Raw genomic sequence first — 72,089 nt, 5'->3', positions numbered from 1 at the left:
CGAACCATCTCAGAACACAAGATTAATAGTTTTCTATCAACTGTGTCAAACGGATCCACTCGCGAAAACATTAGTGTATGTCGACGTGGAACACAACAAGAAAAAACATTTCAAAGACAAAAACAAGGAATATAAGTGTGCTAAACTTCGAAATTACGAAGGAAAAAGTACTACGTCAACGAACTACTTCAATACATTGCTCACAACAAACCATTCCTAAATGACAAGCGAAAGGAAATTTACAACGGTATCACGGGCCAGATCGACAACTACACTGCCGGAATTATTTACTTGGACGCACCAGGCAGCACCGGGAAAACGTTTCTAATGCGTCTGTTTCTGGCAGAAATACGTGCTAAACAATACATCACACTTGCACTGGCATCGTCCGATATTGTAGTGCAGCCACACTCATGGAAGGAGGACGAACTGCCTATTCCGCCCTACAACTACCGTCGAATATAGCCAAAGAACAATTCACGGTATGTAAAATCTCAAGAGCGTCTAGACGGGGCGAACTTCTAAAGCAAGCTCAAATTATCTTCTGGGACGAATGCACAATGGCATATAAAAGTCACTCGAAGCCATTGACAGAACATTACAAGACTTGCGAGGAAACTCTGAAGTGATGGAGATGGCAGAAGACTGTCGACAGACACTTCCAGTTATCCCCCTGTCAACAACACCAGCAGAAGAAATAAGCATGTTTTAAAAAATCATATGTATGGCCACACATACAAATACTGCGATTGACAAAAAAGGAGTTAAACTATAGAAAGACAAAGCAACAGTACATTTTGCCCAACAATTAACACAAATAGGCTACGGCACATATCCTACTGGCCATACTACCGGCCTAATTAAATTCAACAGTGATTTCTGCAACGTAGCCACTGCTGAAAACGAACTTTATCCGGATGGGCTATCTGGAAGGGCAATTTTGGCAACTAAAAATAATACTGTTGACGATGTCAACCTTAATATTGAAAACGAAATTCCCGGTAAGGAGAGAGTATGTAAACCGATCGAACCGACGGTAAACACTGAAGAAAGTGTTAACTTCCATACTGAATTTATAAACTCAGCCATTACACTGCCTTGGAATTAAAAGAAGATCATGCGACTCAGAAATCTAACTTCACCAAATCTGTGCACTGGAACAAGGATGATCGACAAACAGCTCTCGAATAACATCATCGAAGCTGAACTCGTAAATGGAAAGTACAAAGCAAGCACACTATTTATATCAGAAGACCACTGATCTCTATTGAGCAGTCATTCCAATTTAAAAGACTGTAAATTCCAGTCAAATTAGCCTACAGTTTTACAATTAATAAAGTGCAAGGACAAACATTAAAATATTACGCCATCAACAGCAAAGCTCCTGTTTCTCTCACTGTCAGCTATACGTAGCATTCTCTAGAATAGAAAATCCGAAAAATTTGTACATATATACCCCTGATAACAAAATGAAAAGTTGTTTACAAACAAGTATTGTAAATAGAATGTGTTGTCAATAAAGTTTTTAACGGTTATACTTTAACAAGCATTATAAAGAGTTGGAACATACAATTCCTGGCAGATTAAAATTGTGTGCCGGACCGAGTATCGACGTCGGACCATCGCCTTTCGCAGGAGAATTGCTGTGAAGCTGGGGAGGTAGGAACGAGGTGCAGATGGAATTAAAGCTGTGAGAGCGGATCGTGAGTAGCTCATTCGGTATGCCCGCATGGCAGCTCAACGTGTCCGGCCAGAGAGCTGGCTGTTCTCTGTAATAAATAAAAGGGATCAGCGATGAACCTCAACGGGTGTCATGCGACTCCGCCACGATCAATTGCAACGAGCAGTAACGAAAAAAATGGAGGAAAAAATGTCGGTAGAGCACTTGTCCGCGAAAGCTAAGGTCGCGAGCTCAAGTCACGGTGCAGAACACAGTTTTAATCTGCCAGAAGGTTTCACATCAGTGCACACTCCGCTGCAGATTGAAAATTGCATTTTTGTTTTCAGTTAAATTTTTTTACCTGTTGTACTTCGAAGTTTATCCTTTTATTCCAACTGCCACACAATCTCATATCAACTCCCTGAGCGTAGCTGGATGCCCCAGCTAGTTCAAACGTAAAACACAGCTGAGATCAGCAGTAAGATCATACAAATAGTTTATGAATTCTTGATAGTGATTTCTTGCGGGTAGGAAAAATAAAACCAAATGGCGAACAGACACTGGAAAAAGTAAAAAAGGCAAATTCTCTAATAGTTCATATGCGAAATTTATCTCTATATTAGATTTGGATTAAGATCTGTTCTAATTAACTGTCGTGGAGACTGCAAAGGCCAGTATGCTATTGAATCACTACGTGAGTCAACCAAGTTGGTGAGTGGTAACCAACCGAAGCGCTACGGTGGAAGTTTCATCGTCGAAATGAACCAGGGAGGAATGAAGTATCTAGCATTACATGTCGATGAACACTGCTTCTGGTGGCGTTCTGAATAAGATGGATATTTCCAGTAACTATCAGCTTTAGTCGACAGAGAAGTAACTTGACTGCTGCTGATTAAGATCGGTGGTTTTTCCTTATAGGCCACTTTGTTTGCTTTGTGCTTTATCAGACAGATAAATTTAATAAATTAAAATAAAAGATGTAAATAGATCATCAGCCATAGCTGTACGGAAGCCAGGCGTTGGGGCAATATTATGTTCTTGGAAAAGTTTCCGTCAGTCTTCCTTGGTCCTTGGTCTCAAGTTTCTTTAACCACTGAGGAAAGTAACGAATGAATTCTCGAAGATCACATTTCTCTGTAAACGATCCTCTCTATCCCAAAGAGGTCGAGATGTGTCACACCGTTTGAAGTATCAGCGAACGCTTTGCGTAACTTCGAAGTGCACGCCGATCTAAAAAGTCTGTGAACTGTGACCCAATTTATTTTCGTGAGAACATTTTGGCCATAGTCGTCTGCAATAATTATCAAAAAACTGGTTCATATCGCATCATTTATTACTGATGAGCTGACAAATTTTGTCTTTGGGGCCACCTCGATGAGTGCGTTAATTGACCATCAAGTGCGTTTCAGTAGGGGCGGAAGAAAAGTCAGGCAATACGGCTTCTGTGGTTGTGAGGTCAGTTGATATTGTATGCAGCATTACAGTACGAAATAATGTGTTTATAGTGTGCATGTGTAGTGTGTCCAGTGATAGGGAGTGAAAAATGAATGAAGATTTAGCCCTATCCTTTTATATTATCAAAGGACTAATGTATTTTTAAAGTGTCATCTATGAAAACTGGTATTTGACTTCTCAGTTAGAAATAAAAATTGTCTTTCGAAAATATTGGAAACTGAGTCCGTGAGGGGGTGAGATACGGGATGAAATCTTTTATGAAATATTTCATTGTGAAAGCACTTGAAAATCTAAATTTAAAAGAATTTGACTTTGGCTTCTCAGTTGGAAATAAAGAAAGTGTTTCACTGATTTTGAAAACTCAACCTCTGAGTGGGTTGAAGCAGGTGATGAGAAATTTTATTGAAATATTTCACTGAGCGAGCATTTTTTATCCTCAATCTATGAAAAACTGTATTTGGCGTCACCATTAGAAACAAAAAAAAAAGAACACATTTCACTATTTTTCAAAAGTCATCCGCTAAGTGGATGAAACATGGGTTTAAATATTTTGTGAAAATATTTCATTTTGAACGCATTTTTAAAGCTAAATCTATGAAAATTGGCATTTGGCTTCTAGTTTGGAAATAAAAAGGGTATGTGTCTCATTGTTTTTGGAAGTTCAACCCCCAAGGAGGCAAAATAGGCGATGAATTTTTTAAAATTATTTCGTTCTATTAAAAAAAAGTTTGAAGCTAAATCTATAGAAACTGGTATTTCACCTCTCGGTTAGAGACAAAGAAATATGTGTTATGAAATGAAAGTTTATACTGAAAAATCACCACAGGAATGTTAAATGCATGATTATCACAAACATTGGCCTACAACTACAAGAATCAGATTTCGGTGAGAAGTACACTATGTGATCAAAAGTATCCGGGCACCTGGCTAAAAATTACTGACAAATTCGTGGCGCCCTGCATCGGTAATGCTGGAATTCAGTATGGTGTGGGCCCACCATTAGCCTTGTTGACAGCTTCCACTCTCGCAGGCATACGTTCAGTCAGGTGCTGGAGGTTTTCCTAGGGAATGGCAGCCCATTCTTCACGGAGTGCTGCACTCAAGAGAGGCATCGATGTCTGTCGGTGAGGCCTGTCACCAAGTCGACGTTCCAAAACTCCCCAAATGTGTTCTATAGGACTCAAGTCAGGACTCTGTGCAGGCCAGTCCATTGCAGGGATGTTACTCTCGTGTAAACACTCCGCCACAGGCCCTGCATTATGATCAGGTGCTCGATAGTGTTGAAAGATGCAATCGCCATCCCCGAATTGCTCTTCAACGGTGGGAAGCTAGGAGGTGCTTAAAACCTCAATGTAGGCCTGTGCTGTGATAGTGTAACCCAAAACAACAAGGGGTGCAAGCCCCCTCCATGAAAAACACGACCACTCCATAACACTACCGCCTCCGAATTTTACTGTTGGCACTACACACGGTGTTAGACGACGTTGCCTGGGCATTAGCCGTACCCACACCCTCCCCTCCAATCGCCACATTGTGTACCGTGATTCATCACCTGACGCAACGTTTTTCCACTGTTCAATCGTCCAATGTTTACGCTCCTTACACCAAGCTAGGCTACGTTTGGCTAATGAAGATACTCGACCATGAAATACAAGTTTTCTCACCTTCCGCCTAATTGTCATAGTACTTGCCGTGGATCCTCATGCATTTTGGAATTCCTGTGTGATGGTCTGTATAGATGTCTGCCTATTATACATTATGATCATCTTCAACTGTCGGCGGTCTCTGTCAGTCAACAGACGAGGTTGGCGTTTACGCTTTTGTGCTGTGTGTGTCCCATCATGTTTCCACTTCACTATCACCTCGAAAACGACGTAGGGATGTTTAGAAACGTTAAGGTAAACGGATCCTGGCTTCCCGTACTGCAGCAAACGACCGTCGCAGGTAGCAAGAGGAGAACCGCACCGGAAATGACCGCGGAGAAGCCCTCGGACGTTGGCGCGCCAGGTACATATAGTCTGCGGCCGCGAGCTCGCCTCCAGTTCACTACCGGCAATGGAGGGTGAAGCTTTGACAATGCCAGCCACTCGTGCAGGCGAAACGTCAGAAAAATCATTAGATGAACGTCGGCCGAAGAACCCGAGACAGAAGCCAATAGGCAGTTTGTCAACAAGTGGCCACGAAAGCCTTACCAATTTTGTATGTTTAGAAGTGTTGAAATCTCGCGTACAGACGTATAACACAAGGGACACCTAGTCACCTGACCACGTTCGAAGTCTGTGAGTTCCCCGGAGCGCCCCATTATGGTCTCTCACGATGTATAATGACTACGGATGTCGCTGATATGGAGTACCTGGCAGTAGGAGGCAGCATAATACACCTAATACGATAAACGCATGGTTTTGTTGTGTCTGGATATTAGTGATCACATAATGCACATTCCGAAAAGACCATGCTTCTATGCTCTTAATTAGCGTGGAAAGTGTAGACAGTGTTGTAATTTATGAACAACACAAGAATTCGATAACAGAGAAACAAAAAACGTCTGTGCAGACCACAGATTCCACGCGAAAGGAGCAGCCGGCGCTAAGCTGCTGCATGTACGTTCGTATTACGATCTGTTCGTTATTCTTAAATTGTAATACCTTGAAATCCTGGAAAAGTGGTCCACTACTATAACTATTACTACATACGATGCTAGGAGCTACTGATTACGTAAGTTTTAGACCTTGCGACTATTATGGATACAAGAAGGAGTTCATGGCAGATTCGAAAATATGTTTAACAAAGAAAGTATCCAGAAAAGATAGTAAAAGTATGCCTTTTCCCGAGCTACAATTTATTGTCACATGGTAAGCATTTCTCGTTTACTATCTCTTACTTAGTTACTGTACCGGAAACGGTACCAATTTATTTTGTTGTTAACGCAAGCGATACATTGACTGCGAAAGAAGTGAGCGAAAAACGCTTGCTGCGTGGTAACACATTGTATTTCGGAAAACGGCAACCGCTGAGAAAAATGACTACGACAAGGCCAGCCCCTGTGGCAATCTGCAGGGTAACGATGCGCATCAGAGACGATCGTTTCATGATGCAACGAGATGGACGTTATGTCAGCGAGGCGCCACACGGCGAAACCGCTGGAAGTCCGCAGTAACGTTATCAGTGACCTACGAAAGCCTTTGTCATCGCTGTGAATGCTGCGTTGTCGCCACGGGGTACCGAAAAAAGCATTGACGCTGCAGGGGGCGGTCGAGCACAATAGGGAGCGATGCACTTCAGTGGACACACGGAGGTTGCGGCCCCCCAGCAGGAATTCACTCTGACCACCTCCAACCTCCATCACCACAATCGAGATCCTATCCGCTCTCCATGACAGTTAGTTAGTTAGTTACTGGTTCCAGAGATGATATGAATGATTCTTTTATCGAAATACTCTATAAAGAGTCAGTTCGTAGGATACGTACTCATGATTAGTGTTACAATTAATAAACATATTACTTTTTAGTCCTGCTCACGCAAATACACTTAAAACTTGCTTCTTTTCAGGGTAGCGTTTGTAAATAGAAATTCATCCATGGACTGGAAGGATTTAACAGGAGGGATGATTTTAGGTTACATTTTAAATTTATGTGCTACGACGAATTCGATTAGTGCATTAAGACGGTGCAGTTAAAATGCCTAACTCCTAGAAAAGATACCACCGTGAGACCGCGCTTCAGCACCACATATTATTCCAAATGCTCGTTTTTGTGGGGTCAGTACTACACTTCGTTGGATCATACATTTATTCTGTACGACAGTACCCAGTGTAAATATTCAGAATACATCACCAAAAAAAAAAAAAAATCCTTCAAATGGCTCTGAGCACTATGAGACTTAACATCTGAGGTCATCAGTCCCCTAGAACATAGAACTACTTAAACCGAACTAACCTAAGGACATCACACACATCCATGCCCGGGGCGGGATTCGAACCTGTGACCGTAGCAGTCGTGCGGTTCCGGACTGAGGCGCCTAGAACCGCTCGGCCAATTTATCAGCAAGTTGATTCGTTTGTTTCCAGTACTAGCAATTATGCGAAAGGCAAAAGCAACTGAATTGTTCGAGAAGCTCTATAAAGTAGTTGTTCAAGCTGGAGTTTTCATTATCATGTACATCCAAAAATATGGAGCATTCTACTTATTTACTTACTCCTTTTCATGAGCTATATCAGTTTTCGGTTTAACCTATGTGCTGTACAGAATTGAATAACGTGTGTTTTCTCCAAGTTTAGAGAGAGTTCATCTTCAGAGAACAACTTATTAATTCTTTGAAAAACATCATTAGCAATTTAATTTGTTGGTTTGTCTCTAATGGGATACATTATAACACTAGCACTGCGTGCAAAAATTAAAAATTCTGCCTGTCGGGTGTTAAGTTCAAGGTTATTCACATATACAGTGAGTATGAGTGGACCCAAAATGGAATCTCCTCGGACACCCTTTATTATTTCTCCCTAATCACAAAACTTTGGACAATTCCAACATTCTTTCAATTAATCAATCCAACTTTTTGCATTCTGTTTGCCGGCCGGTGTGGCCGTGCGGGTCTAGGCGCTTCAGTCTGGAACCGCGTGACCGCTACGGTCGCAGGTTCGAATCCTGCCTCGGGCATGGATGTGTGTGATGTCCTTAGGTTAGTTAGGTTTAAGTAGTTCTACGTTCTAGGGGACTGATGACCTCAGAAGTTAAGTCCCATAATGCTCAGAGCCACTTGAACAATTTTTTTGCATTCTGTTTGTTAAGCAGGATACAGACAAGTAGTGTGCGAAGCCATCAATTCCGCAAAACTTAAGTTTTTCTAAGAGTGTAACTACAAGAAAATGCCTTCGAAAGATCACAAAAAAACCAGCTAGCCATATTCTGTTATTTAAATCTGTAGATCTGCTAAGGTGCCTAGTACCACTCCTTCATAATTTGATCAACTGATCGCTCTATCTGAAAGACAATCCCTGAAAAACCAGAGGCACTATATTTCCTTCTGCTCATAATGATACGCACGTAGCTTCACCTTTCTTCCGAGGAAAGTATAATTTATAACTGACCGTAATGGAGTATAAAGCTTATGTGAAAATATTCTCTTGCAGTGCCAAAGAAAAAAAAATAGGTTGTTTTCGTTACATGCCCAACTCTACAATTCGAACAGTAATGGATCCTAAGTAAAAAATAGAATTCGACGCCTTATGATTTTAAACATTAAGGGTTTGATGATCATTTCTTTAATTCGTTGTTTGCTTCATCCTCTTGAACATGCCTCTCAGTTAGACGTCATCAAACTTACCGTTGTTAGAAATAGTAAGCCGAAGCTGAGCTGCGACTGTGGTTTAGAGAAGGGACAGAGAATTTGTGTTAAGACATCTCTGACTCTCTCTCTCTCTCTCTCTCTCTCTCTCTCTCTCTCTCTCTCTCTAGCGTTTACCCTGACCTACAGGTGTCTCTTCCGTTATGGTTTGATTTACATTCTTCTAAATTTGTGGCCGGATGCCGTTCCTGTCAGACAGCTATTGAAGATCAGTCCAGCATTTTCCTAAACAAACAGGTAAGATCGCCTAAAAACCAAACTAGTCTCATCATTGTACCGAACCAACGAGGGTTAACCCATTATACGGATTCGATACATACCACAACACTGTCTAGGAACCTAGGGCATTGCACTTTACGCTGAGTGTGATGAAACCTCTAGTACTTTCAGTTTTCCTTTACGATGGTGAAACATGGAGGTAACTGAAGGACACAGCAAAGGAATTGATACTTCTGAGATGTGAACATATAGAAAGTTTCTGAGTATATCAAGGAATGAGAAACAGGCTAACAAACCAATTCTTCAAGAACTCAGGGTGCACAAGAGGTTGCCCAGTACTTTTTCCAGCGAACTGTGTAGCCTTTTGGTCATTTAACTTGGAAGAAGATGATGGTCCAACGCAAAGACTACTTAGGTGATGGATATACCAGATAAAGGGGAAGACTTACCAAACAAGGGCCAGGTACTCCGAGATGCAGATGTCTGGGAAAAATGGAGACAGACAGTCAAGAGAATTATATGATAGGTTACGAAATTGTAGATATGAATCCACGCAAAAGTGCTGAAGCGGATGCATGCGTCAAATGAAGTTTTCGGTTATAAAGGGGTACATTTGATTTGGATAGTTGGGTTCATTGATTCACAGTCTAAAGTTCCCTCAATCATCAAAATATTAATCAGGGTTTTCCCAGAAGGTAAACTAATATATTATATCTTTCTCGCATGAAGCATTAGATACTGCTACCTCTCTCCAGTAGTTTGATACTCGATACATGACCATCAATATAATTAATGGACTATGGGACCGTATTTTCGCATTTTTATTTGCATCGAATACCAAATTACACTTCATGTTTCTCCACATCATAGCTCAGAGGAATGCAGTGCCGTACAGCTATTGTTTTTGGCCATTTGTCTTCTGATTAGTTTCATGCAGTCCGCCACGAGTTTCTTTATTCTCTCAGCCTCTTTATCTCAGACCTGTACTTGTACTAAACATGCGAAATTGTATGTCGAAGATAAACACATCTCTGTCTTTCCCTATTGTTTTTATTCTCTAGAGCTCCCTCACGTTTCGGGGAAAATATTTCACGATACCTTAAAATATGTCAAAATTGAAACAAATGAGCCCTCGGTCACAATTTTTTAGTCTTATTAACCAGGTTTCAATACTTCTAAGAGTGCCTTCATCAGAATTTAGACATTTAAAGTGGTCTATAACATAATAACAAATTTGCGTGAGGAAAAATTTTTTTATATAAAAAGCTGCAAGTACTGACTAACAGTACAAGACAAAGACAGTACTTACATGTCACGTATAAAATAAATAACAGGCTAGGACAACCTGTGGCTGTACAGGTATAACCAACCCTTAGAGGCTCGCCTTCACACATTCCTATTAAATACTTTGTGACTAAAGCCCTTCTGGCTTGTTATTTATTTTATACGTGACATGTAAGTATTGTCTCTGTCTTATATTGTTAGTCAGTACTTGCACTTCTTTATATAATTTTTTTTTCGTCCCACAAATTTGTATTTATCTTATAGACCGCTTTAAATGTCTAAATTCTGACGAAGGCACTGTTAGAAGTGTTGAAACCTGGTCAATAAGACTAAAAAATTATGACCTAGGGCTCATTTGTTTCAATTTTAATTTATAAACTATCACTGAACCAAGCAGCCATGTTCAGAATTTTAAAATATGTCCCACATTCCTGCCGAGTCTTCTTATCACTGTTATGCAAAAGTCTTTCTCCTTGCTGATACTGTGAGAACCTTCAGTTGTCTTAGGAGCCCAGATAATTTTTAAGATTTTTCTACCGCAATAGGTCTCACTCATGATTCTTCTTTTTCTGATTTTTCCCACTGTTCACAACGCACTTGCACACAGTGCTCTGACCTTACGTACTAACTTCCTCAATAGTGTCCATATGCCTTCGCATTTTTTTTCGTCTGAATTATATGCACCCCACATAATATAAATATCTTTCAGGTACTCTGATCTCTTACCTTAACGGCCGCTCGACTGTATAATATAATATCCACAGGAAAATATTCAAAAACAACGCTTTATAAGGCAATTAGTTCACATACAAATTACTACAATGATATTATAAACATCAGAAATATCAAGAAAAGAGTTATTACAGTTTACACAGTCTTTAATGAAAATAAACTCAATTTTTTTTATAAGGAATTACATTTCAAAACGGAAGTTTGTACTTGTAACTACATGACGAATATTTTTGCATGGACTGGTACATGGAACTCCTAAAATATCATATGTGGTCTCAGTCACATGGATGTGCTTATTTAAATTTGAAATGACGTAGACATTAAGGAACAATTTTTTAACCAAAGTATTCTGTTTTCTTCCTCACCGTTGAAGCTATCTCCAAACCAAATTTCATCGAAATCGGCTTAGCAGTTTAGTCGTGAAAACGTAACAGAACTAGTTTCGCATTTAATAATATTTGTTTGGAAGTATGGATTAAACTCATTGGGGATTGTATAAACATTGCATTCATTACCTTTAATTGTTTTACGTAGAACAGATGAATCAGAAAAGTATTTTAGTTTATCATGATACCTTTCAAACGTCAAAGAGTAAACAGTTCTTTCAAAAAGTACATTTTCCTTATGTCACGTTATGTGACGATGTCTTTATTTCTGTGATCCTATTTTGATGAATTGAAGCCTTTCCTCTAGCTGTGGTCAAGTCAACAGTGAAAACCCCTGAAAATTTGTTTAGTAGTTTTGGAGATTACACCGCCCAATTACACAAGGCGACAGACGAAGGTTTTAAATGAAAACTTTAAATCACAATACCTTTTTTCCCTACTATACAATTTGATTTAAATTAAGCTGATACTTTGCTTCGGACTAGTCTCAAGTTATCAGTGAAAGCCCCATGAAATTAATTTAGTAGTTTTGGAGATAGCGTATTCAAACAGATAAACGAAATGGTTTTACAGTTTTATTATTAGCATAGAAGTATGTAAATATATAGGGTGTCCCATTTATCTTGACCATCCTAAATAACTGCTTGTCCAGACGCACATTACAAAATGTTTCAAGCAAATGTTCTTTAGCCATCAGCATGATTGTCTTCGTTGTAGCTTCTTTTTACAAAGATATGAACAGCGGTATGACTTTTTTAAATAGCACCCTGTATTTTTTATTCGGTAATTCATTTCCTGTCCTAATGACCTATTCAGAAATTTATCACAGTGTACCATTCACTGAAACACACCGTTATTAATTACATAACACAGTATTGACTTTGAGCCGGGATCACAAACTCTTCCACTTGCTGGAGTCGTCAGAAACAAATGAAAACCATGTAAAACATAAATTGACTTTGACTCTCCCGTACCATTGCCCAGGAGCAGAACATTCAAAGGTCCTCAAAGGGCTGGCCCTGGACACAAATACTGGTGCACTCGTTGAATGAAACAATTATTTGCTGCTTGTAGTGTCTCCTGCTGAGGAAAGTTACAAGCAAGCACGATACGTTCCTGCATGTCCTCTGGAGTTGTTGGAATATCGCGATAGACGTCTTTAATGCATCCGCAAAGAAGAATGTCCAGAGGATCTAAATCAGGAGACCTAGCAGGCCAAGTAACTGTTCCTCCTCGACCAGTTCGTCTGGCAGGATACCTTCGGTTTAGAACACGACGTGCACGCAAGGCATTAGTGGCACTATATCCAGGAGAGAAGGAAGAATTCGTCTGAAGAAGTTGGCATACGCTGCGCCGCTTAGACTACCATTGATGAAATAAGGGCCAATAATTGTGGTGCCAAACAGCCCACACCAAACTTTAACTCCCAATTGACGTTGATGTTCCACCTGTATAAGTCATCGTCGGTTATCGATGAACCAATAATGCATGTTCCTTGTACACTCCTGGAAATGGAAAAAGAACACATTGACACCGGTGTGTCAGACACACCATACTTGCTCCGGACACTGCGAGAGGGCTGTACAAGCAATGATCACACGCACGGCACAGCGGACACACCAGGAACCGCGGTGTTGGCCGTCGAATGTCGCTAGCTGTGCAGCATTTGTACACCGCCGCCGTCAGTGTCAGCCAGTTTGCCGTGGCATACGGAGCTCCATCACAGTCTTTAACACTGGTAGCATGCCGCGACAGCGTGGACGTGAACCGTATGTGCAGTTGACGGACTTTGAGCGAGGGCGTATAGTGGGCATGCGGGAGGCCGGGTGGACGTACCGCCGAATTGCTCAACACGTGGGGCGTGAGGTCTCCACAGTACATCGATGTTGTCGCCAGTGGTCGGCGGAAGGTGCACGTGCCCGTCGACCTGGGACCGGACCGCAGCGACGCACGGATGCACGCCAAGACCGTAGGATCCTACGCAGTGCCGTAGGGGACCGCACCGCCACTTCCCAGCAAATTAGGGACACTGTTGCTCTTGGGGTATCGGCGAGGACCATTCGCAACCGTCTCCATGAAGCTGGGCTACGGTCCCGCACACCGTTAGGCCGTCTTCCGCTCACGCCCCAACATCGTGCAGCCCGCCTCCAGTGGTGTCGCGACAGGCGTGAATGGAGGGACGAATGGAGACGTGTCGTCTTCAGCGATGAGAGTCGCTTCTGCCTTGGTGCCAATGATGGTCGTATGCGTGTTTGGCACCGTGCAGGTGAGCGCCACAATCAGGACTGCATACGACCGAGGCACACAGGGCCAACACCCGGCATCATGGTGTGGGGAGCGATCTCCTACACTGGCCGTACACCACTGGTGATCGTCGAGGGGACACTGAATAGTGCACGGTACATCCAAACCGTCATCGAACCCATCGTTCTACCATTCCTAGACCGGCAAGGGAACTTGCTGTTCCAACAGGACAATGCACGTCCGCATGTATCCCGTGCCACCCAACGTGCTCTAGAAGGTGTAAGTCAACTACCCTGGCCAGCAAGATCTCCGGATCTGTCCCCCATTGAGCATGTTTGGGACTGGATGAAGCGTCGTCTCACGCGGTCTGCACGTCCAGCACGAACGCTGGTCCAACTGAGGCGCCTGGTGGAAATGGCATGGCAAGCCGTTCCACAGGACTACATCCAGCATCTCTACGATGGTCTCCATGGGAGAATAGCAGCCTGTATTGCTGCGAAAGGTGGGTATACACTGTACTAGTGCCGACATTGTGCATGCTCTGTTGCCTGTGTCTATGTGCCTGTGGTTCTGTCAGTGTGATCATGTGATGTATCTGACCCCAGGAATGTGTCAATAAAATTTCCCCTTCCTGGGACAATGAATTCACGGTGTTCTTATTTCAATTTCCAGGAGTGTATTTACCTGTCTTTTGTTTGAGAAGGAACATTCATCGTTAAATAGAACATTGGAGAAGTAGTTAGGGCTGGCGAGGATTTCCTGCTGTGCCCACTGACAGAACTGTACACGATTCTGGATATCATCCCCAAGCAATTCTTTATGTAGGTGTACATGGTAAGGATGGAATCGGTGACGTGTAAGAATACGATGTATACTTGTTTTAGGAATGCCAATCTCGTGTTCAAGCTGTCGTGTGCTGACATGTGGATCCATAGCAACGGAAGCGAGAGCAGTAAATTCGGCAGCTTCGTCTGTGCGAGTGCTACGACGATTGTGTTGTAGTCGGTTGAAACTTCCCGTTTCCCGAAGCTTCGCAACAAGGCGAGAAAACATCCGTCGGGAAGGTGGGCTCTTGTCAGGATATCGCTCTCTGTATAGTTCTGCTGTCTGCGTAGCATTTCGCCTACCTTCAACAACAACAACAACAATAAAAGAAACGTTATGTCGATGCAGTTTGCAGGAAAGAGACCCTTTACTGAATGCCTACTCTAGACAACAGTATTTAACGGACTAAACTATTGTACTAAATGTACCCGTACATAAGAGTATGAAATGAAATGAAGTCCCATGCTTCTTTATCAGAGCGTAGGGGAACGATGCGGGAGACCCGCACCGCCGTACTAGGCAAGGTCCTAATGGAGGTGGATTGCCGTGGCCTTCCTCCGACCGTAATGGGGATGTATATAAGAATACAATATTGCAATTACTGTTCTGCTAACGTACATCCCCCATAGTTGAGTTGCAAATACAACCGTCTCTTCGTTGTTATACATTCTACTCAAACAACTCTTCAACTGACGATGGTTGACGGAATGGCGTGTGTGCATTCTACGTGTTTACATTTGTCCTCTGTCAACGTCAGTACGTGGATTTGTTCCATGACCCCAATACCTGCACTATGCGCTGAGAGCGTCAATGTCAGTGTTGTGTTATGTAATTAATAACGTTGTGTTTCAGTGGATGGTACACTGTGATACATTTTTGAATAGGTCTTTAGGAGAGGAAATGAATTACCGAATATAAAATACAGGGTACAATTTAAAAAAGTCATACCGCTGTTTATATCTTTGTCAAAAACAAAGATAAAACGAAATTAGTCATGCTGATTGATGTCCCCCTGACAGTTAAAGAGCGTTTGCTTGATACATCTGGGCAAACAGTTATTTAGGGTGGTCAAGATAAATTGGACACACTATATACTGCTGTAGATGGGGATGATGGGGATGTAACTCCTTTAAGTATCTGGGGTTACTATCTCAAGACGTAAATGTAAAAATAGGACAGGGTACGAGGGCCGCAAGGCAACTCAGTTCGGTCGTATGGAATAATAAAGTAACAAAAAGGACCGAACAAGTAATATAGCGTTCATTTGTTGAAAACATCGCTAGGTACGGAGCAGAAACATAAATAGTAAAGAGGCATCAGAGAAACATATTGTTGTAACTAGAAATAGACTTCTGGAGACGAGGTTGTAGCGTCTCCAAACCGAGCCGTGTACGAAATGTGAGCATAAGAGAGACTATGGGTGTCGATGAATCAATGACACCAAGGAGATGAAACATCTAAAATGGTATGGAGATCTAGAAATGACGGACAACAGCCAATGGCCAAAGAAAGGGAGGCAATGGCCTCCAGCGGAAAGAAAAATCCGTGGACGACCTAGGAGGGGCTGGAGTCGATGTCCTGGACGCGATGGATGCCAGAGGACTACAAGATTGACACTCGCATGATTGGAGGACGCCAAAAATGGGCTGCAAGAACCGATGCCAACAGTAGAATAGTGAGAAGTTAATTAGTGTTTCATGCGTTCGGAACTCATTCGTAGTATAGTTAGTATTATGTCACTGAGGGTAGCCGAAAGCGAAAGATTTAGATTTTACGTAAACTCAGACACGGAAATATGTATATATACTGAAGTGTATGTTCCTCGTCCAACGCTAAGCGCTTGTGTGTGTTCGTCATCAGACGTAAGACCTTTTGGGTGCCTTTTGGGTGTATTAAACATAAAAATGGACTTTTTCTCCTTCTAAAAGCAAATTCTTGGGGGATAACAGTATTGACATGTAAATATTTCGACGAGAAGAAGTCAGTTTTAAAAATACATTAAAAAGTTTCACAATCGTGGTAAAACTCCCACGAAATTAGGCAAATGTTATATATATGTACACTCCTGGAAATTGAAATAAGAACACCGTGAATTCATTGTCCCAGGAAGGAGAAACTTTATTGACACATTCCTGGGGTCAGATACATCACATGATCACACTGACAGAACCACAGGCACATAGACACAGGCAACAGAGCATGCACAATGTCGGCACTAGTACAGTGTATATCCACCTTTCGCAGCAATGCAGGCTGCTATTCTCCCATGGAGACGATCGTAGAGATGCTGGATGTAGTCCTGTGGAACGGCTTGCCATGCCATTTCCACCTGGCGCCTCAGTTGGACCAGCGTTCGTGCTGGACGTGCAGACCGCGTGAGACGACGCTTCATCCAGTCCCAAGCATGCTCAATGGGGGACAGATCCGGAGATCTTGCTGGCCAGGGTAGTTGACTTACACCTTCTAGAGCACGTTGGGTGGCACGGGATACATGCGGACGTGCATTGTCCTGTTGGAACAGAAAGTTCCCTTGCCGGTCTAGGTATGGTAGAACGATGGGTTCGATGACGGTTTGGATGTACCGTGCACTATTCAGTGTCCCCTCGACGATCACCAGTGGTGTACGGCCAGTGTAGGAGATCGCTCCCCACACCATGATGCCGGGTGTTGGCCCTGTGTGCCTCGGTCGTATGCAGTCCTGATTGTGGCGCTCACCTGCACGGCGCCAAACACGCATACGACCATCATTGGCACCAAGGCAGAAGCGACTCTCATCGCTGAAGACGACACGTCTCCATTCGTCCCTCCATTCACGCCTGTCGCGACACCACTGGAGGCGGGCTGCACGATGTTGGGGCGTGAGCGGAAGACGGCCTAACGGTGTGCGGGACCGTAGCCCAGCTTCATGGAGACGGTTGCGAATGGTCCTCGCCGATACCCCAGGAGCAACAGTGTCCCTAATTTGCTGGGAAGTGGCGGTGCGGTCCCCTACGGCACTGCGTAGGATCCTACGGTCTTGGCGTGCATCCGTGCGTCGCTGCGGTCCGGTCCCAGGTCGACGGGCACGTGCACCTTCCGCCGACCACTGGCGACAACATCGATGTACTGTGGAGACCTCACGCCCCACGTGTTGAGCAATTCGGCGGTACGTCCACCCGGCCTCCCGCATGCCCACTATACGCCCTCGCTCAAAGTCCGTCAACTGCACATACGGTTCACGTCCACGCTGTCGCGGCATGCTACCAGTGTTAAAGACTGCGATGGAGCTCCGTATGCCACGGCAAAGTGGCTGACACTGACGGCGGCGGTGCACAAATGCTGCGCAGCTAGCGCCATTCGACGGCCAACACCGCGGTTCCTGGTGTGTCCGCTGTGCCGTGCGTGTGATCATTGCTTGTACAGCCCTCTCGCAGTGTCCGGAGCAAGTATGGTGGGTCTGACACACTGGTGTCAATGTGTTCTTTTTTCCATTTCCAGGAGTGTATTTTTCTTGCTTTTCCTCTCAGATCTTACGTATGTTAAAATTCTAAAACTGTTGATGTCATTAAAGCTATTCTTAGAGCAGGACGTGGAGTGAAATATTCACATGTAAATACCGGTCTGTCTCATGCAAAGCTGAATTCGGAAACAGAGCAGAACAAATCACATTCTTGCGTGGCTCATACAGTATGGATTATGCGTACAAAGTGTTGATAAGAATACGGAAATATTAAGAAAAATGTTAGGTCCTATCCTCATCCATGGAAGTAAATACAATACGATAAGGAAAGACGGAGGACTACATCAAACAAGCCGTGCGACATAACAACAAAAAGAGTGGCGTTGTTGTTACAACATATACGCTAGTGTCGAAGCGAGACGTGCTGCATCACAAGCGTTCCGTCAAAGGATGGCCGCAGTAAACACGTTGGGAGCAACTAGTCTTTCGCTGTATGGCAGGCACTCGATGCGCATCGACCTGCAGACCGCCCACATACACACACACACACACACACACACACACACACACACACACACACACACACACACACGCGCGCGCGCCCGCGCGCGCGCGCAAAGTGCGGAGTTCTGACGCGTAACCTGGCGGCTGGCAGGCGCAACGCGGGCGCAAACAGCGCTGCCACGTTATGATTAAATGCAAATTTGAGCAGCAGGAACCGGCGAGTGCGTTCAGCTGGCGCACACCCACTCGCGAGCGCGTGTTTACGCAGGGAGGCCAGCAGCGCACCTGCCGCAACAGCTGACGAGCGCTCAACCCAGCGCTTTGTCACATACCGCGCCTGTTCCGTTTCTCGTCGAACGGGTGTTTGTAAAAAGAAACAGTGTGGCAAGTAATGAAGAGCATGAATGGAAGAGCGCAGAAGGTGAAAGGGTGCAAATCAATCGACGCTGCAGGAAATTAAAATTTTAACATAAAATAACGGAATTTTACAGTCCAGTGGACCCATAGCGTACAGGGCATCTCTTACAGACATTATGTAACAAAATCCAGATTGCTGCTATAGTTGTTTAGTGATGTATGCATGGTGATGGATCCATTTCGTCTAAATTGCCATCTTCAGGCCATCTGTGAAAGTTACATAACACAAAACAGCTTACAACATGACTACTAAAACTACACCACAAATACGATTATCCAAAACTACAATAAAACAAAAATTGTTATTTAACTTTCACAGATGGTCTGTAAATGGCAATTCAGCTGAAATGTATCCGTTACCATAAATACATCATTAAACTGCTATGCAGTAATCTGGATTTTATAATGTGACGGAGATTGACTTATCGCGCGTGTAGAGTAGACAGTAGTAGAAAACTATTTGACTGAATTTCTAGGTGATTTAAGGTATACACTGCCTCATCGAATGTATCCGTACATCCATATGTAATGCGGAATTGGCTGTTAGATGTCACAAGAGACTGACCTGCCTGTATAACGAGACGTAGGGACCATTGTGCTGTCAGTTGAGAAACAGTAACAGCTGACCGGATTGGTTAGGAGAGCACAGTTAATTCGAACCTGGGCTGGTCACTGGATGTCATCTGAGTAACACATCAATGAGGGACATTTCAATTCTTCCAAAGCTGCGCAAGTCGACTTTTGGGTTGTGACTCTGATGTCGAAAAGAGAAGGAAGCACAGCTAAACTAAGGCTACACATACCAGAAGTACTAGCTTTGCGGCGGGTGATTGTAAAACATAGCATGAAACGAGCGGAAGCAATCGCTTTCGATTTCCAAAGTGCTACCAGCAGTTCATGAATTACAATTACTGTGCGTCGGCAAAAAAAAAAAAAAAAAAAGAAAAAAAAAAAAAAAAAAAAAAGAAATTGTGTACAATGATCGAGCATTTCCTCACAAACCAGACACTTCTGCAGTCAGTGTGAAGCGAGACTTTAAGGTTTCGTGAAAGTGTAAGAATATTCCCGGTGATAGGTTTCGAGAATGGAATAACTTGTGGCTCGATCTGTGTGGGAGGCAAGGTGATATATGCGTATGTTTGTGTTATAGAATCATCGGGTGGTGACATGATTGGCAGGGAATAATAGTAGTTTTAACGAGTGTTAAATTTAACTTATTGGTACCCACTAGCGATTAATCCGTTTCCGTTTTACTCCCCTGTCATTCTTGTGTGAAGCTTTGTTTACTCAGATTACTGTTCCGTTTTCGTCTTTGTTGGCGGGGCAGCTTTTGCGGCAAACGGCGCGTTCCTGTTCCCGAGGCAGAGGCGTGTTTGTTGGTGCGGCGGCACTCCGATTGTCGCACGGCGTCTGGGTTGGTCGGCTGTCGGTGGCTCCTGCTAGCCACGGCGGTGTGGCTCGAGTCAAGTTGATGCTTTCATGCGTGCCACGGCGGAGTGTCGCTGTCCGTGGGGGACCAGTAGTTAGATCCGTTTGGTGAATTTAAAGAGCTGAGCGGATTAAGGCGTGTTTGCCAAGCTTGACGGTCTTCTTCATTATACCTCTGTAACCGTTCTTTAAAACTGGCACCCTTATCAGGACTTAGCTTGTGCGGTTTAAGACTTGTTACTTAACAAGATAAACTGGCGAACCTTACCTTGACCCATAATCTTAGGTACTAAATTGGTTGCGAATTTTGGCTGCTTGTTCCTTGTTGGCTGTCATAGCCGTCTGCTGTAGGTCTCAGCTTACTTTGAATTTTCGGCAATTGTTTAGTTATCAGGGATTGCGTCAAAGTTTCTGTTAGTCTGTACCAAGTTCAAGCAAATTTCATTGCATGTACTTCAACTTACCTTCAACTTATCTTCAAAGAACAATTGTGTATTTATTAAGCCTTGTTGTTAATGTTTCATTGTGATATATGGTTGGCCATATACATTGTGGTCCATTGATAGTGACCAGGCCAAATACCTCCCGAAATAAGCGTCAAATGAAAAAACTGCAAAGAACGAAACTGTTCTTGGTTGAAGGGGGAAACCAGATGGCGCTATGGTTAGCCCGCTAGATGGCGCTGCCATAGGTCAAACCGATATCAACTGCGTTTTTTTAAATTGGAAACCCAATGTTTTATTACATATTCGTGTAGTACGTAAAGAAATATAAATGTTGTAGTTGGACTGTTTTTTTCGCTTTGTGATAGATGGCGCTGTAATAGTCACAACATTCCGCCAGTGCGGACGGTATTTGCTTCGTGATACATTACCCGTGTTAAAATGGACCGTTTACCAATTGCGGAAAAGGTCAATATCGTGATGATGTATGGCTATTGTGATCAAAATTCCCAACGGGCGTGTGCTATGTATACTGCTCGGTATCCTGGACGACATCATTCAAGTGTCCGAACCGTTCGCCGGATAGTTACGTTATTTAAGGAGACAGGACGTGTTCAGCCACATGTGAAACGTCAACCACGACCTTCAACAAATGATGATGCCCAAGCAGGTGTATTAGCTGCTGTCGCGACTAATCTTGACATCAGCAGCGTACAAACTGCGCGAGGATCGGGAATCTCAAAAACGTCGGTGTTAGGAATACTACATCAACATCGATTGCACCCGTACCATATTTCTAGGCACCAGGAATTGTATGGCGACGACTTTGAACGTCGTGTACAGTTCTGCCACTGGGGACAAGAGAAATTACGGGACGATGACAGATTTTTTGCACGCGTTCTATTTAGCACCGAAGCGTCATTGACCAACAGCGGTAACGTAAACCGCCATAATATGCACTACTGAGCAACGGAAAATCCACGATGGCTGCGAGAAGTGCAACGTCAGCGACCTTGGCGGGTTAATGTATGGTGCGGCATTACGGGACGAAAAATAATTGGCCCCCATTTTATCGATGGCATTGTCAATGTTGCAATGTACGCTGATTTCCTGCGTAATGTTCTAACGATGATACTACAAGATGTTTCACTGCATTACAGAATGACGATGTACTTCCAACATGATGGGTGTCCGGCACATAGCTCGCGTGCGGTTGAAGCGGTATTGAATAGCATATTTCATGACAGGTGGATTGGTCGTCGACGCACCATACCATGGCTCTCAAGTTCATCGGATCTGGCGTTCCCGGATTTCGTTCTGTGGGGAAAGGTGAAGGAAATTTGCTATCGTGATCCACCGACAACGTCTGACAACATGTGTCAGCCCATTTTCAATGCATGTGCGAACATTACGAAAGGCGAACTACTCGCTGTTGAGAGGAATGTCATTACACGTATTGCCAAATGCATTGAGGTTGACGGACATCATTTTGAGTATTTATTGCATTAATGTGGTATTTACAGATAATCACGCTGTAACAGGATGCTCTCTCAGAAATGATAAGTTCTCAAAGGTACGTGTATCACAATGAAACAACCGAAATAAAATGTTCAAACGTACCTACGTTATGTATTTTAATTTAAAAAACCTACCTGTTACCAACTGTTCGTCTAAAATTGTGAGCTATGTGACTATTACAGCGCCATCTATCACAAAGCTAAAAAAGTGGTGCAACTAAAACATTCATGTTTCTTTACGTACTACACGAATATGTAGTAAAAATGGGGGTTCTTATTTAAAAAAAACGGAGTTGATATCCGTTTGACCTATGGCAGCGCCATCTAGCGGGCCAACCATTGTGCCTTCTGGTTTCCCCTTTCAAGCCAGACAAGTTTCGTCTTTGTAGTTATTTTCGTTTGACGCTTATTTCGTGAGATATTTGGCCCGGTCATGATCAATGGATCATCCTGTATATTTAAATTTTATACCTTTCTGGTTGGTCTGTTAGAGGAACTGTATAGTTTATTGTTTAGGAGATTTTTTTTTTATTAAGGGTTATGCATTGCTAAACGGCCTCCCAACAGCTTCAGTCAGTGGCGTGTCTTGTGAGCATCCCGGAATTTGGATGAATGTTGTTCAACTGTGTAACGTTCAGCTAGGCTTGAAATCTATTAGCACAGTTAAAGCTGTTATTATAATTCATTTGTCTGATAAAACTGTTTGTTGAACATGCTTGCAGCCGCACTCAGTAGATGTAACAATTTTGTCTTCGGGAACTCTGTACTTCCGATTTTCATGTCCTGGTTTTAATGCTATACTTGCAAATTTTTTTAAATGGTTTCCTGTGATTTCTGATTCCTTTAATAATTTTATAAAATCCAATGTTAATAGTGTCATTACAAAATGAAGTGTATACGAAACAACAAATGACAAATGTGTGGGACCAGCTTCCATGTTTTTCCCTTAAGCCATCCCAAACCTAGTTGTGATGAATCAAATATCGACCTGTCATAAAGGCAAAGCAAGAATACTAATACGTGTCCGAATATTTCTGACAGCTCAGTATGCGAAAATTAATGCAGAGAGCTGCCTGCCACATCTGGCAGTAACAACAGCTCAAACGCCAGGGGATTGAATTTATCATTTTTAGTTGCTGACGGGTGACTGTATGCCAGTCTCATAACAACTCGTGATCATACATGACAAAAGGATAGGATGGTGGGGAACGGGCTCATCAGGGCTACAGTTCAACACCCCTGCATCCAGATAGGTCAGGACAGTAAGGCCAACTTGCGGTCATGCTTTATAAAAAAATGTTTAGATAAGGAGTGGAAGTCAGGGCAGGTGAGGTGAGTGAATATTTTACTGAAACTTCTTATATTTTTCCTTATAAGGTGGAGGGGGACGTGCAGTGAACACTGGCAGGAGTAAATTTATTTCCCACGAATATAACAGGATAAATTTATTTGCCATGAATATAGCACGACTTTTCATTGATAACTGTTTAACACACAGTTACAAAAGATTTTAAAGAAGTATCAACAGGTAACCTTTTTTAAAATTACTGAAGAAAATTCCAAACAGGATAAGAAAATTCGTAGAAGGCAAGCAGGAACCAAAAAGGCAGTAAATTTATATGCAGTCGGTGTTTGTCGTAATCGTGCACAAGACCGCCTATTGCTTTTAGATAATAACACCGTTATAAAACTTTTAGTCGAAGTGCATTCTTAATAACACAAAAATGAAACCAACATGAAAGCTGAGTAAAAGAAAACACACAGATCATTAGCTGAAGGCTCTTTATTAAATGTAAAACGCTGTTATTCAATTACAGTTGTGGAAGGAAAGCTATTTTAAGAGAAATATACATGCAAGGAAACTTTGCTGAAATGCGAGATTAACTGTTCAGAAGACAACTTAAAGCATTAAGAAATTATGTTGTGAACATAAGAAGTATATGAGAAATACAAAGTCTCGCGAAATACCAAGTTCCAGCGAACTGAATTTTAACAAATATTAAAATTAATCTTATTTCAACTGCGTGGACTTTCAAAATCTAGTCACAATAGATTGCTTCCACTCACTGGTGCTAATTCAAAATGTACAGTGAAGTACGTGACTCCCAGCCAATAGCCTCTCACGAGCTTATCTGCTCTAATAACATCAGATTAACTGCGATTGAATGGCCGACCAGCATAAAACTCAAAACAACAGTAATTACAGGCCAGACAACAGTGACCAGTACTACAACACATAAAATATACTATTAAACGCAGGCTTAAGATATAGGAGAAGCTCATGTTTTGTCCAGATGCTTCGAGACACGCCTGACATCGACGCTGCATTGAACGGCGCAACCTCTCAAGGATACCATCTCGAAGTCATCCTGCTGCCACAACAATCCTGCGCACTGGGTCCTCCGGCGATGTAACACGTTGAGGTTTTCACTCTGCAGCGGAGTGTGCGCTGATATGAAACTTCTTGGCTGATTAAAACTGTGTGCCAGGCCGAGACTCGAGCTCGGGAACTTTGCCTTTCGTGGACAAGTGCTCTACCAACTTTTTTTTTTCTTCGAGGAACAGGAAGGCAGGTATAAACAAACAATCGTTATTCGTACAATTGTGCTGTCCTAGGGATAAGAAAACTATCGAGACAGCAAAAACAATTTGGAAAACATAAAATCAACGTAAAGGCTTTTTTTTTTACATGAATAAAGTAAATGACAATCCTGGTCACGGGCGGGAGTGAAAACGAAGTTATCATGTGCATCACAATCCCCGCAGAACGCGGTGTCGCATTATGAATCTGGCAGCGATATAATCTTCAACATATCCGCCATTGTGGGCGGCATGTATTTCTTCTGCGTCGGCCGTTATCTGAGGCGGTATCGGTGTTTATCATCGTCTTTTTTTAATTTTTTAATTTAATTTAATTTTCTTATATCACGTTATGATAATCCAGTCATAGCTGGCGCCAACAGGTGGGGGCCAGTTGTCTACTCAGTGTTCAATATGCCAATATGTTTGAACCGTGCAGTACTGTCTCTAGTCATTCTGCTGCAGGAGTCTTCTGATTTCTGGGACACCCCAGCTGTCGGACGGGTTGTGAAAAACACTTCCTAAAAATTGGAAAAGTAAGTCTTGTATTTCGTATGACTCCGTATGAGCTCGTGTTGTTCTTGTAAATACATCCAATAATCAATTACGGACTTAATATCGTACGAAGACAAATATTTCGTCACACGTCCAGCGATCCAATTGACCGCATACGTGTTTTGTTTGGGAAAAAAGTCTTTTCAGGTAGAAAAAGTACATCCGTTGTGATTTCTCTGTAGTTAGAGCGCCGAAGGAAGGCCAGTATTCGACGCATCAGCATCCAGTCGTCCCTCGTTGCACCACACACTAAACCGTGTTCTTCCGTTGCTAACAGTTCACAGTTTGTGCAAAGAGGAGAATCGACCATATGAATTGTATGTTATCGACCCCTGGTCACAAGTTTACGGTATATAAGAATATACCACATCGATCTCGCTGCTGTTGACAATAATGGAGTATGCACTGCACACCAAATGTGCTTCCAAGTTCTCGTTGGGTATTTGAATTCTATTATGTTGCTGTCATGGTGATCCATCAAGCACCAATAGATCTCCCGAGTCGTGGGTACTCTCGTCGAAGGTACTTCCAGACGAACATAACTTTAATCAACAGCCCGCCGAGGTGGCGGAGCGGTTCTAGGCGCTACAGACAGGAACCGCGCGACCGCTGCGGTCGCAGTTTCGAATCCTGCCTCGGACAATGATGTGTGTGATGTCCTTAGGTTAGTTAGGTTTAAGTAGTTCTAACTTCTAGGGGACTGATGACCTCAGAAGTTAAGTCCCATAGTGCTCAGAGCCATTTGAACCATTTTTTTTAATCAACATCAGGCAATGTATGCAAGAGAAGGCGAAGTGTTGCCCACCGCTATCGGGGGTTCGTACGAAGGCGGAACAGCTGATGTTATGGTATGCTTTCTTTGTTGCCCGTTTCATATCATCGCTCGCATGTAAAGCGCCAAAGCTTTGTTTCGCACGTTTGTGAGGTTGAGGCCACCCTTCCGGAAATATAGGGCTAGCGTGACATATTTGATCATAAATAACATCCCAGTACTAACATAATAACCAAAGGCAACCATGATGAAGTCTGCAATACCCTTCGGTATTGGTAGGATCTGCGCTAAATGGGGCAGTCTTGACGCTAGGTGAAGGTTGGTGTACGCCACACGTTGGATCATGTCTGTCGTATCGGCCGCCGCACAGCAGCCGTCAACTCGGCGCGGCGTGCTACAACACGCGCGGCACACAGCGAGTACCGCTGGCGCCGCACACGACGTCAACGACTGGCGCAAGTTAACTCGTCGTCGCGGGGTTACCTGCAGGGTACACACCACTATCGATACGGAGTACCCTGGCGGCGCTGCCCTTGCCACCAGAGTGAGCAACCGTATAAGGGCGCCATCTACCAACACTCTGATTGGCCGGACTTGCGGATTTAAGCAAGCTTCCTGAACCCGTTTAACCAGTTCAGTCTTCGCCGATGATTGCATTACTACCCGGCTGCTGGATTCACGACGACCGAACCGTACTGTGGCCTCCCTGGCTGGAAACTTGCGACGCGTCGGTATCGACTGGTTGGCAGTGGTTTGGCCTTGTATTCTCTACTAGTGACTCTGATTTATCCTTGGCGCTACAGCCAGCGAAGTGTTGCGTAGTCTTTTGTTTTGAGTGACAGAAGGTCAAATAAATTTGGTTATCGCGGAATATTTGTTGTGTTATAGTGCGGACATAACAATGTCAAAGTCTTTCAGTGAATTGTTGCGTATCGTCAGACGAACATTCGGCAGAAACCGCAGAGGACTCGCCGCCGCCGACCGCCGTAGTGAACGGGTAAATGTGATCCCCAGACATCTCAGCGATTCCACCATCTGAAACGATCGCGGTACGTCTTCCAGACCTCGTCCAATGTGTGTAATTTTGGATTTCGTCATGTTAACGACACTGCCTGCCGCTGTTCCGTAAAAGCCCTGATGTTGGACAGCCTGAAGCACTTCCTCATCTGACAAGAAGGATCAGGTCGTCCGCATTTGCACGACAAAGGAAAGAGCTCTCATTAAGCGCTATCCCAGTAAGTGAGCGCCTCATAACACACGTCAGCGGCTCGCGTGATATCGCAAACAGCATCATGGAGAGTGGGCACCCTTGTCGAACTGAGCTGGGAATCGAGCCCGCTTCCCGACCATTTACAATCACCTTCGATGTAGCCCCTAGTATTAGCCTCATAACGATGAAAACAGGTGGAAACGCCATTCGGCTCATGACTAACGCCAAGAAGTCATGGTTTATCCTGTCGAACATACGATCAGAGTCTATATATACCACCGCTGCTCGCATTCTACACGTTTCCGCAAGGGCAATAACGTCAGGGTATTCACTTAACGCCGAGGAGATGTAGCTTTGTACCCCTGGGCAAGCCTGATCAGGGGATATCGTCAAGGATATCGACAGTTTGAGACGAGACGCTAGTAGTCGTGCAAAGATTTTATAGTCGGTGTTTAACATAGTGAGAGGCGGATATTGATTGACAATGCGACTCTCCGTCATCTTCGGGGTGGGAAGAAGAAAGCCCGTCACAAAATCCGACGGTAGGCGCATGTCCGGACGCATCGCCTCATGTACATCGACACCCACTGTGTCAGCATCGTGACCACGAATTCTCGATAAAACTCTAACGTAATCCCATATGGCCCTGGTGATTTATGGGCCGCCTTTGTATCGTCTCCTGTGAGTGGCTCCATAAGTGCTGCCTTATCCGTCTCCGTCAATGTCGTTTGCAGATATTGAAATATGTCTTCCCCCAACTCGATTGTCCGTCGGTGTTCCGGAATATAGGTGGCGGAAATGCTCTAAAAATTCATTTGCAATGTCCTGTTGTGTTGTCAGTTGACGGCGATCTAAACCTTGGAGCACTGTGACCACTGCCCGGCGGTAACGTTTATGTTCCCGCGACACATGATGCATCGAGATACGTTACCCAGTGATGGTGTCGAGACATCTTGCCCGTATTGGGATGCCACCCAGTCGTCGTCGCGTGATACTTAGGATTTGTGCATTGACGCGATGAACTTCTGCATGATGTTCAGCAGACGGCACCTGGAATGACAGCTCACGAAGCGTGGTGTAATAATAATCAAGAGCGTCTGCCATCTCGTCTTATTCCGACCATATCGTATTAGAGTTCTTCTTATTGCTGTCTTAGTACATTCGAGCCACAATTGAAGCACGAAGGCATATGTTAGTAGACAGCACTGACATGTGGCCCATACCTCCTCGACTCTGATGTTCTGCAGACGGCACCTAGATTGACAGCTCACGAAGCATGGTGTAATAATAATCAAGAGTGTCTCTTTGCTTTCTCGTCGTATTCCGACCATACTGTATTAGAGCTCTTCTTATTGCTGGCTTAGTACACTCGAGCCACCATTGACTCTCTCGACTCTCTGACGACATTCGGGGCCCGCCAAAAGTAACGAAGTGAGCTTGTAAGTCCCGCGGCCTCTCCACACATTTTGCTGAGGGAGTGATATGGTACAACTGTAAGCCAGATGATCAGTAAATGCCGCGTCGACCACCTTATCCTGTAGGCCAACCAAAACATATATTCTATCAAGTCTACTCACCGAGTGACTGGTAAAAGAAAGTATAATCCCCACGGTTCCTATGAATCCTGTCCCAGGTGTCGCTTAACTCCAGGTCGCGGCCTAGCACTTGCAGTTCACGACAGGTACTGAATTGTGGAGTCTGGTCTTTTTGGCCTAAAACTCCATTGATGTCACCACCTATAATGAAATGATCGAATCTGCCGGTAAATAAGGGCACAATCTCTTCCGAATAATATCTTGCACGCCCCCGTCTGTTGTCTGTGCCGGTAGGGGCCTAAACATTGAGAATACGAATTCCATTAACAGTCATCGAAATCCTCCTGCCGAATGGAGATTACAGGTCGCGAACCGGAATCCCGTCCCGCACCAATGTCACCGTTCCACTGTCGTTGTTCGAGTGAGGCGAGGTGTAGGAGATGTATCCATGTACTTCCAGGAACTCAGAAATGTAAATTTCCTGCACCATCAATATATCCACATCTGACGCGTATATCATGTCCCCAAACAATTGCTGTTTCACGGGCGATCTATTGGTATTTACGTTCACTGTCCTATTCTGTATGCCTGGGTTCCAGTAGCTGTCATCTCCGCATGATGTTAAAATGACGAAATTTCACTGTGTTAGTAGTCCCTTTGGACATCCGCAGAGGTCGCCTGACGGACGTCACCCTGCGGCATTAGATTTCTTGAGATGCGGACGGATGCGAGTCCCAACCAATGGAAGGGTCCACATCGGTGATTTCTTCGTCCTGCGCATCCCAGATGATATTACTGGGGTGCTCCAAACTGCCCTGTGCGGCACTGATGTATGACATCTGTGATCTTTCTCAGCATTAGACTCCACCGCAGAATGTGTGTCGGGCCCCTGAGCATCAGCGGATGCGTCCTCTGTCCGAATTCATATGGTCAGGGACATTCGAAGCTCGTGGTTTTAAAGACTGGTCCACAGTGTTAGATTCATCAGGGCTCCCAAGAAGAGGAGAGAGCGTCTCCGCTGAGTTTAGTTGGCGCTTCTTGCAGCGCTTCGGCGAGCGTGTTTGCGGGCCCTTATCTCGGCCTCTGGTGATGGCTAATCTTGTATCTCCTTCTGTCTCGCCACCGCCACAACGCCCTGGGGCCGTTCCACTTCAGCTTCCATGCCTTGAGTGATGCCATCCTCTTTCTCCACCACCTGCAGTGTCTGGGATTGGAGGTTGGTCGGAGCCACGCTTCTTTAGTGGGGCCCGAAGGCGCTTCGATCAACGGCGGCGTTGGTTCGATAGTGCACTCCGACCTCGGCGTCACCTCCCCGCGAAGCGCCGTCACATAAGTCAGGGGCAGTGATGTTAGTGTAGTCGGATTCTGGAAGTCTCCGCTGGAGAGTAGCACGAGTCTCCTCTGCATACACGCAGATCGAAGATGTCCTTCACCACCACACCCGGAGCACGTCCAGGGCTGTCCATCATAGATGACAATAGCTCTACAGCCTCCGATATTTACGTACGATGGAACATGTTTCTTGAGGGCAATTCGCACCTGTCGGACACCATTGAGCACTGGATACGTGCTAAAACTTGCCCAACGTTCAGCCTTGTGACTAATAACTCTGCCGTATGGCTGGAGTGATTCAGTGACCAATGATTCGGGTACCTCGAAAGGCAGCTCGAAGATCCGAATCGTACGCACGCCCAGGCCCGAATGAGCTACTAACACTTCTACAATGTGACCATCGGAGTGTCGGAACTGGAATCCTCGTTTGCGTGCATCAATGATTTTATCGCATGCTGCATTGTCAATCATCTTTACATGAAGAGTGCTGCTCACGATTGATAAGTGAATTCCAATAATCTCTGTGTAACTAAGACGCACTTCGTTCCTCAAGAAACGTTCGATTTCGAAATCCTTCTGTCTCGCATACTCGATACAGAACGTGAACTCTATCGTGGTTTTTCGGAAATTGTGTGCCACTGCGTTCGATTCAAACAATAACACACGCAAGTAACGACAGTGTAAACACCGCTTCCAACATGAACGTTCGCAGTCGGGACGTAAACAAGTCCGAGTTGCACCTGTGCCAAAGGCAGAATGCCCAACTAAACTACCCAAGCTCGACTCACGCCCCGTCCACACAGCTTTAATTCCACCATTACCCCGTCTCCTACCTTCCAAACTTAACAGAAGCTCTCCTGCAAACCTAGCAGAACTAGCACTCCTGGAAGAAAGGATACTGCGGAGAAATCGCTTGGCCCCAGTCTGGGGGATGTTTCCAGAATGAGATTTTCACTCTGCAGCGGAGTGTGAGCTGATATGAAACTTCCTGGCAGATTGAACAGGTGTTTCTTCTGATACCGCGACAGCACGAAAACGATTGGGGACAGATCGGTTGATCATGGTGGCCATGAGACTGGCTCATCATTACCAATTCAGCGGCCAGAAAAAGGTTGCCTGCAAATGTGCTCTTATTTCTTTGCTGAAATGTGTGGCGGCTGCGTCCTGCTGAAATCGAATACGGTGACGAATAGGCGTGGGAACATCTTTCAGTATGTTCTGCAGAAACTGTCTCATGAACACGAAGCGCCTGCGACCCTCAAGCCAGTCCGGGAGAATGTACGACACCATTAAACTTTCTAAGGCCACACGTTAAGGGTGAGTTTGCGTTGTGAGGCATGCGTACTTGGGTTAACATCCAGCCACATATGCAAGTTCTGAACGTTCATTACACCTTCGAATAAGAACGCAGCATCTTCGGTGAGCAGGACAATCGCTGTGGAGTTTCGCTCTTCAGTGTATTCCTGCAGAAACCACCTCGCAAATTCCAAGCGCTTGTTGTAGTACCCGGTTGCAATGCCTCGAGCGTTGGAAATGAAACTGATGCAGTCCTTCGTCGTCAACACTACGCCAGATTGAGGGCTGGAGGATATCGGTGGCGCAGGATATATCTCGTCTACTTATTGGCGGCATAGGCTGCACCCTTTCGAGAACGCTTTCTTCCGTCGCAACTGTGCGTGTTGTTCGCTGACAGCCAGAATTCTGCACGTGCTAACGAAACGAGCCGATTTCGCACAATCACCGGTTGCAATGCCTCGAGCGTTGGAAATGAAACTGATGCAGTCCTTCGTCGTCAACACTACGCCAGATTGAGGGCTGGAGGATACCGGTGGCGCAGGATATATCTCGTCTACTTATTGGCGGCATAGGCTGCACCCTTTCGAGAACGCTTTCTTCCGTCGCAACTGTGCGTGTTGTTCGCTGACAGCCAGAATTCTGCACGTGCTAACGAAACGAGCCGATTTCGCACAATCACCGGTTGCAATGCCTCGAGCGTTGGAAATGAAACTGATGCAGTCCTTCGTCGTCAACACTACGCCAGATTAAGGGCTGGAGGATATCGGTGGCGCAGGATATATCTCGTCTACATGTTGGCGGCATCGGCTGCACCCTTTCGAGAACGCTTTCTTCCGCCGCAACTGTCCGTGTTGTTCGCTGACGGCCAGAATTCTGCACGTGCTAACGAAACGAGCCGATTTCGCACAATCGGCGCTGCAGGGGGGCGAATAATGTGTAGCACGGCATTTTCTATCAGGATATTTCACTCGGTACAAACAGACTGCTTTTCGTCCATTGCAGTTGGCCGCACCATAAATCAAATGCATCTCATCCAATTCACGGTACGTGTATCTAGCCATGTTACGCTCAACATTTGCACGGCGTGAATGGCGACGGAATGCGAGCGCCCCGCCCGTGTTTGTATTTTAATGCCCTCTCGTGACCGTAGCGCGTGGCTTTTGCGAACCACAGTTCCAATGTGATTACTGATCGTTGTTGAATGCCCGATATGCAGTGTCAGTTTGTAAACCTGTTTTTTTAATCACCCTGTATATAATTATAAAAGTTGCAGAATTAAGGCGGTAAAACGGGGGAGCATATATATCCAGATAGCACACATAATCTTATTAAATTTACCCTGTAGAAAATAGTATTATTTGGAAAAGCGAACTGCAGTATTATCTTCCTTTAGTAATTTATCCACTCGATACTCAAGGTGAAACAATTATTGTACCGGTGATAGAAACTACAAATGTCTGACATCCTGAACATTACAAATAAGCCTCGTTAACCATTTTCTATAATTCTGGGAGTATAAGGGTCAGAAATTACTCTCCGTACAATCTTTCTTCAGCGACAACCAGTCCAAATTGTTTACAGACAACATTCACAAGTCCAGGCTCCATTCCTTTCTCAGGCTCAATTCCCTACAACTGGTGTCCTTCGAAAATGAACACCAATGCAGCCTCACACACAATCACCGGTCAATTCGACTCCTGGTGGTGTGATCAGGCAGCAGCCGCGAGGAGAACTGTCCGCAGTCACTACGTGCTGTCAACTCCCTTCTGGCCGGCCGCGGTGGTCTTGCGGCTCTAGGCGCTGCAGTCCGGAACCGCGGGACTGCTACGGTCGCAGGTTCGAATCCTGCCTCGGGCATGGATGTGTGTGATGTCCTTAGGTTAGTTAGGTTTAAGTAGTTCTAGGTCCTAGGGGACTGATGACCTAAGAAGTTAAGTCCCATAGTGCTCAGAGCCATTTGAACCATTTTGAACTCCCTTCTCATCGCCGGAGGTGCCACGAAAATCGCCTTCCTCGGCCGTGCTCTCCTCGGCCGGTCAGGGAAGACAGAAGTGTCTGAACAAAGATAGGCGAGCGCAATAAGTATCGATATGAGCACTCGCAAGGATCATTTACGCATCAAAATTTCCAGATCTTGGAGGCCACATTGAGGGAATAAAGTAGCAACAATTGTAAGAGGCTAGAAGTAGCAGGTATTCTAGAAAATTATAAGTTTTAAAAAAGTTGCTTGTTTGAGGAGTGCTCAGTATGGAGGGACTTACTGACTAGCCGGCTGATACAAACACTCCATACAGGAAAAGGCGCCAATTCACATGGTCTCCATTCCTGTTGCCAACAAAAGACTCCACATGGTTCGCGAGTCAAAGAAAAGAAGTGTCATATCACAAGAAGCTCGACTAGGCTAGTCAGAAAGGGACGACACTATAATAAGAAGAAAAAAATCGATTTTCCAAGTGCAGTCGGAAACTGCTGGAACAAACAGCATTCCTTACCATTTACTGGCACACATAGCCACAGTCTGCATTCATAATCGCACTGCTAAATGAAATACTGATAATAATGAGGGCTGTTCAACAAAGAGGCATCACGATTTTTGCGGTCATAATTTTCTCTCCCTAATATTTAATATTATGATATTCTGTTAGGATAATGCGTAACAAACAGTCCGTGTTAAATCTGGTTCATTTGCGTGAGCGGCGAGAAGCAAGGACAAAGCCGTATCGCCACCACAGCGGTTCCCAACCACTTACGACTCGCGATCCGCTTGTACGACGATCTGAGTTTGGTGAACCATTGACTGTCAAATATACATAATAGCAGACGTGCATAAAATTTAATTCCAAGCGAAAGGTTAAATAATCTTAACAGTTGAAAGTTTAAGTTATTCTAGTTACGTCTTAAAACAAAGAGTTTTGGCGACCCGCTTGAAATATTTTGCAAACCCTTCGTGTTCGCGAACCACAGGCTGGGAGATCATGGCTAAATGAAACAATGGAGGGGACGCGCGATGAACGATAAACGGCTCTGAAATTTTGAATTCGTCTCAACAAATCTTCAGAAGAGGCCCGTTGGTTCAAATGGCTCTGAGCACTATGGGACTCAACTGCTGAGGTCATTAGTCCCCTATAACTTAGAACTAGTTAAACCTAACTAACCTAAGGACATCACAAACATCCATGCCCGAGGCAGGATTCGAACCTGCGACCGTAGCGGTCTTGCGGTTCCAGACTGCAGCGCCTTTAACCGCACGGCCACTTCGGCCGGCTACAGAAGAGGCCCGTGGAATGTTGGAGACCTATGGAGAGTTTTTTCTCCCCTTCAAAGATGGTTTAAATTGGTTAAAGAGGAAAGACAATCGGTTTCAAAGGAAGGTGGCTCCCACGGCTCCTGTTACTTGTCTTACAAAAAAGCAACATTGCTGCTGTCATTATGAAAGACGATCGACGAATAACCATACCAATACTTTCTCAATTATTCAAAATTTCCTTAGACGCTACCCACAAGATTGTGATGGAAAAGTTACTCATGAGACGCATTGATGAGTGCCGGGTTCGTAGACTGTTGATCGACGAGTAAAAGGATATTCATTTACAGGTTGTGAGCGTGTGGGTGCTATTCTGTCATTCTGCACAACGGATTAATCTGAGATGTACCCTTTACCCTGTGGCTCCTGCAAGATGTAATTTCCATCCCCACACTAATACAGAAGTCAGACAGACGCTCCTTACGTTCTAAGGAAAAATGCCTGAAAAACTTTCAGCAATAAGTATCTTCTGGAGTCGTCCGTTGTAAAGAAATGACACAAAAATTCACAAAATTTCTTATGTAACTAGTAAGATACTTGGGTACTGGAGTAGTGCTAGTTAGTGTAAGAAAAATATGAAACTAACGAAAATTATTATTTATTTTGCAAAAATTCTGAGAAATCACAAAGGCACTTTTAGTTATGAACTGAACAAGTTATTTCCGGGTTCTTTTCGGAATGTGAAGTTACCTCTTAAGAATGGATTCGCTAATGAAATTTCTATACAAAGTTTAAGATTGTTATTGACTTGGTCGTGCGGTAGCGTTCTCGCTTCCCGCGCCCGGGTTCCCAGGTTCGATTCCCGGCGGGGTCAGGGATTTTCTCTGACTCGTGATGACTGGGTGTTGTGTGATGTCCTTAGGTTAGTTAGGTTTAAGTAGCTCTAAATTCTAGGGGTCTGATGACCATAGATGTTAAGTCCCATAGTGCTCAGAGCCATTTGAACCATTTGTTATTGACTTGGCAGAATGTCTGAGAGCCGCACCTACTCAACTTGAATAATTATCCGTTAGAATGTTGAACATACTTTACCGGTAATTTCATTCTACATAGACGTATCAGCTCTCCGTTACTGTATGGTTTGTCTAGGCATTGATTCTTTTTGTCCATTGTATCAAAGAATTTTACCACGCTTTTCTCTCCTGAGTTTTCATATGGTGTCATCTGAAGTAACTCATATTTAATTTTGTTTTGCGCCTCCTTGGACCAATTACTTTCGAGAAATGCTGTTCTGAACTGTAGGTAAGACGTACATGTAGCCGCGATCTTTAGCATCACCTCTGCTACTGTCCCTGACATGTGTGCACAAATGAAGTCAAGTTCGTGAGCTACGCTCCAGTGGTTTGGTAAGCCAACTTGAAACTGATCGATGAATGTGCATGCATGCAAGCTACCGCCTTCTTCCTTGAAATGTTGAAATTTTCTAACTTTAAAGAAGTCGTCTGTATCATATCTACTCATGAATCCGGTTTGTGGCTGATTCGTGGACTCCAATAATCTGCCACTGCTTGTGTCGTCGTGTTTATTCTCTGGTAATCTACTGCCTGTCTGCCTATTCTCAATTTTCTGACTCATATCCGCGTCATATCGTATCATTAGTGAACAAAAGTAATGTTCGTGTGTTTCTACTCTCGTCGTTCGCGGTATAGCACCTGTGCTGCTATTATGTTGTGTCGTTGGATTTACTGGTTCAGTTGCCTGTCTTTCTATTGGTATCGGCTGAATGTATGTGTTCCGTTTTTCTAGATACTGTGCCTGGTCCTGTGGCATGTCATGTATTACTTTAATCGGGGTTTTCTGTTTCGATTTCTGCGCGAGTGTTACGACTATCCTTGGATCTACTTGAACTTTCTTAGACGGCTCGTGTTCGTGTACTGAATTAATGCTTGACGTGTTAGTTGTTTCGCTACAGGTTTATTCGGTCTCGATCTTTTCTTCCATAGTTTGTATCAACTCTATTCGAAGCTTTTCAATTTGATCATTGTTTTTAAGTTCTATTTTATTGATCCGCTGATCACATTTTTCAGTGCAACCATTGCGACTTTGTTTTGAATTGCTTGTTCTTTCGAAATTTGTAATGCTGTTCGAGTGGCTTTTTTCGTAAAACGTTCCACCTTTTTGTCAACGTTTACGATATCCAATTGGACCTTGTCCACGTCAGTGCGTAATTGCTGCTGACCTTTTGTTAGTACCTGAATTCCTTCTCTACATTCTTTCGCGTCTCTTTTTATCTGAGTGATCTGACTATCAATTCTGGCGATCCCATCTTCCATCTGGATTTTAACCTGTTGGATCTGTTTTAATAGCCTGATTATCCTGTTTCAATACCTTATTATCCTGTTTCAATTCCTGATACTGTTTTGTCATCTTTGTATTCTGTTTCGTTATCTGTGTATTAATATTATTAATATCCTGATTCTGTTTCGTCATACTAGCGTTCATACTTTGTAACATCTCCATGATCGCGTCCTGTCCTGTACACTACCTTCTGCTCAACTATGTATTCTCGATCTATTGTTTTCTACTCGGTCAGTTCCGTCGTTTACTGGGCTATGCTGTGGCGTTTCTAAGTTTGATAACTGCAGTAACCCGTGCTGTCTGTGTTGAGGACTAGTTGCGTTTGTCATTGAACCATTACGTGTCGCAAAAAATTCCGCATTCTGCCCTCTCTGTTGTGTATGTATTGTGTTTGCTGGTACAGTTGCGTCTGTTACGAAACCTTTTCGTGGCGCTCGTAACCCCGCACAATTCTGTGTCTGTTGTTGGGGCATATTTAGAATGTGTACGATAAGTTCGACGTATTCTGAATGTTCCCCCTCTTCCTCACTGTCTACTTCTCTTTGAACGTTAGCCAACTGCCGGTTCATTGACTGTATTTACGCGTATTCTGTCCCTGAATATTCGGCGAACAAACGCGTTTCCTGTGCTTCTTTCGCTTCTAATCTTTGCCATTTCCTACGTGGGATGTCTACTTCTGGCTCAGAATGTGCCCTACCTGGAATTTCATATTCTGGAAATTTGATGTTCTCGTCCCTTCGATTCCCATCTGCCTGATCTGTGTCAATTTAATCCATTCTAACTGAGCCTGCTGATTATGCAGCTTCCCGATTGTCCTATTCTCTGATTCACCATCTGTCCTATTCTCAGTTTCACCTTCTGTCCTATTCTCAATAAGCTCGTTTACTTCCTGTCTATCTGGTTGATTCTCCCCCATCTCGTCTACTTGCTGTCTCTCACGTAACCTTTTGGCATGTGCTCTCGTTTACATGGAAATTCTTTCAAAACACCACAACCCTATCTACAAAACTGTACGACCACTTCCCAGTTGGTTGAACCAACAACGACAACAACGTCGTGACTTCTCGGCTAATGTTCTGTCTGCTCTGCTACAGTCTCCAATCTCCACCTGTGCGCTTGCAAAGGGAGAAAAATGTTATTTCTTAATTCTAACTTATATGATGCTGCGTCACACTGCGTCTCTGTCTCACTGTGCGTCTGTGCCTATCACCTGAAAACCCTATGCCCTAACAGCTACACAAAAATCTTAAAAAATGTAACATTTTCCTCTACAATAACACACGCCCTTTTCCCTACAATTCTGCTTTCTTCACTACCTGTATCGATTCTGATCCCAGTCTTTGCAAATAGCTATTTAATAGATGAAAGAAAGTGCCTGAAAGTGCTACTGCTGCGACCTGCCATACCTAACTGTCCTGACACTTTCCTATCCTGGTAGCTTACCTATTTTACATATCCTGCCAGGGTGGCCATTTTCTGTGACTGTGTGGGTGCTATTCTGTCATTCTGCGCAACGGATTAATCTGAGATGTACCCTTTACCATGTGGCTCCTGCAAGATGTTATTTCCAACCCCACACTACTACAGAAGTCAGACAGAAGCTCCTAACGTTCTAAAGAGAAATGCCTGAAAATCTTTCAGCAATAAATATCTTCTGGAGTCGTCCGCTGCAAGGAAATGACACAAAAATTCACAAAATTTCTTACATAACTAGTGGGATTCTTGGGTACTGGAGTAATGCTAGTTAGTGTAAGAAAAACATGAAACTAACGAAAATTATTATTTAATATGCAAAAATTCTGAGAAATCACAAAGGCTCTTTTAGTTATGAACTGAACAAGTTATATCTGGGTTCTTTTTGGAAGGACTCCTATTCACCCCTAGTCTAACTATTGGCGTACTACACCGGTCAGATAACCAGTCCACCACAATGCCACTCAAAAATTCGCTCGCAGGCGTTAAACTATATCTCTGTCCGTTCACACCACACAATAAGTGTGGCGCCCAACACAGTGAACAACGCTTAATCACAAGGACTCAATATAGAGTCGCAGTCCGATTCGCTCTCGACAGAGGTGCTCTCCCAGTGAAGTACTGAGGAGAGACTTGTTCCTCGCTCTTTGAGTACACATACGAGCACACACGCTCTCGTTATGTGTTCTTGCTCCAAGAGCGACACTGGAAAGGCCCCTTTCCACACCAGGCACGAAGTGGTATATCTTTTGGTCTGTTCCATTACTCCTTCAGCTCAAGGCGTCAGGAATATCGTCTGCCAATCAGTATTGCTCTTCTAAAACGGGAGAATGACGTTTCGTTTAAGGCGACCAATCCGGGAATCTATAGCATCGGCGTTTGGCGTCTGCTGTCTCCCTGTGAAAACGTCTGGAACTGCGTGCTATGTTTGTAAAGAGTGCGTGGGCTGGGCGCTCCAACACAATGTAGCATAATTTACTTTTGAGCCGAACACGGGTTCGTTCTCCCCTTTCACTTGGGCAAACATTGTCCGCTCCACTGGTGGTCACCATCCAGCGTAGATAGGCTGAGTTGTTCTCTGATGGGACTGGCCTCTCGCCGTGTTTTCCGCCTCTCCTGAACTGAAAGCTCTTGTGGCCGTCGTGTCTTGAATGTGTGTGTGTATGTAAGCCTCGAGTCTCTCAACCCCGATGCGCACTTGTTATCTGCGTATCATTTACATGAATTCATACAACATTGACTTCATCTTATTGAATTTTGGTTCGAAAGAAGCGTCTTGATGTGCGAAATATGATTGTGAGGGCGGAATATGTAAGCAATGAAGGTCAGGAGACCACGACGTCTTATAAGGTCTACATGCAGTTGAGGAGTTAGAGACAGATTCCGAGTTTCTTTCAAAGGGAATCAAGTGACTCCTGGAAGAAAATAGAAAGCTGGATATAGAATTTCCTTGATCACCAAAACCCAAAAACCTGAATTCCTTGCTTTTGTTGGAAAGTCTATGGTCACATAATTTTCTGACGTTCATGTATTGGTTTATCAGTGTGCTCTGTCTGCATACACTTCAATAATTCGTCTACAGTAAATCGATATTCTAAAGCCTTTGGAAGTCCATATCACACGCAAAACACCACGTATCCAAGAAGTAAGCTGAATGCAGCACCACGGCAATGCACGGACGAGTGTTGCAATTGTTGTAGATGAATACTTTGCAAATCTCAATGTGATGTACGTCCTTCAGCTTCCCTATAGTACGGATCTAGCCACGTAAGACATTTTTACATTCCCAACCCGAAGATACGTGCGTGACATTTCCCTTCTTCATGAACAGTAGTGAAAGCTGCAGAGATGCTTCTGAAAGACGTCTTAGAAAATGGTTTCCAGCATGTCTTTGGAGACTGAACGAAATGCTGGGACGAGTGCATCGCATGCAGAGGAGACTATTATGAGAAAGATGATCAAAATTTTCAGAATGAACAAAGATATTTTGTCAAAAAAGTGTTAAGATACCTACTTATTGAACAGCACACGTATTTTTATATTATGTCCGCCTCTGAACAGAAATTTATTGGCAATCGTGTTAAAGCTCTATAATAAGCACGGATCTTGGCATATTACTATTAGTGTATTCAAACATTTAATATAATTTATTATTATTTGTTGAAGGGGTCTATGAGAGTGACAACATTCTATGTTTTGGGGTAGGAGGAGGTGGGAAGGGGAGGAGGAGAGATCGAGCAGCTAATTGAGAAACCACCGTTCTATGAACGGAATGCTGGATCCACTCCTGAACTACGTTCGTCAATACTGACATAATTCCCCGCCTAGTGTCGCCAGTATAATCAGAAGAGGTGAGATTGTGTTAGGTATGCAAATGGCGCTGAGCACCATGGGACTTAACATCTGAGGTCATCAGTCCCCTACAACTTAGAACGACTTAAACCTAACTAACCTAAGGACATCACACGCATCCATGCCCGAGGCAGGATTCGAACCTGCGACCGTAGCAGTCGCGCGGTTCCGGACTGAAGCTTAGGTATGTAGACTGCATTTCAGATGTGAGAAAGTAAAGTGAAGGACTTGGAAAAACTGTCTATGGGAATGGTCAATGCCTTGAGAACAGATAATAATACGACCAAAGTAACTTCCGTTAAGTGGTAGTCTGATCAATATATAGGTGAAACGGCAGATTACATATCCGAATTTTTTGAACAAACTTCTGATGAAGGATTTTTATTTCCCACTTCCAATAATTCGTTCTGCAGGATACTGGACTCGGAAATAATTAGTTTGATTTGATTACTTTCCCAGAAACATGATACCATACCGCACCGGGCTGTTACAGTAATTAAAACGTGCCAGGTTTTTAATATCTATGCCGTCTGCATCTGGCAAAATGGTAGCATTTTAATTTCTATATCGCCTGCATCTGACAGTGTTGCATGACCCACAGGTGCTTCATTTGGTCTCTGTGGTACTGCATTGTAACTGCTGATAATTTTTTCAGTCCTGATCAATCTGTCGTTAGGTTGGTGGTATTTGTTTTGACTTCTTTATAAAGGAGAACCAGAGCACCGGAATAAAAACCGAGCGAGGTGGCACAGTGGCTACACACTAGACTCGCATTCGGAACGACGACGGTTCAATACCGCGTCCGGCCATCCTGATTTAGGTTTTCCGTGATTTCCCTAAATCGCTCCAGGCAAATGGCGGGATGGTTCCTCTGAAAGGGCACGGCCGACTTCCTTCCCCATCCTTCCCTAATCCGATGAGACCGATGACCTCGCTGTCTCGTCTCCTTCCCCAAAGAACCCAACCCAACCCGGAATAAAAGATATATGAACTGTGAGACGCCGGAGGAGAGTGGTGCTCGTAGGCAGCAGAGGTCGCGTGCATAAAGGAAGAGCCGCCGCCCCCGGCCGCCTGATCGCCAGAGCGCGGGCTGGCCGGGGCTGGCCGCGGTCTTCCCAGGCGTGAGTGCGCCGGCGGCGGGCAGCCAGAGGATTTGGCGGGCGCTCCCACGCTCTCTGCGAGCCGTATAATGCCGGCTTAAGCCGCCGGGGAAAAGTCCAATTGATTATTAATGCGGCTTAGCTCCGAGAAAACACAGATAAATCACGGGACTCGGCCGAACGCTACGCGCCCGCAGATTCGCCGAGGCAAACGCGACGCTTTCATTGTATTTGAAACGCTTTCTATGTGAACCAGAATCCAGTGCTTTTTCCTCTCTTATATGATTTAACCACGACAGTGTACATGCTTTAAAGTGGATGTGGACCTCGTGGATTGTGAGAAATGAAAAAGAGACGGCTTGCTCATACAGAATAGTGCAATGCGGTAATGAACGGAAATAAATGTTCCCAGACTATTTTTTCTGTTTGTCCCACCCGCGTTGAAAACGTCTGTATCATGCGATAATCCGACGTATATAATGTGTTAGTGTATCTCAGGTAGAAACACGAAACACATGTTTATTAGTGCTGACCTTTTTGTCGCCATTTGTCACACGTAATGAATGTGATTTGCTCTCCCATTGTCTCGTCAGATTTTATCTGATTTTCTTAACAATTTTTTCAAAAGCGTTGTAAGTAGGCTGTTTATGTTTTCTTTATGTAAGTAGGCTGTTTATGTTTTCTTATTAGCAACGTTACGTAGCGCTCTATATGAAAATCACTGGCTGTGCTGTGTGCAGTCTGTGGCTAGTTTGCATTGTTGTCTGCCATTGTATTGTTGGGCAGGTGGATGTTAACAGCGCATAGCGTTGGGCAGTTGGAGGTGAGCCGCCAGCAGTGGTGGATGTGGGGAGAGAGATGGCGGAAGTTTTGAAATTGAACTGCTATATATATTATGATTATTAAGGTAAATACAGTGTTTGTTCTCTATTAAAATCTTTCATTTGCTAACTATCCCTATTAGTAGTTAGTGCCTTCAGTTGTTTGAATCTTTTATTTAGCTGGCAGTAGTGGCGCTCGCCGTATTGCAGTAGTTCGAGTAACGGAGATTTTTGTGAGGTAAGTTATTTGTGAAAGGTATAGTTTATTGTTACTCAGGGCCATTCTTTTGCAGGGATCTTTGATAGTCAGATTGCGTTGCGCTAAATAATATTGTGTGTCAGTATAAGCACAGTCGTGTATAAATTCTTCTAAGGGGACGTTTCATAGCGTATCAATGAATTTTGTAGTATCTCGGGTGGTCACAGCGGTAAGTCATAGACTAGGAAGCAGGACCAAGATAGCTGGGTACATTACAGAATGTCAGTAGACAGTGGTATGATTGAATGATCAAACATATTTACTTATCTTTTCACAAGCAGTCATGTAGAACGTAATAAACGTTTCCTATCTCTGGATAAAGTCTTTAGTCAACTCGACAGTAAACTACCTTTCTAGGTGCGCTGTTTATCGCAGACCTAACTAACTACATCAGTGGCCGTTGTCCTGTGGAACTGAGCTGCCGAACTGGTCCCCGACCGCCGTCGTCGGCGTTCTTTAAGCCAGCGCCGCAGAGGGCGTTGGTGTCGAATAGTCTTCCGGAGAGAAAGGTGCGGCGCCTGATTAGCGTATACTGCCACGCCGGCGCCACCCCTCGGGGTCCGCAAATATTGCCTTACGCCCTGGCGGGCTTCTGACGGTCAGTGCGCGAGTGGTATCTTACGATGACACCTCAAATTTACGTAATGCCGGGTTAAGTCAGGCTTGGAGCTTATTATAACAACAATAATTCTTGTTAAACTTCCTGGTAGATTGAAACTGAGTGCCGCAACGAGGCTCGAACGTTTGCCATTCGTGGGCAAGCGCTTTACCAGCTCAGCTAACCTATCACGTCTCGCTCTAACAGCTGTACTTCCACCAGAACCTAATCTCTTATCTCCCCAGCTTCACAGAAGCTCTCCTGCGAAACTTTTCGTACTAGTGCTCCTGGAAGAAATGATATTTCGGAGACCTGACTTAGCTATAGCGCGGGGAATGATCGTCCACTCTGCAGCGGAGTGTGCGCTTATGTGAGGCTTCCTAACGGAAGAAGTTAAGCTATGAGGACGGGTTGTTAGTTGTGCCGAGATAGCTCAGTTGGACGAGCTCATATCCCTGGACTGTAGAGCATCTCCTACTTTAGTCGAAATACTTCTTATATCGGTACACAACCCACCTGGAGGGCAATCAGTCAACGACTATCGGCAAATTAGAATATCATAGATTGTTGAACGCCGACTACAAGATCTTCGCCTGGCTTTTGGCACGCCACATTGAGACTGCATTGGCGATGATTCTCGCCCTGAAACAGACGTTGGGGGGGGGGGGAGGGGGAGATGTCACCGGCGGCTGTAGGAACTCCATAGTGATCGCCTCCCCGTGGCACCTGAGAGTGTGTATGTCCCTGTCGATTTTGTTCGGGTCTTCGTTGGAGTGAACCATACTTCCTTCTAAAGGTGATGGACTGTATGGGATTTCCCCCAGTCGCATCGATACACTGCTCTCCGTTTAACAGCAACCATCTCTCTGGTCCAGGTCAACGGACAAACGTTGGGTCCAATACCCATTAAAAGGTCTCTCCCTATTTTATGCAGTCGCGTTCTAGCCACTCTAGGAGGCTTTTAACCACAGACTGTCTGGCTTCATCCCGCAGGTTACCACCTTGTGCTATAGGATGTACGATGACAACCTGCCACTACTGGTTCGTTCCATCGATGAAATCCACAGCACACTAAACTCGATCGAGTGACAGGGACAGGCAAGTTGGCGGCGTTGGTTATCGGGCGAGGTCTCCTCTGGCCTCCACTGTCGCCCCCCTCGCAGCTGAGATATTTGGGAGTCACATTAATGAGGGATGTGCGTGAAACGGCCGTAGCGAACTATCGATTGTAAGAATGATAGTGTGCCAGAACACTGCTGTGGGACTTTGAGTATCTGAAATGTGTGAAATACCTGAACCTCATTACGGTGTCAAAACTAAATTACGTGGTACAGCTCTTCCGACTACTGGCAGTGATAGGTCGCAGACATATGGCGGCCTTTGGTTATTTCCTACCCACAGGACACATGTTTAGAGTACACTACGACACTCTAAGCCTCTCCCTGCATAATTGGGGGGGGGGGGGGGCTGGGACTATTTAACGTTTGGGCACAGACAGCTGTTCTCTATATGAACAATATGCGGAAACGACGGACCAGATTGTCTACCGGAGGTTCTCATGCCAGTTTCTCATGTCCCACCAGTGTAGGTGTGGAACATCCTAACAAAGACCTCCAATGTGTTGATATTCATTCCCGAATACAGCTACGAGATCTCGGATCTCCCCACAATGCACCTGTAAAAGCCAAAGGATTTTTACAACTCCTATCTGAGGACGATTCCACATTATGTGTTCTAAATGAAGCACTCACCAGCCTATTGGCCACAACTATGGAAAACATTGAGACCACCACTTCCTGTCCACCTTCGTGCGAGTGGCAAGATATCAACTCACCAACAAAAAATATCCAACGAGACGACGCCACCACGCTATCGGAATAAACCTGCTAACTTACTTAAAAAAGCTATACATATGGGTATATCCTCTTTCGAGTCATAATGACATGGTTTTGTATCTAAAGGGCATGATGATTATAAATTGTTAAAAATGTTTATAATTTTAAATGTAAGTTTACTTGTTACCATATGAACTAATTACACAGTAATAAATGCCAAAAATCTTAACAATTATATAAGCTCTGGCCTTCAATGACCTCTTGAGAAATAGAGTTTTAATTAGAGTATAAACTGTCAATCACGTGAAAAATTTGAATAGAGTATTACTTACAATACCACAATTTGGCCAGTTGTATCTAAACTGAACTTTACAAATAAGTTTGTTACAATCTGAACATTTCATTCGCGTCTTGTCACAATTGGATGGATACAATTAGCATCTGGCACGACTGCAGGTTTGTTTGCCACTGCTAGAGCCTGGTGTTGATGGATTTCCTCTTTTTATTCTTCTAACAATGGCTGCTGACTGTTCATTTCGTAGCAGCATTTTTGTAGCAACTCAACGATAAGTATTCTCCTTTTGTAAAGAATTTCTTTTTTCCACCCTAGATTTATTTCTCCTCATAGCACAAAAGCATCAGTGATATTGTAGAAGATGATAATTAGCCAGCGGTTGGTTTTCCTCTTCCATGTGTAGGTGTTATGGATGTTGTTCCTTGTTTATTGAAGTTTTTATTGTTGCCGGTCGCTCTGGAAAGTTGTATCATTGTTTTTAATATTCCTTGGGAGGTAGCTTTTCAAGTTATATCCATTTGGCGCAAAGCTTCGTTAAGTGATTTGATTAGTATTGTCTCAGGTAGTCGCGTGAGTGTACAAAAACTGCTAACTGCATTTTAAGAGAGCAGCTCTACGAAAGGGTTCGGAGTGAGTTAATTAAAAAGCATGTTTTTCGAATTCAGCGCTCTGGGAAGCACCTTACTAAAAACATAGGTGCACACCACCACCTTCGCGTTCGATGTGAATTTATCAGAGGCACAGGTGGCCACTGTTATTGTATAGGGAATTAATGCTGAGGATCACGTAGACTGTTTTTCAAAAGAATCAGTTACCTAAGAAGACCTTAATCTTTTATCTGCTAATATCATTGGGGTTTTTCAATCGGACACATGGCACAGCGCAAATGGGCAAGTAGCACTTGTAGCCCACGCTAAAGCTAACTCATTGGGCAAGAGCAAGAGGGTGCAGAGGCTTTATTAACGTTGCGGTGAACCCGGGCATTTTGCTTAGAATTGTCATGTTCTCCAAGCGGAGCCTTCAAACAGCAGACATCAGGATAAAGGTAGGATACCTTGGGAATCAAACAGGGCATTTATACGCACAACTATGCAGTCTCATTCTGGTTTATCCCAAAAAATTCCAGTCAGAAATATTACACACATTGTTCATATTTTCTGTAGATACCATGATAGGTGATAACAGATATTTGGTATCAAAATTTTAACTATATTATGTAAACAATTAAAAATATATAAACAAAATTACCATAGAAAAATGTGTCAAATTAATGTTCCTCTTTTGGTATTATCACAAGCATCAAATGTAAATTAACAACACCTATACTAAATTTATTTTATTTTTTGTGGAATTTGTTAAAACAGTTCCCGTCAGCAATGAAGCAAAGAAATACTTTGCACTGCTCACATCGTACAAAAGTGAGACCTTTACAGCCTTGTGCTCAGCATTTTGACCTGTTCTTCTGAACATGGTTCATCACTTCAGGCAAATGGAGCTTGCTTGCTTTTCTTTTTTCCATTGGTGGTGGTGGGATGGGACGTCTTGGTCTTTTCCTATCTTGCAAATTATCTTCATCTTCGGAATCTAGTTCTTGCTCCACAGGTTCGATCAGTAAACTTGACCGTTGGTGAAAATATATCATATTTTCTGCAATATCGAGCTTGAACTGATAGTATGGCACTGTATGTTTCTTTGCAATACCATTCTGCATTGCAGTCTCTCTGTATTCCAACCATGCAGCAGCGATTGCAAAGTAAATAAAGTGATGAATCACTATGATGGTCCATTTGTGGGTCTGGGCTCTCATGCCATACTTTCCCACCATCCTATCTAACAGGTCAACCACCTCCCATGTAAGTAGTGCATGCCTTTACTACACATGTAAAGGAACTTCAATGTACTTTTTCTCTTTTTTAGACCACCGAGTGCATTTTTCAATTGGCTCAACACCTGATTCTGTTGAAGCCAAATAAATCGCTCAGTTGTCAAACCATTTGATAATTGCTAGGTTCCCGTCATTCCTTACTACGTGATCATGGCTGCCTCTTGTTTTTCTCATTGTTGCATCTTCCTCAAACTGTATACTTCTGGGTATGCGACTCAGCATTATTGTGCCAGTGGCAGTAACGTTCCTGACTGTCAGTAACTTGTCGGGGAGAGAAACGGAAGTAAAATATATGTCAACGTGAATTGACGACTTCTCTATCACTAAGTTTCAACACTACTCTGCCTCCTACATCTAACTTCTCTGGAAGGGGCACTTTTTCAGATTGAATTTCGTTTCCTTTTCCTTCATACATACAGAAATTAAGGGGTATGCCATTAGGGACTGCCTGGACAAAATTCTTCAGACCTTCTGGGTTAAGTTTTCCCTTTACATAATGCTTCATTTTCACTTATCCATGAAACGGAATCGTCTACTCATCGATAGATATTTCTGTTGACCGATGGGTTTCTAAACATCCCTTTCTAACAGTCTCCAATATTCGTTTTATTTTCCAAAAGTGGTATTGCTTTTCTTGTTGACTAACAGCATTGTCGTCAACTAATTTTATATTGTTCCTCAGTAGGTAAAACCTGTCTCTTGAAACACTGTCTGCAACTAGTGGGTACCTACTTTTCCTCTCCCAGCACATTCTTAGAGGTGATACACCTATAAGTGCTGCAACAATACTCACTCCCCAAAACTTGTGCATTTCTTCTACAGTACAATTTAGTGATTTTCCTGCTTATTGACATGCCTATAATTTGTGAATTGAGACATATCCTCAAAAAATGAACCATGAAAGTATTTGCAAAAGTATTCAAATGGTTTCTTGAGTTCATCTGTGGCTACTGATGTGCTGGCAGCAATGTTGGATCGGAGGTTTTTGGAAGTGCTAAGCACCTGAAAACCAAAAAAAAGGCAAATTAGTTTTTTTTAAGTAAACCATCTAGTAAGAGACCGTAATTTCTTTAATAACCCACTTATTCTTACACATCTGTATGCCTCCAAAACTCGCTTCTTTCTCGGATTTTAGCAAGCGGTACAGTTTCTTCATCTGATACACTTTTCACGGGCCGGCCGCGGTGGTCTAGCGGTTCTAGGCGCGCAGTCCGGAACCGCGCGGCTGCTACGGTCGCAGGTTCGAATCCTGTCTCGGGCATGGATGTGTGTGATGTCCTTAGGTTAGTTAGGTTTAAGTGGTTCTAAGTTCTAGGGGACTGATGACCACAGATGTTAAGTCCCATAGTGCTCAGAGCCATTTGAACCATTGTTTTGATGCACTTTCGTCACTTTGATTTCTTTGTATCAAAGCGTCATCTTCATCATCAGACTCATCAAACCCTACGTCAGACTCATCTGGGTCAATTCTGTTGACCAACTCAGTGATCTCTTCATCAGTCAAGCCTGAGACTCAAGCGGAAAACAAGTACAACGTCACTTCCACTGACGTGAACAAAATCGGCATTGAGACCCAGGGTATAGTATAAGATACCCAAAACATTAACTTTTATAAATCCTGTATTACGTTAATTTATAGTTGACTATTGAGTGAGTATTGTCTGTAGAGCTTTCCTAAGTTGTTACAGCATGTGAAAGCACATGTAATTGATAAAATTTATGTCTTTACCTTTATTTCGCCCAGACATGCTGTGCAGTTCCAGAATCCGTATTTTCCGATCTGTGCTGTCACCTAGAGGCGCTTGGCAGAAGCACGAACAAGCGAGCTGCGGAAAGCGCTGTGTCTATCGTGTATGATACCACAGGCCGAAAAAGGTTCCGCTGCGTACGCGCCCCAGAAAAAAATAATACTTGGAGGTATCATATATGATACCTGGAAACTGAAGAGGATATCACGTCCAACATTCTTTTGCTTAAAGGCTTAATCGAAACTTAAAGGCAGGATTGGTCACCGTCCATGCCTAGGTGCAATCAAATGGGTTCGTTCCTTGCCGTGACTGAATTTTGCTTTAGACAGGGCAAGGCATGATGCCCATCGGGCCACCAGACTTCCTTGCTTTTCACCCACCCAGTTAGCCTCATCTTGCCAACTTGTAGGACATTGCGGACTTATTCCAGATAAAGTAACATTTCATGTTCTTCTAGTTAATTGGCAAAGGGTAAACAGGAGTACTGAAAGAGCCTCTAAGAGAGAGATGAAGTGCTACAGCCACGTGCATCAACCTGCTAGCTTTAAGGAAGGTGATACTGTTTTTGTCCAAAGATTTGGAGGGCACAAGCAGGAAGGTGCGATACTGAGAAAGTTTGCGCCGTGCTTCATCGGCCATTGGTGCATGTTTGGGTGTCCACTCCTGTCACCTTGTGCGTCCAGAACAAAGAGACGGGGCAAGTCCAGAGAGTACATATCAGCCTAGTAAAAACGGCTAGCCCCAACTGACCAAAGGTTGCTAGTGGTCGAGTTTCTAGGGGGCAGGCCGAGCTGTATTGCAAGGCCGGTACTTCGCACCGGAGTCGCGTGTATATCTGTGGTGCCACTTAAGCAGAGCAGGCTGGGGCAACGCACGGAGACAGATGTCAAGTGGTTGCGATTGAAAGAGGTGTCTAGTAAGCAGTTGGTATGGAATGGTGCTTGCTAGTTCAGTATGGAAGGAAGGAAGGGTTTAACGTCCGTCACTGCTCCATCAATGGAGCGTTTAGCACAGTTCTTGGAATATTATTCAGCAGCTTGCCCGTTTGCTCTGTGGTGGTGTTCATTTTCTTATTTATTTCGACACGTTCCCATATTGCTTATTTAGGGCGCCTTTGGTGTGTTTATTTCGATCTAGCAACGCTATGCTCAACCTTCCTCTTGGATGTAATTCGTTTTCGCTTTTAACTTCCATTGCCACACGTTCTTTTTTGTTGCGTTCTCCCGTTGGCTAGGCTTTATATGTTATTATGTTCGGGCAAGTCTACGGGCTGCAATTTTCTTTTCGAGTATGTCCGACTATCTGAGCCACTATTTGGTTTTTCATGTTTGAATCTGTAAAAATTTGCAGCTTCTCTTGAGGCACCTCTGTTTCTTCAATTACGTCAAAATTTCGGTTTCAGCATATGTTTCTTCACTTGTCTTAAAGAGGGTTACAGAAGTCAATTATGTTCCGGTCCGTCACGTCATCCTTTGTGCGTGCGTACGCGGCCTGGTCAGACCTTGCGCACGCTTGTTGTGAATGCCAGCTGGGAGCCTTGACAGGTCTTATTACAAGCTGTTGGTAATCACGCCTTACCGGCACAACTTCTGTCTGTATTCTGTCAGTTATGTTTGGTATTTTTATCTTTTACCATTTGAATGGTTGGCTATTGTGTATGTGCATTTTATAATTATGAATTTTAAACTTTGTAATAACAGAAACCGTCATAATAGCTGAAAATATGCGAATTTTGAGATGTACAGTGTGTAATAGCTGAGTTGAGAGTTCTAATACAAACCGATATAAGAGTTGAAATATATTATAATATTCACTCAGAATATGCTAATTTTTAGGTGTATTGTGGTTAAGTTGACAGTTTTTACACATACCAACATAACAGTCACACAATATGCTAATTTTGATTTCGAGTGTGTGGAATGACTGTTGATAGATTTCGTAACACACACACACACACAAAACGTGCTTGAGAACCACCAATATATATGTGACAACGAAGGAAAGGGACTACGAGAATAGACTCTTTGCAGGCAGTTCTACTCTTTGCTGATTTATCCATTCTGACACTGAATTGATAATACTTTTTACTATGACATGAGAGACTGGTATGAAGACGTATTGTAGGAGTGAATTTAGTTGTATTGTTGCATGGCAGCCATTACTGAATTAGTTAGAGAAGTAAGTTTATTTAAACACTGAAGAGTAATATCTTGGGAATAGAAAAATGAAAGTGTTTGTGTTATAGTAAATATAAATATTTATTCAAAGATGAGCAATTTCATCATTTTAGCAGCTTTGGAAATCTTGGCTTGTTCATATATATGCACTATTAGACATTCATCTGACTGTCAGTTCGAGACTGCATGCGATCTTCCGTAAAAATTGAGACAACATTCGTATGTCCCAGAGTGTGCTACGGGTGTAGGTGGGCACGCGTATCTAATACGAGAAATAAACTTAAATAAGCATGAAGTGGCTGGGCTAGCAGGACAGAGCGAATCAGATTGCGGAAGCGGGCCAAAATGAGTTCCTGTCAGCTGCACTCTATATACAAACTTTATTTATCAACACACACTATTATAAGAAAGATGCAAAACACTCAAAACTTTAATCGACCTCCTTTGATTAACTTTAGCTCGACTGAAGGCCACATTCAAAATCCAAGACACAAGGCTAAATCAAAATTGAAATACAAGATTCTTCCGGAGGTTTCATCCAAAGCCGCGCAGAGTGGCCGCGCGGTTAGAGGCGCCATGTCACCTCCCCCTCCCGCCGGAGGTTCGAGTCCTCCCTCGGGCATGGATGTGTGTGATGTCCTTAGGTTAGTTAGGTTTAAGTAGTTCTAAGTTCTAGGGGACTGATGACCTAGTCCCATAGTGCTCATAGCCATTTGTTTCATCCAAGAATATTTTCTAAATCATCAATCTCATAGCGCAGAAGGCCTTAGAAATTTAATTTTAACGGAACTAGGCTGGAGGTCGCAACTAAGCAATAAGAGGAGCTTGTGGTGTCACCGCCAGACACCACACTTGCTATGTGGTAGCCTTTAAATCGGCCGCGGTCTGTTACTATACGTCGGACCCGCGTGTCGCCACTATCACTGATTGCAGACCGAGCGCCGCCACACGGCAGGTCTAGAGAGAGACTTCCTAGCATTCGCCCCCAGTGGTACAACCGACTTTGTTAGCGATGGTTCACTGACAAAATACGCTCTCATTTGCCGAGATGATAGTTAGTATAGCCTTCAGCTACGTCATTTGCTACGACCTAGCAAGGCGCCATTACCAGTTACTATTGATGCTGTAAATCATGTACCGTCAAGAGCGACGTTCACCATTTACGGATTAAAGTTAAGTATTCCAACAGCTACGTCCTTTTTTGCTAAAGTCTAATTTCCTTGTCCTGTTCCAGACCTCACGCCAGCCTGCGTGAGCTAAAAAGCGTGCCTTTCGGCTTCCTCTAATATTTCGGTGTTGGTCTCCTGCCAACCCACAACAGTGCTTCAATCAAAAGGCAGAAGGCCTTATCTTAAAACATTTCATCCAAATTGGGCTGAAGGCTCCATTCAAAAGCACAACAATATTATGCCTTAAGGGCAAGAGAAGAAGAATTAATTAAAATATATGAAAAACTCGGCTGAAGGCCGCTCACTAACAAATAATTTAACGGTTTTAAGCCCTAGACGTAGAGTTTCGATTTTAAAGGGCAGAAGGCCGCATCTTAAAACATTTCATATAAAATAAAGAATAACAATGTGACAGCTTAAGGGCAAGACAAGGACATTTATTTAAGAGACATTAATACTCGGCTGAAAGCCACTCATCAACCAAATAACTAAAATCCAAACAAGGAAATTACTACATAACATACAAGGAACTGCGCTCAGAAGTTTCCAAGAGTTGGCCTGCGATTCTAACACTAACACTCGTTTAGGTGAGACAGGCAGCCTGTCCAACGACTTTTTAATCTGGAGGCAACCCAACCAACAGGCAGCCAAATGACCACTCAACCAAATCAGTTCCTCTCCACGCAACCAGCAAAACGACCACAAGATTTAAATACACGACGCACAGAATACTGGCGCCGACAACGACCAACAACACCTAGCTGTTGAACTACACGCCGCACTGGACAGCAACAGCACGGCGAGGAAAATACACTGCCTAAAATTACGTCAATTACAATGGCAGGTAACCAGAACGTCAACAGCCTCAAGGCCGAAGGAACCGCTGGTGAACTTCCATAACAGGGAATAAATTAAGTTAAATGTCACAGGAAAACGGCAGGAATCTTAGCCGACTTAAATACACATACGTTGTTGCTCGCTGGAATGTCCCAAAAGCGACAACCAAGATCAAACGAAGAAATGCAAACAGTTGAGGCTCGACAGTAAGTTAAGTGAGGACTCAAATTTAATGTCCAAGATCAGTGGGCGATGAACTTCCTATCACTTGCAAGCAGCACCTCACACTCCAAGCACGCGTGCACGCCGCCAGCGGCTCCAGCCCGACTCCACGCGATGGGGGCTTGCTTGCAGCTCCACGCCAAGCGACCGACTGGACTGCTGGTCAATCCGCAACTGCTGCTCCGGCGCGACTGCGTCTCCCACTCACTGACTTCCTTCGGACTGACTACGTCCCGGAGACACTGGCTCGGACCCAACCATGCAGAGGGAACAGAACCGACATCTCTGCATGGGAAGGAACTGGCCCAAGTACAAGTCGTCGATGAGACGACCGACCGAACGACTAATCAACGGTCGTCCCCACCGATACTGGCTGTGCGGACCTCACTGGGGTTCCGTCCCCGACTGCACTTCTGCCGCGTTCCAACTACGACTGACTTCCAGACACACGATGACTGGGAAATACTATTGGTTGCCCAGAGATAGTACGACGTGCACTTACCGACACGCGCTGCTACTGCCGCTCACGGGCAGGCAAGACAGCAATTCAATTACACTAGTAATTGAAATTAAAAAGACGAGGCAGCTGTAAGGTAAAAACAGGATGTTAAATAAGGATGGCACGAACATGAGCCATGCGGGGTTCGAAGCATTTCAGGCGAATGGCACGTGCAGCAGCAGAGGTTGAAGAGTGGGGAGGCTACAGCTTCATATCGCTACCATTTGATCATTATGGCGACTGCACGAACCTACGTCGTACATGTAAACTCATTCAACGTAGGTATAGCTGGACAGTCCTGAAAACTTAGACACATTTAAAGGCTCTCTTAGTTAAGAGGAAAAACTTCTTTGTGAAGCAAATTAACATTTAACTTATCGTTCAAGTAAAGTGCCAACGGTGACAGGACTGTCAGAAGAACTTTTGAACGGAAATTTGTACACTTCATAACTTATACAGTGTATAATATCCGTTTCGTAAATTTCGTTTAATGCTTGGTGTGAAGATGAACGTACTCGTGGCTGCTGAACAGCCTGGTCCATCACAAACGAATTTCTAGACTCAACAATTAGTAATACATGCAAGAGTAGCAAATTGTCCTTGACCGTAGATTCCTGTACCAGTTGTCTAAAACGCAAACTCTTTAAAAAGAACACTATTTTATTCTATGTATTTTCTAGTAGGTAGTGATTTGTAGATACAGGGTGTTTCAAAAATGACCGGTATATTTGAAACGGCAATAAAAACTAAACGAGCAGCGATAGAAATACACCGTTTGTTGCAATATGCTTGGGACAACAGTACATTTTCAGGCAGACAAACTTTCGAAATTACAGTAGTTACAATTTTCAACAACAGATGGCGCTGCAAGTGATGTGAAAGATATAGAGGACAATGCAGTCTGTGGGTGCGCCATTCTGTACGTCGTCTTTCTGCTGTAAGCGTGTGCTGTTCACAACGTGCAAGTGTGCTGTAGACAACATGGTTTATTCCTTAGAACAGAGGATTTTTCTGGTGTTGGAATTCCACCGCCTAGAACACAGTGTTGTTGCAACAAGACGAAGTTTTCAACGGAGGTTTAATGTAACCAAAGGACCGAAAAGCGATACAATAAAGGATCTGTTTGAAAAATGTCAACGGACTGGGAACGTGACGGATGAACGTGCTGGAAAGGTAGGGCGACCGCGCACGGCAACCACAGAGGGCAACGCGCAGCTAGTGCAGCAGGTGATCCAACAGCGGCCTCGGGTTTCCGTTCGCCGTGTTGCAGCTGCGGTCCAAATGACGCCAACGTCCACGTATCGTCTCATGCGCCAGAGTTTACACCTCTATCCATACAAAATTCAAACGCGGCAACCTCTCAGCGCCGCTACCATTGCTGCACGAGAGACATTCGCTAACGATATAGTGCACAGGATTGATGACGGCGATATGCATGTGGGCAGCATTTGGTTTACTGACGAAGCTTATTTTTACCTGGACGGCTTCGTCAATAAACAGAACTGGCGCATATGGGGAACCGAAAAGTTCCATGTTGCAGTCCCATCGTCCCTGCATCCTCAAAAAGTACTGGTCTGGGCCGCCATTTCTTCCAAAGGAATCATTGGCCCATTTTTCAGATCCGAAACGATTACTGCATCACGCTATCTGGACATTCTTCGTGAATTTGTGGCGGTACAAACTGCCTTAGACGACACTGCGAACACCTCGTGGTTTATGCAAGATGGTGCCCGGCCACATCGGACGGCCGACGTCTTTAATTTCCTGAATGAATATTTCGATGATCGTGTGATTGCTTTGGGCTATCCGAAACATACAGGAGGCGGCGTGGATTGGCCTCCCTATTCGCCAGACATGAACCCCTGTGACTTCTTTCTGTGGGGACACTTGAAAGACCAGGTGTACCGCCAGAATCCAGAAACAATTGAACAGCTGAAGCAGTACATCTCATCAGCATGTGAAGCCATTCCGCCAGACACGTTGTCAAAGATTTCGGGTAATTTCATTCAGAGACTACGCCATATTATTGCTACGCATGGTGGATATGTGGAAAATATCGTACTATAGAGTTTCCCAGACCGCAGCGCCATCTGTTGTTGAAAATTGTAACTACTGTAATTTCGAAAGTTTGTCTGCCTGAAAATGTACTGTTGTCCTAAGTATATTGCAACAAACGGTGTATTTCTATCGCTGCTCGTTTAGTTTTTATTGCCGTTTCAAATATACCGTTCATTTTTGAAACACCCTGTACATTATAGTGCAGAGTTTTTTATATGTATTATATCTGATTTTTGTGTACTGTAAATTCAATGTGAGGTTACGTCACGTGAAAGTCTTGTTCAATGTACATCTACATCTACATCTACATTTATACTCCGCAAGCCACCCAACGGTGTGTGGCGGAGGGCACTTTACGTGCCACTGTCAATACCTCCCTTTTCTGTTCCAGTCGCGTATGGTTCGCGGGAAGAACGACTGTCTGAAAGCCTCCGTGCGCGCTCGAATCTCTCTAATTTTACATTCGTGATCTCCTCGGGAGGTATAAGTAGGGGGAAGCAATATATACCTCATACAGAAACGCACCCTCTCGAAACCTGGCGGGCAAGCTACACCCCGATGCAGAGCGCCTCTCCAGAGCGCATCTCCGTAACGCTATCACGGTTACCAAATAACCCTGCGACGAAACGCGCCGCTCTTCTTTGGATAATCTCTATCTTCTCCGTCAACCCGATATGTAACTGGCTTGTGTTAAAAACTCGTACTCAGTTTCACAAAATGCAGAGCGAATAGCAATTGGGTGTTCAGTCAGCTACTGAAGCTTCTGCAGGTCAGCCAAGAGCTGCGTTTAGGTCGAACATTGATCCTTTAACGGAAGTATTGAACAGTTGGCCTCTAAAGTAAATAAAATAGATAAGATCAGTCTCAGGACGAACTAGCTGCAACAGTGTCTACTCTGAGTGCTACTACGAATGAAATAAGTATTAGTCAGACTAACATTAGTACTAAGGTGAAAACATCGCGACTAAGCAGGACTTCGGAAGAGATTACGTCGCGTGTAACAGTGCCTCACAGCAGGAGAGTAAGGCACTCGAAATCACATCTTTGTAGGAACGTCAAGGTACAGTTGAGTCTACAGTAGAGAAACTGAATTCACAGATTACTACCATGGCGTCAGGTTACGAAAGGTTAATAGTAGAAAAATTTGATGAGGACCTAACATTTTTTTCTAGCTAAGTGGAAGAGTGGACTATTATTAAAGAGAACCAAGCTGACACTTGTGTGCAACAAAACATACAAGCAACCGCACAACATTTGTCAGATGGTTTACCCTCCAGTAGCGAATGCAAAACATTTTTGAAAGAAGTGAAGGAACAAATAACTCAAGTGGAGGGATCAAACTAACGAGTCGGTGAAGAAATTTTCACGAGATGTAGAAGAGGTCCGAGGGACGCTGTAAACCCTAAAGGTAGAGGAATGTGGTGCACAAATGCCGTAGGCCTAGAGCCCTGTATAAAGTACAAATCAGTTATAGGCAAGCCTTGTAGGTATTCATGAACTGCAGTGCAGATGCTGCTGCATATGTATTGTCACCGCCAGAACCTATATGCGAGTATGTTCATGGAACTAAAATTACTGAAACACAAGCAGTTTCAACCATTCACTGATGAGAGAGTCCGCACCGATAATTGAATGGTCAGCGTGACCGATTGCCGTCCAAAGTGGCCCGGGTTCGATTTCCGGCTGGGTATTTTCCCCACTGAGGGTCTGGGTGTTGTGCTGTCTTCTTCATCATCATTTCATCGCCATCCGGCGCGCAGGTCGCCCAATGTGGCGTCGAATGTAATAAGACCTGCACCAAGGCGGCCGGACCTCCCCCGTAAGGGGCCTCCCGGCCAATGACGCCAAACGCTCATTTCATTTTTACTGATGATAGAACATCTGTAAATCCAGTTTTTTCATACGAGGATTTCGTGGAGTTTTGACAAGGGCATGGACTGAGGATCAGAAAATTAGCTATGAGGCAGGCTATTTCCAGGGAGACACTGCATTATGGCTTCAAAATATAGTTGCGCAGTGCAATACTTACGAAGAGTTTGAAAGAGCTCGTCTAGCGAAGTATTGGTCACGTTGCGCACAATAGAGGCTTGAAAAGCAGGTCCTTAACCCAGAATTCATCTCTCACAAAAACTGAAATTTGAGGCAGTGTTTGGGAATCATATGAATATGGCGCGCTATTGGCATGAGCCATTTGCCCATAGAGATTTGCTGCACATACTGCAATCGAAACTGCCATTCAAAATCACGGACACTCTCATCCATGCCAATGAGGACAATATCGAAGAGTTCCTGTCAGTATTAGATTCAACAGATCTGATTCAAGAGGACATTAAAGCTAGACAAGGACCAATAAGTAATAATATGCTCGGTCCCGGCCAGTACAACCTGCATCCAATTGTAATCAAATGCGTGATCAAATGGTTAACGGTAGTAACAAACGTCAGCCACAAGATCATCAGTATCGAAATAATGGTAATTACCACACTAGCCAAGCAAATGGGAATGGTTCTGCTTTTAGGCCAAATAAGAATAAGCATAATTGGCCAGTCTGTAGGTTCAAACCAACGTACGGAACAACAATAATACGAACAAGAACCACGAGTGGAGCCCGGCAAAGATGCCTCAATGACAGCCAATGGATGCGAACTGGTGGGAGGAAACGCCACTAATCATGGATGTGATTGAGTATAGTGCTCCACAACAGGACGCTGTTCGATTAAACTAAACACGACCCCATCGTGGCCCAGAGGAGTGGTTAGTGAGGACTACTGGGGCGGTCAGCAGAAAGATAACTTCTTGTGACTAATTGAAAGTGTTGACTTGAAAGAAGAACTCTATGCGGATACCAACCACTGTAGTGGAGATTATCCAACAGTACCAATTTACACTGAGAAAGCGACTGTAGGAGTAATCCCAGTTACTGTGGTGTTCGATACGGGTGTGTCAGTTAATGCGATCTCTTGCTGTTTGTAGACAAACTGTCGCTGGAGAAAAGATTGCCTACTCTTCCAGTACGAAACTGTAGGACTGTTGGTACAATCGGCACCCGATCCCAATTAATTAAGATACTAACGATGTTGGTAGCTGAACTTGGAAATGTAGCCATGAAATAAATGTTCCTTGTTATAAATAAGTTACTAGTCGATTGTACCTGTGACTGGGAAACCATTTGTGCGGAGGTCTGACGCATCGACTTCTCGACAGGCAAACGTGCATTTGAAGTAGACGGCACCGAAGTCCAATTAGACCTTCTCAGACAGGAGATTAAGTACGAGTAATACTGCAGAGGGGCACACATTAAATTAATTACGAACAGCAACGGTAATTGATCCTTTTGTATTAACAAGATAAGACACCTCTTAGTTTAGAGGAACAGGTCTGTAAGAAATCACCCAAGAGCCAACATATCTTAATCAAGGTCAGAAAGATGAGTTAGCCAGTTGAGTTAACAGTTGCCATGATGTTATGAGAAAGGCCTGGCCATGTAAAGGGATATACATACCACCTTGACGTTAACTATGTAATACCTTTTGCCACAGTCCCTTGGAAGCTCAAATCACCAGAGGAAGAGATCAACCGAATGGTTTTGTGGGACTTCCTGAGACTTTGAACAGCCTGGATGACTAATATAATAATCGTTCCAGTACGTAAACATCCAGAGAACATTGATAAATTAATACAAAAGGCTCATGCTGAACAGTACTTGACTAGTATAGACATGCATACGTTGTACTGGCAGATTAGCCTTGATCAGCCTTCACGACGACAGCATTTTTATATGCACAAATAAGCTACCATTTTAAGGTTCTCCCGTTCTGCCTTAACGTAAGCGCCGGAGTATTCATCCAAGCTTTGTATTACGTGCTGTTGTGCATTGAGAAGTTTGTTGACACTCTTTTTGGATGATCTGCTAATAGCAACAGCTACCTGGGAGGAACACCTAGAGCTATTAAACAGCGTACTATAGGCTTTTAGAAGAGCTATACTCACAGCAAATTTGCGAGAGTCACACTCTACTTTGGAAACGACGAAGTTTCTTGGCCATCTGGCTGACGTGAAAGAGATTCTACTCGATTCTGAGAATATTCATGTGATTAAAAAGTTGCCCATCCCACGAACGAAAAAACAACTGTAAGGGTTTCTGGGACTCGTCTTGCTGTTTCGAAGATTCGTGCTAGACCAATCGCTTAATGTAGAAGCATTGTCGAATCTGTTGTGGAAGAATGCCACTTGGCACTGCACGAGCGTATGTAAAGAGACATTTCATGCTATCAAAACGACATTAGTAGAGTTCAAGTTTATGTAACATCCATACATGTTACTAAACTTTGGTGAGATGACAGATGCCTCTTCAGTCAGATTAGAAGGCTGTCTATTCCAGATGAGGATGATAGACGAAAAGCCACCGCTTTGTCCAGCAGCATTTGCTATCAGAACGTTGTTGTCTTGAGAAAGGCGTACACTACGACAGTGGTCTGGGCTTCTCGCAAGTTTAATTCCTATCAGTTTGAAGCCAACATAACGGTGTATTGTGACTACTGAGCTACACGTTCTTACAAGCTTATGAATTAATGCATGCCACCTGTCAAGATGGATGCTGCCACCGCAAGAATACAATTTTAAAATGGTATCTATAAAAGGAAAGGAGAGTATGGTAGCGGGTGCCCTACCGAGACTGAAGGCTTACGCCCGGAAGCAGCTGTGGATGAAGAAAAGGGTGATATCCATCTTCCGCTGATGCAGGATCAGGTAAACAAGAGACACTACTCACCAGTTTTCTTTGGGTGTGTACGTACTGGAACGATTATTGTGTTAATCACCCGGCCGCCAAGTACTAGGCGAACTTTGCTGTCAGTTTTCAGTACTACGAGGAGCAAGCTGCTGTAGAGGCTATCAAAGTCTCAGTGAAGTCCCGCGTAACCGTTCGGTTGATCTCTGCGTAGATTTGAGTTTCCAAGGGGACTGGACAGGAACTGTGGCAGATGGTCTTATGTGAATAATCTTCAAGGTGACACATAAACCCTTTACATGATCAATCCGTTTCTCACGGTCTTCATAGTAACTGTTACTGAAACTGGCTGATACGTGGCGCCTTTGGTGCCAGGCGCTTTCTGTATTCATTTAAGATATCTGCGATCGTCTCTGCATAGCATGGCCACGGTTTTCCTCTTTAGTCGCCTTTCGGCTATTTAAGCGCACGACGCTGTAGGCAGACGGCTGGTTTTGGTCGGTTGGTTGGCGCTCCGGTACGCAGTCTGGTTGCCGGCAGTCTCTCTTTGCGCATGCTCTGCCTCTTTCTGTCACGTGGGCAGGGGCAGCGGACGGAGATGTGCGTGCGGTCGGCGAGTGTGTACGGCATCTAGTGAGGGGCGATGGGCTCGTCTGTGCTGCTAAACAACGGAAGAGAATATGAGGAGTTTATTATTAATATTTTTTTGTTACCAGAGGAAGAAAATCGTGAATTTGTATTGTTTCAGTTAGCGACTCTTTTTCCTGTTTCGTTTGTGGTCCATTAGTGATGATGTGGTAAACAGAGGAAGAACAGAAACGGTGGCATAATTATAAATTTCACTATTTGCAACGTGATTATATTTCGAACATTTTAATTATTAATTTACAAAAACGAATAGCGACAGCCTAGTGGGAATGTAGCCAGTGTTGTCTTAAGTGCTGTTATGTATAGTATGCTGCAGAACCGTGGCATCAGGTGGAAGTGCACATAACTTAGTTCTACATCTACATCCACATACATACTCCGCAATCCACCAAACGGTGCGTGCCGGAGGGTACCTCGTACCATAACTAGCATCTTCTCTCCTTGTTCCACTCCCAAACAGAACGAGGGAAAAATGACTGCCTATATGCCTCTGTACGAGCCCGAATCTCTCTTACGTCATCTTTGTGGTCTTTCCGCGAAATGTAAGTCGGCGGCATTAAAATTGTACTGCAGTCAGCCTCAAATGCTGGTTCTCTAATTTTCCTCAGTAGCGATTCAGGAAAAGAACGCCTCCTTTCCTCTAGAGACTTCCACCCGAGTTCCTGAAGCATTTCCGTAACACTCGCGTGATGATCAAACCTACCAGTAACAAATCTAGCAGCCTGCCTCTCAATTGCTTCTATGTCTTCCCTCAATCCGACCTGATTGGGATCCCAAACGCTCGAGCATTACTCAAGAATAGGTCGTATTAGTGTTTTATAAGCGGTCTCCTTTACAGATACACCACATCTTCCCAAAATTCTACCAATGAACCGAACACGACTATTAAGTAGGCTGTTTATGTTTTTATATTGGTAACGCCACGTAGCGCTCTGTACGAAAATCACTGGATGTGATGTGTGGAGTCTGTGGCTGATTTGCATTGTTGGAATTTGCTATTGTAGTGTTGGGCAGTTGGCTGTGAACAGCGCGTAGCGTTGCGCAGTTGGAGGTGAGCCGCCAGCAGTGGTGGATACGGGGAGTGAGATGGCGGAGTTTTGAGAGCGGATGATCTGGACGTCTGTCCGCAAAAAAGAGTAAATTTGTAAGACTGGATGTCATGAACTTATATATATATATATATATATATATATATATATATATATATATATATATATATATATAATGACTTTTGAACACTATTAAGGTAAATACATTGATTGTTCTCTATCAAAATCTCTCATTTGCTGACTATGCCTATCAGTAGTTAGTGCCTTCAGTAGTTAGAATCTTTTATTTAGCTGGCAATTTTGGCGCTCGCTGTATTGCAGTAGTTCTAATAACGAAGATTTTTGTGAGGTAAGTGAGTTATGAAAGGTATAGGTTATTGTTAGTTAGGGCCATTCTTTTGTAGGGATTTTTGAAAGTCAGATTGCGTTCGCTAAAAATATTGTGTGTCCCACTTCATATCACTCTACAATGTTACGCCCTAATATTTAATCGACGTGACTGTGTCAAGCGCTACACTACTAATGGAGTATTCAAACATTACAGGATTCTTTTTCCTATTCATCTGCATTAATTTTCATTTATCTATATTTAGAGATAGGTGCCATTCTTTACACCAATAACAAATCCTGTCCAAGTCATCTTGTATCCTCCTACAGTCACTCATCGACGACACCTTCCCGTACACCACAGCATCGTCAGCAAACAGCCGCGTATTGCTATGCACCCTATGCAAAAGATCATTTATGTAGATACAAAAAAACAGCGGACCTGCCACGCTTCCCTGGGTCACTCCAGATAATACCCTCCCCTCCTATGAACACTCACCATCGAGGACAACGTACTGGCTTCTATTACTTAAGTTGTGACACATATGTGTGAGTGTGATCGAAAAATTTTGTGGGAGTAGATTGTGTACATCACTTTCCATGTTAGTAGCAAGTGCTGAATGTGAATAGCGTGAGGGTCCCTGGGGGCCGTATTCCTGTTTTGAAATTTTTCTAATGTTTTAAGGTTTGTGTTACTTTACATACAGCCAGTTCCTGTGTTGTTTCATTAGTATAATAGCGGTGCGCGTCGTCCGTTGTAGCTGCTCGTTTAACGGGGGGGACGACGCCTTGACGGCGGCCAATTTGAATTGTAACCGATAGCGTGGTCACTGTGTTTATCAGTAGACTCCAATTCTTCGTCGAATTTAAGTTGAGTATTTTATTATGTGTTCCTAGTGACGCCGAGGTGTCCGTCTTACATTCTTCTCCGTTCCTTTCAGCTTTCACTCAGATTCGTTCTGAGTTGTAGATACCGCGCACCTCTGATTTGCCATTACTTCTCACTGAAACTTTGTAATACCTGAAAGATGCCTTTAATTGTACTGAGCATTTAATATCTCTCTCAGAGAGAGAAACTGAGTTGTTTTTATGTTGTCTTAAGAGGCATCCTGCTTCTGTGAGAGTTTTTCTCGGTAAACCATTTGTTGTTTATATGTTCTTAAGATTTACGTAAAGAGGGTTTTAAAACTATTTATTGTTCGGTGTGGTCTATTTAGTAATGTTTCAAATGTAGGGCAATTATGCATCTATATTATTTTAAAGTAAATCAGTAGGTTATTACAAACCAGAGTTTGTGTTTGATTGGTAATTATTGCCATGTCTTTATTGAGTTGAAGTATCCTTGACCGTGTGTTCCACGTCTCACTGGGCAACTGATTTGTTTGAACTTGGTTAAGGCGTGCTGGCCCTTCTGATTGCTTACACACCTGTTTCTCCAAACTAAGCTACGTCTTATTTTTAGTAACACACGTGGAGTAATTGCGGTTGCTAACCATAACCAGTTTAGTATGTGCCACTCTGCAGTATCGGTCATGCTTACTCTCCTGCCTGAGAAGGTCTATTTCGACTTCAGTACCGTCTTCATTAAATAAAATTTAATCTCTGGAGAGCAGAAGCAGGAAGATGCAATATCGATAAAGCGCCACACTTCAATGGTCCTTGGCGCATCTTGGGGTTACCCAGCTGTCTCACGTCCACAATGAAGAGATGGGGCAAGTCCAGAGAGTACCTGTTAGCCAAGTGAAAAGGCCTAGCCCCAGCTTACCAGAGCTTGTTGGCCAATCTCGCTCTGGTGATATAGCTCTTGAGAGGAAGGCTGAGCCATGCTGCAAGGTCGATACCTCGTTCCCGAGATGCTAGTGTATCTCTGGTGACACGAAGAGAGGCTCACTTTGGTTATCTTGGACACCGCAGGCTAGGGCAGCATGAAGAGAGAGATTTCTGGTGGTTGTCGCTGGCTTTTTTTTTTTTTTTTTTTTTTTTTTTTTTTTTTTTTTTTTTTTTTTTTTTTTTTTGAGATCGCTGGGTGAATAAGGAGAAACAGCGTGAACGCGACAAGGTGGGCGTTCCTGCGTTGGGGACGCGCCGCAACCCGAGGACGTGCTGCCTGGGGCAACCTCCAGCTATCGCTGTCGGTGCTGGAATGTCCGGAGAGCGAAGCCTTTCGACTGGGAGCCTTGACCGGTCTTCTTATGTGTTTTTGGTGAGCACACCTTACGGCGCACTTCTTCTGTATTCTGCCCGTCATGTTTTATATTTTCGTCTTTTACTGTTTCTATGGTTTACTATTGCGTGTTTCTTTTCCAGAACCAAAAATCTTAAACATGTTTATTAGGACGTTTGGATAAAACTTAAACGAGTCATGAAAGAGCACCCAAATTTTGTAACTTGTGTTGTAAGTTTTAATGGTTCTGCTTTATGTTTTTCTAATGAAACAAAGATTTCCTAGTTCAAATCAACTTAATTTACAATAATCTGCTACTCAGTTTGCATTTGTAATAATAATAATTTTGTGGCGCAAGAAATTAAAAAATATTTTAAACGATCAATGCGCAATTCTCCCCTTTGTCCAGCCATTCGTAATGTGTTAAGCCAAGCACACGCATTCTTGCTAGTGCCACGATACACAACGTTTCCGGAAAGCCACCAACTGTTCATTCACGGTTACATTTGTGTCAGGATTATATAGCTTTGAAAATATGTCCACCCAATTACCCCACAGGTATCTTACAGGTGCCAATTTGCGATATGCTTTTCTTGCTTTTTGAACAGACTTGTCATGGAAACATAACACTGAGATGCAACAGAACCATTTCAACGACATTGCTGCACGAGAGACGGCTCTACCTGTTTCTGGATCCCACAGTTTGTTGATTCACCATGTGATTTATACATACCAGCCAGTAATTACACGCCAATAAAGGTGAAATGCCCTGCTTAACAACGAGGACAGGAAAGGTAGTAAAAACTGTGGAAATGGGCCAAAATAAGGTGCTGTCAGTTACACTCGAACATACAAGTTTATCATTTGATCAAACATTAGAAGAGCCAAAAAAGTGTTTAAACGCCGAGCTTTAATCTTTGCGACTTAATTACCGGCTGCAAGCCACTTTAATTTAGAAACGTCTGAGGGCCAATAACTTAAAACGCAAGAATAATCAGAAATTTAGAAGGCAAGCCTTATCTTATAACAGTTCTTTAGTTAGGCTGAAGTACACAGGTTAAATTCAACACTTAAAACTCCAAAACATTATTTTTTTAAATACCAAAGGCCTTAAGTGAAACAGTTATTTAATTTAGGCTGAAAGCCTTAAGAACAAAAAACTTAAACCGCCTGAAGGCCGAAGTGTTGTGGTTGGCAGGAGAGCCAACACCGTGTTACTAGAGGAGGCCGAAAGGCACGCGTTTTAGCTCACGCAGGCTGGCGTGAGGTCTGGAACAGGGCAAGGAAATTAGAATTTTAGAAAAAACGGACGTAGCTGGTGGAATACTTAACTTTAATCCATTAATGATGAACGTCTGACTCGACGGTACATGATTCACAATACCAATAGTAACTGATAATGGCGCCTTGCTAAGTCGTAGCAAATGTCTATCGTCTAAACTATCGTCTAAACTATCGTCTCGGCAAATGAGAACGTAAGTAGGCAGTGAACCATCGCTAGCAAAGTCGGCTGTACAACTGGAGCGAGTGCTAGGAAGTCTCTCTAGACCTGCCGTGTGGCGGCGCTCGGTCTGCAATCACTGAGAGTGGCGACACGCGGGTCCGACGTACACTATCGGACCGCGGCCGATTTAAAGGCTACCACCTAGCAAGTGTGGTGTCTGGCGGTGACACCACACGAAGACTTAAAAATTCAAAAAAAATTTTAAATGTCAAAGGGCTTAACGTGAAACAGTACTTCAGACTAGGCTGAGGGCCTTAAGAAATAAACGACAGTAATTTAAAACACAAAACCGGCTAGAAGCTATATAAGTACCAACAATAAGAGCAAATATTTAAAAAATAAGGCATTACACACAAGGGCGCCCAGACGTTCGAGGGTCGGCCTGCAATTCAGACACTAACGCTCGCTTAGGTGAGACAGGCAGTTGGGCCAACCATTCACGATCCGACGACAGCCCAACCAACCGACAATCAGCGGACCCACCGACAAGGTAACTTCAATTCACAACAGGGAGTTCAACGGAGCAATGTATAAAATATTGGGCCCACAACCAATCAAACATAGAACTGTCACTCTACACACCGTGCTGGACAGGAACAACACGATGAGGAAACTACACTGCCTGAAAATTACGTCAATGGCCAGAGCATGTAACCGGAACGTTAACGGCCACAAGGCAGAAGATTCCGCTGGTGCACTTCAATCAAATAACCGAATACAGTGAAAATCCACCGGTGGGTGTCTAGAATTTTCCAACTTGAAAACCACGTTGTTGCTCGCGAGAATATCCCAACAGCCGACAACGAACTCCAAATGACACAATGTGAACAGTCTTGACTTGCTGGTAGGTTAAATCAAAACACAACTTTCGTGTCCAGGGTCGGTGAGCCACGGACCTCGTTGCAATGGGAACAGCGCTACACGCTCCGACATTGCGTAGAGACCGCCAGTGGGCCCCGACCAAACTACGCCCTGTCGAGAATTCCTCAGCGCTCCGCGCCATCCGACCGACTCCTCAGTGCCAGTACGCCAACAACATTTATAATAAATTGTCAGTCAAAATCACACAAACTGCACACTGTTTCACGATCACTTGCGCGAAGAACTAGACATTGATAACGGAAGTGACTGTACAATAACGGGGACAAATCACGAGTCGCCACACACAGCCAACGCATAAGCGATCGCCGGCTAAATACACGTCGTCCGGCAAGACGACCGACTAACGACCAACCAAAGTCGTCGCCACTCCAATAATATGTGACGGCAACCGTCGCGCTAGACATGGCGGTCCGGACCTCACTGCTGCCGCGCTCCGACAGGGCTTATGTCGATAAGCGCTGCTGCTACTGCTAACAGGCAGGCAAGGCTGCAGCTCAGTGACAACGGTAATTGAAAATTAACATAACGAGGTGGCACTACGGTAAAAACAAGGTGTAAAATAAGAAATGGCACGAACACGAGCCACGCACGGCTCGAAAGGCTTCAAGTGTATTTTCATCTAAGACTTCCCAACTATCTCCATAAGCAACATACGTCATTTTCACCACAATAATCTGAATGTTATCGTTCATCATAACTTGAAAAGATGACTTTATGCTACTTACTCTCTCGACAGCGTATCTTTACGAACCAGGAGTCAGTTCTATAATGTTTGCATTAGATTCTCTTCCACTTTCCGGAATGGTTCTAAGCTCCTCTTGAGTTTCTTTGTCTTCGTACTGAATCGTTTGAACAGCTTGCACATTGTCATTTGAGGTATCAGTATCTGAAATGTCTTCTGATTGAGAGGAAGGATGAATGTTGTCACCATTAGTGTGATTTTCTATTTCAAAAATATTCTTCTCACTTTCAGATGCATTTCCTAATGCTTCCAATTGCCTATAGTAAAGAACTCGTTTTGTCTTGGGGACCATGCTGAAATTATTAAGATATGAGCTGTGTTTGTACTCAACAGCTGACAAAATTTAACTATTTGCGATAATGTGCTACAATAATTTCAACGCAATCAACGACATGCGTTGTTGCGTAACCCTCGCACATTTCAACGGTAAGGGATAAGATATTTCTGAGTTTCAAGGAATCCTCAAGCGCTTAAGTCGGGTAACTGTCTGTAAAAAGTGGAAAAATCAGCAGTGATAAACGGGATGAGGAAGGAGAGGGCATTGGAAACAGCTAGATCTGCATCCAAAAGACATGTGGCGTGTAACTGAAAAAGTGCTTTGAAGATGATCTCCAATGGCAAAGATTCCCGATTAGTCTCCCATTCGGATATACAATGGATAGGTCACCATTAGAGAAAGCGCTTAATGCAAACAGCGAAAGTGTAACATTCTACAATTCGGAGAATAAAATGTTTGAATGTGGTAGAGAAGCGAATCAGAAAAGGTAAACGTAGAGGCCAAAATCAGTGTAATGGGCAACAGTGAAGTGAAACAGAAAAAACATTACTGGTAAATCGAATATACTGAACTGTGGTATCTACCGCAGCAGAAAATAGTGTAACTGATGTAAGATTCATTATGAATGGGAACGTAGGACAGGTATTTGCTTCTAATAATACAAAGAAAGAATTCTTCTCGTACAAAGCAACAACAAAACAACGCCATCAACACTAGTTACAGTATACTTAGCGATATCACAGGCAGAAACAGAGTTAAAGTAAATGAAAATGCAGTACGTGTAGGGAGATGAAAATCTAATACTTATGGGTGACTTGAACGCGCTAGCTTGAGAAGGAATAGAATATAGGGAAAACTGACTTGGTAGGTGGAAAGAGGATAAAGGAAGTCCAATAGAGTTCTGCAGTAAACTTCAACTGATGACAGTGAATGCTGTTGAAAAACCATAACAGGTGGACATACACTTCGAAAAAATCCGGAGACACAGGAAGATACCATGTGGATTACATCACGGTCAGAGAGAGATTCCGAAATCAGATATTGTGCAGTAAGGCGTGCCCAAGAGCAGATGCAGATTAAGACAAAAATTTTCTAATCATGAAGAGTAGGTAGAAGTTTAAGAGAATCGACAGGAAGAAGCAACGTGTCTGAATTAGGATATTGAAGTGCCGAAGAACAATTATGCACTTTTGAGGGTCTCTAAGGCTGCAGATATGGCGATAACGAACGAGTACTCAAGAGTAATGGAAAACTCGAAGAAGGGCAATCACAGAAGTTTAAAAGCTGGGTAGATAAATGCGATTGAACTTGGGGTACAGAAAAATGCAGTTCATCGACTGAAGAAAAATTGCAGTAATACTCAGGAAAAGACAGGCATACAGCAGTTGGTCTACATCTACATCTACATCTATACTCCGCGAGCCACCTTACGGTGTGTGGCGGAGGGTACTTATTGTACCACTATCTGATCCCCCTTCCCTGTTCCATTCACGAATTGTGCGTGGGAAGAACGACTGCTTGTAAGTCTCCGTATTTGCTCTAATTTCTCGGATCTTTTCGTTGTGATCATTACGCGAGATATATGTGGGCGGTAGTAATATGTTGCCCATCTCTTCCCGGAATGTGCTCTCTCGTAATTTCGATAATAAACCTCTCCGTATTGCGTAACGCCTTTCTTGAAGTGTCCGCCACTGGAGCTTGTTCAGCATCTCCGTAACGCTCTCGCGCTGACTAAATGTCCCCATGACGAATCGCGCTGCTTTTCGCTGGATCATGTCTATCTCTTCTATTAATCCAACCTGGTAAGGGTCCCATACTGATGAGCAATACTCAAGAATCGGACGAACAAGCGTTTTGTAAGCTACTTCTTTCGTCGATGAGTCACATTTTCTTAGAATTCTTCCTATGAATCTCAACCTGGCACCTGCTTTTCCCACTATTTGTTTTATGTGATCATTCCACTTCAGATCGCTCCGGATAGTAACTCCTAAGTATTTTACGGTCGTTACCGCTTCCAATGATTTACCACCTATGGCATAATCGTACTGGAATGGATTTCTGCCCCTATGTATGCGCATTATATTACATTTATCTACGTTTAGGGAAAGCTGCCAGCTGTCGCACCATGCATTAATCCTCTGCAGGTCTTCCTGGAGTACGTACGAGTCTTCTGATGTTGCTACTTTCTTGTAGACAACCGTGTCATCTGCAAATAGCCTCACGGAGCTACCGATGTTGTCAACTAAGTCATTTATGTATATTGTAAACAATAAAGGTCCTATCACGCTTCCTTGCGGTACTCCCGAAATTACCTCTACATCTGCAGATTTTGAACCGTTAAGAATGACATGTTGTGTTCTTTCTTCTAGGAAATCCTGAATCCAATCACAAACCTGGTCCGATATTCCGTAAGCTCGTATTTGTTTCACTAAACGTAAGTGCGGAACCGTATCAAATGCCTTCCTGAAGTCCAGGAATACGGCATCAATCTGCTCGCCAGTGTCTACGGCACTGTGAATTTCTTGGGCAAATAGGGCGAGCTGAGTTTCACATGATCTCTGTTTGCGGAATCCATGTTGTTTATGATGAAGGAGATTTGTATTATCTAAGAACGTCATAATACGAGAACACAAAACATGTTCCATTATTCTACAACAGATTGACGTAAGCGAAATAGGCCTATAATTATTCGCATCTGATTTATGACCCTTCTTGAAAATGGGAACGACCTGCGCTTTCTTCCAGTCGCTAGGTACTTTACGTTCTTCCAGCGATCTACGATAAATTGCTGATAGAAAGGGGGCAAGTTCTTTAGCATATTCACTGTAGAATCTTAAGGGTATCTCGTCTGGTCCGGATGCTTTTCCGCTACTAAGTGATAGCAGTTGTTTTTCAATTCCGATATCGTTTATTTCAATATTTTCCATTTTGGCGTCCGTGCGACGGCTGAAGTCAGGGACCGTGTTACGATTTTCCGCAGTGAAACAGTTTCGGAACACTGAATTCAGTATTTCTGCCTTTCTTCGGTCGTCCTCTGTTTCGGTGCCATCGTGGTCAACGAGTGACTGAATAGGGGATTTAGATCCGCTTACCGATTTTACATATGACCAAAACTTTTTAGGGTTCTTGTTTAGATTGTTTGCCAATGTTTTACGTTCGAATTCGTTGAATGCTTCTCTCATTGCTCTCTTTACGCTCTTTTTCGCTTCGTTCAGCTTTTCCTTATCAGCTATGATTCGACTACTCTTAAACCTATGATGAAGCTTTCTTTGTTTCCGTAGTACCTTTCGTACATGATTGTTATACCACGGTGGATCTTTCCCCTCGCTTTGGACCTTAGTCGGTACGAACTTATCTAAGGCGTACGGGACGATGTTTCTGAATTTTTTCCATTTTTGTTCCACATCCTCTTCCTCAGAAATGAACGTTTGATGGTGGTCACTCAGATATTCTGCGATTTGTGACCTATCACTCTTGTTAAGCAAATATATTTTCCTTCCTTTCTTGGCATTTCTTATTACACTTGTAGTCATTGATGCAACCACTGACTTATGATCACTGATACCCTCTTCTACATTCACGGAGTCGAAAAGTTCCGGTCTATTTGTTGCTATGAGGTCTAAAACGTTAGCTTCACGAGTTGGTTCTCTAACTATCTGCT

The sequence above is a fragment of the Schistocerca cancellata genome, chromosome 2 (assembly GCF_023864275.1).
Source record: "Schistocerca cancellata isolate TAMUIC-IGC-003103 chromosome 2, iqSchCanc2.1, whole genome shotgun sequence".
NCBI classification, from domain to species: Eukaryota; Metazoa; Arthropoda; class Insecta; order Orthoptera; family Acrididae; genus Schistocerca; species Schistocerca cancellata.
The sequence above is the reverse complement of the archived record's forward strand: the minus strand, read 5'-3'. Positions refer to the sequence as shown.